Source organism: Tenrec ecaudatus, chromosome 9 (genome assembly GCF_050624435.1).
Source record: "Tenrec ecaudatus isolate mTenEca1 chromosome 9, mTenEca1.hap1, whole genome shotgun sequence".
NCBI lineage: Eukaryota > Metazoa > Chordata > Mammalia > Afrosoricida > Tenrecidae > Tenrec > Tenrec ecaudatus.
The window spans coordinates 112,725,644-112,797,732 of NC_134538.1; positions in this window are offsets into that span (position 1 = coordinate 112,725,644).

Below are 72,089 nucleotides of genomic sequence, written 5' to 3' on the forward strand. Positions count from 1 at the left end.
TTATTCCATAATTCTGATATGTTGGAGTCTATAATCAAGGGGCAAGTGTTGACTCCATTTGTGGACTTTGAGTGATAATCTAATTTTGACTTCATGTCTTGCTCATAGATTCTGGTAATGTCGAACCATTATTATAAGACGATAGTTTTCTGAATCCTGTTACATGGTGACAACCAGTAATGTGATAGTTTTATATTATTTGGTCTCATACTCCTCCCTCTCTGAATATTTATTCCTCTTTCAAGGAAAACTCACGTGATACTACTGGCCTGCCTGTCAGAGCTGACACAGTCCTTGGTTGCATAGATGCATTTTCAATGGAATTTAAGTTTCATTCTGAAACTCTTTTTTTTTAGATATTCACAGAGTTAAAGTTTAATATTGCTTATATTAAGAAAAAATATTTTTAATCTTTTAACATATGCAAACATGGAAGTGATGTATTTATTTCAGTTTTACTTTCTTTTAATCTTATTAAATTCTTTTATTGGGGACTCTTACATGTCTTATCACAATTCATAAATTCATCCATTGTGTCAAGCACATTGGTATATATGTTGCCATCATCATTTTCAACGCATTTTATTTCTACTTGAGCCCTTGATATCAGCTCCTCACTTTTCTCCCTTGCCAAACCTCCCTCCCTTTAAAACCTTTGATAATTTATAGAATATTATTTTCATATCTTACATCATCTTGTCACTAACTTTTCTGTTGTTCGTACCCCTGGTAGGGGGTTATATATTGATCCTCATGATTGAGTCCCCATTTCTCCCCCTACCTTCCCCTTATCCTCCTGATATCTCTATTCTCATTTTTGATCCTGAGAGGTAAGGTAGAATTGAGGTCATCATAAGGGAGGTGGGGGGAAAAGCATTAAAGAACTAGAGGACAGTTATATGTTTCATTGGTGCTACACTGCACCCTGGCTGATGGGGTACCACAGTTTGTCCCCAAAGTCTACTTTTGGTATTCCCTGGGGATTTCATTGCTTTGCTTCTCTTGCTTCTCTATTGCATGTCCTTAGTGTTTTGCCCCAGTGTGATGGGGTCAGATCAGGCACCAGTCCCACATTGTGTCTCCAGTGTTATCTCCCATAGCACAATGGTTCAGTGAGGGATGTTATGTCTCATGGTGGGGCCGGCCCTATGGCCCTCTCTGTACATTGTCTACTCTGAGCAGGAATATCATCCTTGGGGCTTGGGGAGCCAGTATGTGTTCCCCTCACTGTTCATCCATCTTCACTATTCCTGTGTGCTGTAATCAGACAGCTGTGCCCTCTCCCCGAGCTGTAGCTCCAGTGCTGTTCTCTGAAGTGCATTCTTCTTGGGAATTGGGGGAGAGGTATGGGGAGGGGATGTTCACATAGTTGGGATTGTGACCACCCCACAGACCTCTCTATTGGTTCACTAGTACATGATGGGATGTTGTATTCACATCTTGGTGCACCGGGTTGAAGCCTGGCCTCTCTGTCCCTCTCCTGTGAAGATACCCCACTACCCATGGCTTTTCCTTTTTTTTCCTCTTTTTTTCCCCTTCCTATTTAGTTGGCTGGCTGCCATGTGCATCCCTGGATTGGGGTTGGCCCCTGTGGTCGTTATGCAATTGTCAATTTGAGAGGATTATGAGTGAAGGGTTGGAGTCTAGTCTGTCAATTGGATCATAGCCAAAGAGGCTTCTGTGTGGGCATGGCATTCTCCTGAGAATTCTGGGAATTCTAGTACTTCCTCCTTGGAGGTAGAAGTCTCTGCTCACACCCTGGGAGACATAGCAGCTGACAAGACACATGGATCCACCCTGATGCAGCCCTGGGTGCTGGAGAAGCCATGCAGAGACACCTGCCAGCACTGAGATGTTTCCAATGCCACTGGATCCAAAATCTTTCTACCCACTGGCGCCTGTAATCATCTACATTTGGTGACATTGCATGTGTTTCGTGAGTCTGAAGAGGACTTTGTAGATTGGTATCAGACATATGGGCTAATATTGGACTTATGGGCCTGATCTGTACGGGGCTGGGATGTTTTCTCAATGTTCAATTGCTCTTGTATATAAATCTCTTTGTTATGCGCATGCATGTCTATGGATTTGTTTCTCTAGTCTACCCAGACTAACACAGCCCCTGCCATGGTACCCGGATCTCACCCCAGGAATGTATACGTAAAGTAGCTTTTCCCCCAAACCCCATTTTTTTTTCATCTTACCTCAGTGGACTCATGTTGTCCTTGTCCTTTTGTGCTTGGCTTACTTCACTTAGCCTAATTTCCTCCAGTTCTTCCCATGAAGCAATGTGCGTCATGCATTCATCAGTGCATTTTAGGGATGCATAGTATTCCATCGTCTGTATGTACCACAGTTTTTCAGTCCATTCATCCATTAATAGAAATTTTAGTGTTTCCAACTCCTTGCAATTATGAACTGCTGCAGTGAACATCGGAGCACCTATGTCTGGCAATGATTTGTTTCTTGTTTTTTTCTGGGTGTTTTCCCAGCAGGGGGATTGATGGGTCATGTGGTAGCTCGATTTCCATCTGTTTTAGATATTGCCAAATTGATTTCCATAATCGCTGTACATAATTACAAGTCCAGCAGCAGTGGACGAGAGTTCCTATCTCCCCACAGCCCCTCCAACACTTATTACTTTCTGATTTTGTGAATTGGGCTATCTTTGAGGGTGTTAGGTGGTATGTCATAGTTTTAATTTGCTATTCTCTTATGACTAATGATCACAAACATTTTCTTATATGTTTAATGGCCATTCAGATTTCTGCCCTTTTGAAACTTCAGGTCCTTTGCCCACCTCCTAAGAGGGAAATTAGTAAGATTTATTTTTATTAAATATATATAAAATTCATTAAAAATGTAATATTATAGAGCAAGATATGACAAAATAACGATGTATAAATTACAAAGGGCACATGAGAGAGGGGGGAGCGGGGAGGGAGGGGAAAAAAGAGGACCTGATGCAGAGGGCTTAAGTGGAGAGCAAATGCTTTGAGAATGATTGGGGCGGGGAATGTATGGATGTGCTTTATACAATTGATGTATGTATATGTATGGATTGTGATAAGAGTTGTATGAGTCCCTAATAAAATGTAAAAAAAGAAAAGGGGAAAAAAAAGAAAGAAAGAAAGAAAGAAAAGAAAATGATTAGGGCAAAGAATGTACAGATGTGCTTTATACAATTGATGTATGTATATGTATGGACTGTGATAAGAGTTGTATGAGCCCCTAGTAAAACGTTTAAAAAAATGTAATATTAAAGGATTTGGAGACCATAGTGGATTAGAGAGCTTTATAGTAGCCAAGGGGAAAAATGTGTTCCTCAAAGTTAAAATTCAATATTCATTTATGTATTTAAAATCATTTTATTGGGGCTCCATACAACTCTATCACAACACATCCATCCATCCATCCATTTTGTCAAGCACTTTTGTACATTTGTTTTCCTCATCATTCTCAAAAAGATGCTTTCTACTTGAGCCCTGGCATCAGCTCCTCATTTTTCCCTCCCTCCCTGCTCCTTCCTTCCCCACGAATCCTTGATAATTTATAAATTATCCTTGTTTTGTCATGTCTTACACCATTCGAAGTCTCCCTTCACCCATTTCTCCATGGTCAATCCCCCAAGGACAGGTTATATGTAGATCCTTATAATCTGTTCCCCCTTTCTCCTTTACCTTCCCTCCACCCTCCTGGTATCCTCAATCTCAACTGAGAGTGCTCAGCTGAGGGGTTCAGCTATCCTATATTCCCTGTGTTTCCCATTCCTACTTGTACCAGTGTACATCCTCCCCGGTCCAGCCAGATTTATAAGGTAGAATTGGGATCATGTTAATGGGCAGGGAGGAAGCATTCAAGAACTAGAGAAAAATTGTATATTTCATCATTGCTACACTGCATCCTGACCGGCTCGTCTCCTCCCTGTAACCCTTCTGCAAGGGGATGTCCAATTACCCACAGATGGTCACTGGGTCCCCACTCTGCACTCTCCTTCATTCACAATGCTATGATTTTTTTTTTTGTCTTTGATGCCTGATACCTGATCCCTTCAACACCTTGTGGTTACACAGGCTGGTGTGCGTCTTCCATGTGGGCTTTGTTGTTTCTCAGTTAGATGGCCCCTTGTTTATCTTCCAGTCTATAGGTAAAATTCAATATTTATAATTAAACCAGTAGTGCTTTCTTCTAAGATGAAAGCTTATTTATGAACACACAATGCCATTTTTATTTTAGAGGATTGAGAATATAATAATTAACTCAAATAGCTATTTTATTAAATGTGATTATTTCTGAAATTGAATTAAGTAAACTGTTAGATTATCCATTTGTCTGTAGGTGATGGTTTGGCACATAGCAAATAGTGACGGATTTGGTTCTTTTAGAGTGGAACAATGTATTTATAATTTGTCAATGCATTAACTAACTCGGTCAAGATTGAAGATTTATACATATTTCAACTAAGGATGAATATTTTTTTGTTTGTTTTTGTTTTTTTTAAATTTTAACAATTTATTGGGGCTCATACAATTCTTTTCACAGTTCATACATATACATACATCAATTGTATAAAGCACATCTGTACAGTCTTTGCCCTAATCATTTTTTTCTCTTTTCTTCTTTTACATGTTATTAGGGACTCATACAACTCTTACCACAATCCATACATATACATACATCAATTGTATAAAGCACATCCATACATTCCCTGCCCCAATTATTCTCAAGGCATTTGCTCTCCACTTAAGCCCCTTACATCCGGTCCTCTTTTTTTTCCCCCCTCCCTCATATGCCCTTGGTAATTTATACATCGTTATTTTGTCATATCTTGCCCTATCCGGAGTCTCCCTTCCCCCCTTCTCTGCTGTCCCTCTCCCAGGGAAGAGGTCACATGTGGATCCTTGTAACCAGTTCCCCCTTTCCAACCCACTCACCCTCCACTCTCCCAGCATCGTCCCTCACACCCTTGGTCCTGAAGGTATCATCCACCCTGGATTCCCTGTACCTCCAACCCTCATATGCACCAGTGTACAGCCTCTGTCCTATCCAGCCCTGCAAGGTAGAATTCGGATCATGGTAGTTGGGGGGAGGAAGCATCCAGGATCTGGGGGAAAGCTGTGTTCTTCATCGATACTACCTCACACCCTAATTAACCCATCAAGGATGAATATTTTATGGATAGAAAGGTACTAAAATTCTGGTGAATCTAAAAAGATTATTTTTAACCAGCAATATCAATATTTACAGCAAAGATCATACATTTCCAAATTTTGACATTAATTAGGCTAAAGACATTTCTTCATTGACATTTTGAACTTTTTGGTTAACCACGAAATTAAGCTTCTTGAATATAAAGCAGTGTAAAATTATCTTTTTCTAGGAATAAATACATTTTATAATTTCCTTTTTAAGTTTTATTTTAAATTGTCCACAGATCAAACTTTTCTCAATATCATTCTACAGTTAAAAACTATTGAAACCAGGAATTGTGTTTTTATTTTTGTTTCTTCAGCATACATTTGGTGTTTATATACTATAAATAGATTAAAAATATTTAATTTCTGCACAGGCATTATATAAAAGAGGAACAGCTATTAATTACACCACTTAGAAGAAACATACAGAGTTAAGTACTGTTAAAGGTTAGAATAATAATTGAAGTATTTAGAAAAGAGCAAACAAAAGTTGATTTGGGCAAAAAGAAGCAAAAATAAAATTTCTCTTATATATTCCTTGACTACATTAAAAATGAAATACATAGCATTTGTTCTTAAAGTTATGATGGATAGAGTTATAGAAACATTTAAATTTCTGTCCTCAAGGAGCTTGTAATCTACATAAGGACACCAGATGATATGTAAATCTTGGAGATGAAAACAAATGAAAATAAAGTCAGGTGTTAGAATGTATGATGTCGAGCAGATGGAAATGCCAGTCCTTCCTTCATATCTGAAATGTCACTTATGACACAAATCGGGAAACCAGTTGCAGCTGATACCTTATTAGACTCAAGTTGATAAATGTGCTTTTTATGGCCATGATAGTTTGATTCCGGAATTCATACTGGCTTCTCAAACCAACAAATAATTTGTTAATGCCTGGGTCTGTTGTAGAGCCCCCCCCCCCCCCACACACGCACACATACTCAGCCACATACCCAAATTTGTAGAGGTTCTCTTCCCCACAACTTTCTTGAATTGCCATTTCAAATGACTAATATCAAGATAAATCAGCAGATCTTTCACATAGTAAATGTTTAACAACTCTTCAGACAGACTGGTCTATTTACTAAGAATAGCAGTGAAATCAGAAGACTTAGGTTGTCTCAGGTTTCCCATGTACTACATGTTACCTCCAAGTACCTGGGTTTTCTCGCCAGTAAAACGGAAAGTTCAGACACTTGTCTATTTAGTGTAACTCACAGCAATATTGTAAGGACAATATGCTACAAATCAAAGCATTTTAAGGAAGATAAAATTATTTACAAGAAGTAATAGTTTTACTAATGTTTAACCTCCTCTGATCCCTTTTAATGCAGCAAGATGATACACAGATTCTAAGTAGCTTCAGAAATAACGTTTATTTTTAACCTACTGTATTTACATGAAGTCTGTTGGATGGTGGTAGCTAATTACCTCTGTGTCCATTCTGGCTCACAATGACCTTATAGATCAGAGAGAACTTCCCCATAGAACTTTGAAGTCTGTAAGCCTGGAATGCAGGCTGCCTGCCACCTCTTCTTCCTACTGCAGGGAGTACCACCAACTTTCAGTTATCACGTGTGTACTTATTGCTGCCCCACCAAAACTCTTTGGAGCTCAGGTAGGTGGTTTTAATTCTTCTAGGTGTTAATGGATATGCCTGGATTTCTAGATAACTTAAGATGGGTGTCCAAGTGAAATATCTCCGTAGGAGCTGCATTAATCAAGTCAAATGCTTCAGCTATACATCATGTGGACATGCTTTCCATATTTTCTTTGCTCCAAGATGGTGTCTTAATTAGCCATATGTTAATCACACAATTTCTCAAGTTAATATACATGTGCTTTTATAAAAGAAACAGTTGAAACAATACACCTCACAATGCCAAGAATTTTTATATTTTATCCTCTCCAATGCGTGTTATATTGCAAGGAAGTCAACTCCTTTTTGCTTTTTAAAATAGTTTTTATCACATGCTTAAATGATCAACTTGCCTTTGTAAAATTCTGCTGTAAAATTTCTTCTTTACCAGTCACTTTGCTCGGTATATTACCTACTTGTTCACGTTACCCCAGTTGACAGTACTTCTTTCAAAACAGATGTATTTATTCCTTTCTCAGTCTGATCCTTTCAATATTCTTCTTTCAGGGTTTATTACAGGTTAACTGCCTAGTGACTGAAAATACTGGACCTGCCAAATTAACACAAAACTTTATTGCAGATGGTTCAAATATTCTTCTCATAATTACAGCAACTGATGGGTAGATATGGTACCAGGAGAAGTCACCGTATAGGCAATGTAATTATTTGGATAATATTCTATGGCCATTTTAACAGTCTTTTTATATGTCTGTAGCATGTGGCTGGTGACCAATGCCTGGAGGGAAAGATTCACAACTGAACATGATATTCTCCAAGTTCCCAGTAGAACTCCGTCATACAATATGAGTCATTTTCAATCATCTCCCTTTTGCCTAATATGATCAATTACAGTGATCCCTCTGAGTTCATGGACTTCACAGCTTGAAATTCACCAACTGTGATTCAAAAACATTTTTGACAAAAAAGAAATTAAATGGTTATCCAGTCCTCTACTAAAACTTGCTTTTAAAATAAAGTTTACTTTGTATTAGGGATTATACCATCTATATCTTCAATGTGAAAAAAACCCAAATCCTTAAACCTGGACCAAGAGGTGCTATCATGATAAATGGAGAAAAGGTTGAAGTTTCAAGGATTTTGTCTTGCTTGGATCCACAATCAGTGCGCACGCAGACAGCAGTCAAGAGATCAACAGACGTATTGCATTAGGTAGGTCTGCTGTACAAGACCTTTTTTAGAATATTGAGGAGCAAGAATGTTACTTGCTTTGAGGACTAAGCCTGATCCAAGCAATGGTAGGCGTCCTATGTATGATAGGTGGACATTGGTTTAAGGAAGACTAAAGAGTCTATTCTTTGAATCATGGTGCTGGAGAAAAAGAATAGATGTGCTATAGGCTGTTGAAAGTACAAACTATTCTGTGTCGGAAGAAGTAAGGTCAGAGCACTTGTCAGAGGCCAGGATAGCAAGACTTTGCCTTGCATTCTTTGGGCATGTCATCAGGAGAGACACTCCTGGAGAAGGACAGCGCACTCGGTGAAGTGAAAGGGCAGTGGAAAGAGCAAAGCCCTCCACGAGATGGATCAGCATCCATCTCAGCTGCGTCAGTGGGCTCCAGCTGAGGAAGAGTGGTGAGAGTGTCTCCTGGCCATGCCGCATTTGTTCTGTTCTGTTGTGCGTGGATTCACCATGGGTTGGAGCCACTTACTAACACCTAACAATAGCGGCAACACGAATGGTAACAATCTAGAGATGGCTGAAACTATATGTGTGTAGGTGATACATAACTCTCATACCACTTTCTATAAAGGATTGGGGTATCTATGGATTTTGATACCGGGCACCCTTAATCCCACCTTTCCCCACAGATACCATGGGTGCGCAGTCTTATTTTCTCTTCCGTCTCAGACATTTTATTTATACTGGAAATTCAATAAGTTTCAACTAGACTTAACTAGTGAGCCTTTTTAGCTACTTTCCTCTTACTCTTAATGTAATTCTTCTAGGGGGGATACTAATTACCCAACTTTACAAGGGTAAAAACTGTTTTCACAATCTACAGATGAGTAAACAAGCAAATAAATAAAGCCAACCATATGTATCTCCATTGTCCTGCCCCAGAGATTGTGTGCCTTCATTATGAATGTGGATGAGCAAACACCCAGGCATCAACGTCTTCTCTGGTCTTTCCCTCTCTTTTGTGCCTTAACACGCAGTGCCTGTGTTATGTTACGTTTTAGGTCTGAAAGTAAAACTTATATGCCACACTAACATGTAACAATTTCAAACGATTAATAGCAATGATCTGGGGTTCTGATCGGTGATCAAGCTCATGAGCACCATGAGCTTTACTCAGAACTAAGTTTATTCGTTTTGACACAAGGCCAATAATAGACAGAACTATGTGCACCGTGACAGCAGAAAAGCTGCCTCTTGACTCTCACACATGGCTGATAAATGTTCTAAAACTTCATTTAATTTGGTTACAGAAAATTGACATTGAAGTTAGTAACATGGAGGTAATTTGGATTTTGTGTGTTTAATGAGCATGAAATAGAAAGTTTCAGATGGAGTAAGTTTTACCAATCGAAAAATGCCTTTCTGTGTGTGAAACTGTCAGCCACACTGTGGGCGACAGCGAAGGTGTTCTGTTCTCGTCAAGATGTATAGCCTTGCACTCCCACAGTGTCAGTTCAGTCTGTCGGGTCGGGTCACTAGGAGGGGACTTGAACTGATGGCACTTAGTGACTGAGTCTCTAGGCCCTCATTTCATGCTCCCCACTACACTGACTTTGTTGATAGAATTCCATTCCCTCAATTTATTCTTACTCTTCTTATTGATACCATTCAAATAGTTTTAGGACATAAGCAACTAAAGGTAACTACATAGATGTAGCCCTCACCAGCCATCACGAGGATTATATTAGAAATAGTATTTTCTGGAAATCTGCTCTAGCAGAGAATCAACCACAGTGGAAAGCACGCTTCACCTTTCAATTCACAGGTGAGTACTCTTTTACCTAATCAAATGTATCTGACTCTGAAGCAGTCTAAACAGCCATATATATTTTTTGTTAAAACTGGGAGTTAGCCTCTTTTCTACTGGCGCCCTTCTGATGTTTGAATAAACAGATGGGAATTACAGGAGGTGAATTCACAAAGTTCATGTGAAAAAATAGAATTAAGAAATAATGACATTTTCCCCTGAGCTTTTTGAAAACCCCTTGGATTAGTATTGGATTCGTATTCATGTTGGATTAGGCAATCTGCCCAACTCCTAATCTTTAAGGGCAGCCATTCTTTGGTCTGTTAATGGAAAGGTAAGCAGGTCTACCCCACCACCTGCATCTAGGGAAAAAGATGAGACTTTCTATTCCCATACAAATGTTCACTCCTAAAGTCCCACAACAGTGGCAGTGAGTCTTGGCTTTCCTTTGCAGCCTGATTCCATTTATTTTATCATCACCTGGCATAGACTGGACTGGGGTGGCTGAGCCACGTGCACTTGACCCATTTGAACACGACTTTCAAGCTGCTTTCACAGTCTTACCAATTATTTAAGAATACTTCCCAGTGTGTTATTTTTCTGTCAGATCATTAGCAAAATCTCTAATCTAATTGCAATACATAATTACAAGTTGTCAAGATTAAATTCCTGTTTTCCTCAATAAACAGAAACAAATGACAGTTGGAAATATATGAGAGAACATCAAAAAGTTAACAGGAAATTCCATTTATACATGAAAAATTTTAAATCCCTTTATATCTATGACGTGAAATCCCATAAAAATGCATACTTTACTTATTTTTTTAATAATTTGGTTCATTTTACAAATGAAACCACAGTGTCGAAGGAAACTAACTAAACTAGGTCACATTAGGTAACTTGCAGTTCCATTTGTGCTTCTATATAGCTATTAGGAAAAAGAAAATTGACAAAAATTGCCTTGAAATGTGTGGTCTTCTAAATAACCTCATGGTCAGTTTTCAAACTGGTGCCAAATAGCTTATTCAAAGTAACAGCAAATACCAATAAAGATGAATATATCAGGGGGAAATGGGCCATTGTTCAAAAGCGAGCAATAGAACCTTTAAAATAAATTTTCCTCCCTGGGTTGGCTCCAGGAACCATATGAATACCAAAATAATGTGATTCTCAAGTATTATATATAAAAATGTAATGTTTGTATGCAATTTGTACACATCCTCCCTCACACCATAAATCATCTCTAGAATATCTTTAATGTTTAATACAGTGAAATGCTATGCAGATAACGTGTTGCTTTTGAGGGATTGCTTTGCCCTAACAAGTTCATGAGTATTCCCTTATTTTTTCATCTCATGAATATTTCCCAGACATTTTTGGGTTGAACCATGAATACCAGAACTGGTGAATGCAGAACTTTATATGTCCTTAATGTAAAAAAAAGAGTGAGAGGGTAGGGCCAATGATTTAATATATTACTTAAAAATAACTTTTCTGAATTTGAGCCTTCTGGAAGATAAGTATGTCTTTGGCTTTGCTCAAATTAGGTTCTTAGTGTGATGGCAGAATGTATCCATGTGTAAAAGTTTACTATCATTAAAGTGGTAGCCATCATCATACGATCATATATCATTATATAATCACAACCTGAGCATCAGCTTTTGCTGATAACAGTGACTATATATAGGCAATGTTTACATTCTTCATGGAAAGCATACTGTGAGAATCTAATTTTATTGTTTATTCACTTGCTTGCTTGGAAAGAAAGACATAAAAAGGGGAGAGACAGAGAAAGGAAGGAAGGAAATGCTATGTGACATATTTTTAGGGAAGTCATTGTTCTGGAGGTAAATTCTCAGAATATACTTTATACAAAAATTAAAAATTCAATAAAAATTGAAACAATTTTACTCTTGCTGTCAGAGTAGTTTATGTGAAAGGGAAGAAAATACGGGTGTGGGTTTACTTCTGGAACTCTACAGGCAAGTACACAATGCTGCACCACAAAGAAGTGGGAGGCTGATTTCTTCAAATGCTTCCTCTACCAAACCAGGATGCTATCTTCTGCTCCATAGTTAATGCATTGCGAATACCATGATCCCTTAGTAAGTTATTTGTAAACTTCTTAGGATGACAGTGACACTCGTATATTCTGGATAAGGGAGAAGAAAGTCACATTTCCCCAACAAATTCTGTCCCCTCATCCCACTTCTAGTGGTCGTTTTTAGGCGCTGTTGGGTTGGCTTCCCTCAGAGAGAACCCATGTGAGACACAGGGAAACACCGCTCCATTCTGCTCCATCATCACAATTGCTCACTCTTATGTTTGGACACATAGATGCAGCAACGGTGTCAATTCATTTTTGTCAAAGATCTTTTACACTGTCCCTCTACTCTACCAAACATGATGTCCTTCTCTAAGGACTGGTCTTTCCTGACAACATGTCCAAAGTACTTGAGATTATGTGTTGCCATTATTGGCTCTAAGGACCATTCTGGCTGTATTTCTTCCAGGAGAGATTTGTGTGTTCTTTGGGCAGTGTACTGTACTTTAAATACTTTTTGTCAATACCATAATTTAAATGGGTCTATTTCTCTTGGTCTCACTTATTCAATGTCAACGTATATATGCATATGTGGAAATTCAAAATACCATGACCTTGGATCAGGCACAACTTGGTCCAGAAGGTAATGCCCTTGATTTCCAACACTTGAAAGACGTCTTATGCCACAGATGGACCTTTTGGGACTATGGGACACAACAGCATAGTCAGGATACCTTAAAAGAGCTAAAGAAAAAAAAATCCAAGCCTCAAGTTGCAATATAGAAATAGTCTATGGGCAAAATAGTGTATGATTCAAAAGCATCAAAAGAAGGTGGAAAGAATGCACACCCACTGTACCAAAAAGAAGTAGGATGTAGCATATGAGCAAGAACCAGAGGTGCTGGAGGAAGAAGTTCAAGCTACACTGAAAGCATTAGCCAAAAACAAGGCTCCAGCAATCGAAGGAATACCAATTGAAATGTTTTAACAATCTATAAAAGCCCTGGAGGCCCCCACTTGTCTATGCCAGGAATATTGTCAGGCTGACTGGTCAACTGACTACAAGAGACCCAAAGTTTTACCTATTGCAAACAAAGGTGTCCCAAAAGAATGCTCAAATTATAGAGTAATATCACTGATATCACATGTGGGTAAAATTTGGCTGACAACAGATTGTCCAACAATAGTTGCAGCTGTACATTGACGACAGGGTTCAGAAGAGAACTAAGAACAGGGATGTCATTTTTTATGTCAGATGGATTTCCACTAGATTCATAAAATAGCACAAAAATATTTACTCATATTTTATTGAATATTCCAAGGTTTCAACGTATTGATGAATCCAAGAGGTTCAACTGTGTAGCTCACAAGAGATTATGGATAACCTTGAGAAAAATGAGAATTCATGAATACTTCATTGCACTCATGTGAAACTTGGACATGGATCGAGGGGCAGTTGTGAGAACAGAATAAGGGGACATTGCATGGTTTAAAATCAGGAAAGGATGTGTTCCAGGGCTCTACCTTCTCACCCTGCTTATTCAATCTACATGCAGGCAAATAATCAGAGAAGCTGGATTACATGAAGAAGAATGTGGCACCAGCATTCAGGAGATGCTTATTAACAACCTTGAGTTATTCAGATAAATCAATCTCTATTGCTGAAAGTTTAGACGTCTTGAAGCACTTGCTGATGAAGATCAAGGACTGCAGCTTTCAGTATGGATTACAACTCATCGTAAAGAAAACCCAAGTCCTCACAACTGGACGAATGATGAACACCATGATAAATGGAGAAAAGTTTGAAGTTGTCAAGGATTTTATCTTGTTTGTACCTACAGTCAATGCTCATGGAAGCAACAGTCCAGAGATCCAAAGAAGGGCTGTGACAGGTAAATCTGCTGTAGTATTGAAAAGTCTTACACTTTTGAAAACCAAAGATGTTACTTTGAGGACTAAGGTGCACCTGACCCGAGCTGCGGAATTTTCCATTGCCTTATATGCATGTGAACGTTGGACATTGGATAAAGAAGACAGAAGAAGAATGGCTGTGTCTGAATTGTGGTGCTGGTGAAGAATATTGAAAGTGCACGGACTGCTAGAAAGACAAACAAACCTGTCTTGGAAGAAGTACAGCCAGAGTGCTCCTTAGAAGCAAGGATGGTGAGACTTCATCTTACATAATTTGGAAATAGTGACAGGATAGAACAGTCCCTGGAGAAGGACATTATGTTGCCGAAGGAGAGGAAGGTCCTTAAGGCGATGGCTTCCCACGGTGGCGCCTGCAACAATGGGCTCCCCAACAGGAACAATTGTGAGGCTGACACAGGACCAGGCAGTGTGTCGTTCTCTTGTGCATAAGGTCGCTATGAGTGGGAATGACTAACTGGCACTTAACAGCAGAAACAAGAATAAGAATCTATCTTCCATCTCTTGACTGCTACCATGAGCATCGATTATGGATCTAAGCAAGACAAAGAAAGTCCTTGACAACTTTCAGCTTTTCTACCTTTTTCATGATGCTATCTATTCATCCAATTGTGAGGATTTTGTTTTTTCTTACATTACTAGCATGTAACGTACCCTCAAATATTAGTTGATTGAATGAATGAAGGCAAATATTATTAGATGCTCTCAAACTATGGAGGAAAAGCAAGACACCAAATAATGAAATCGAGGATGGCCTTTCTAGTGATTATATCCATATAGTTATATATATATTTATATATGCCTTAGAATTTTCATCTATCTGGAAAGAGCATTGATATTTGCTTGCAACATTTGTTTGCAAGATAAGAAATATAAAATAAATAGAGATATATTCTTGGATACATTGATATTGTAAAAAGATAAATATACTTTTGCAGTGAAGAAATAGAAGATGTGTTGGCTTCATATGGAAGTGATATCCACAGGAAAAAAACACCACAATTTCATCCCATTTTCTGCCCAACTTATAGTCACTACATTCCTCTAATTATCTCCTTAACTCACTTTGGTCATGACTTTATCTAGCTCTAACATAATGCTCACCGATTATGAAGAGCGTGCGTAATTCAAATATTCAGGTATTTGAAAATAGCTGAAAGACTCGAGGTTTGAATTTACCCAGAGATGCCTTGAAACTCATCCAAGGAGGGAGCTCAAAAACGTGAGCTGCTCTACACCTCGGTGCTTATCTTGCTTGCAAGAAGGACTTCAGGGGAGGAACAAAATCATGACCAGAATCAGAGAAAAGATTTAAACAGAAGTGAGTTTATTGGAGAGGGATGCTTCATAAAAGAAATACGAAGGGCCCTTAGCCAGTCTAAAAGGCCTGGCAAAACTGCAAGTCACCTGACAGTCTGCTAATGCAAACCTGCCACCACAGGCTGGCTTTCTGTGATTGGCGGGTCATCTGTACTGTACCTCCCATTGCTAAGTATGTGCCTCCCAGTAGCCCAGCACCGCAGGCTTCGTTCTAAGCGCTGGTTTCAGACCCAAAACTCAAGAGTTTACGCAGTCATCCTAGGGGTGTATGAATATCTGTTCTTCCCAAGGCCATTTCTTTATCGCCAATATGTCTAGGTCTCTTCATCCATAAGCACATGTGTTTTATTCTGTCCTTCACCTACCTTTCTGCTGACGGGTTTGTGTAGAATCTCCACTCGTTAAGATCCCTGCCAGGTTCCTTCTGTTATCACCTGTTCCCCTTGGCCAGCCATGAGTAAAAAGGGAGAAAAGGTGTTAACATTTTGACACAATACATCTACAATAATCAATACATTCTGTCTGATAGGAAGGCTCTTCCATCCCTGAACTGTGGGCAGAGGGAATGCTCCAGAGCTTTAATCCGTACGAGGCTCTCTGAATCCACAATCTTTGCTCGTTGAAGCAGCGGTCTTCTTGAGTCTAGCACACAGGGAAAATCTGCAGTACAAGGTCTATTGAAAGGGTTCAATACCAACCATAGCAGTTTGAGGACTAAAGCATTCCTGACCACCCCCCCCATAGTATTTTTAATGACCTTGTATTCATTTAAAAGCTGGAGAATGAAGGAATAACTGAAAAAAATGCATTTGAATTATTGTGTTAGTGAGGAATATTGTAAGTAGCATGGACTATCAGGTAAACAAACAAATCTGCCAGTGGGTAGTCCAGCCCAAATGCACCTCTGGAGCTAGCATGGTGAAATACTGTCCAGTACAGTTATCCAGAGAAACTACTCCCAGGAAAAGGGCATCATGTTTGGTAAAGTAGAAAATCAGTGAAATAGAGGAAGTCCCTCAATGAGCTCCATTGACATTTGTGAGGCTGGCACAGGGCTGGGACACATTCTGTTCTCTTATAGAGGGAGCTGCTAAGCGTAATGACTGACTCAATTGTACCTATTAACATCAACAACAGCACAGTCATTTATATCTAAATTAACTTAAAATCATTTTATTGGAGGTTCATACAACTCTTATCACAATACATACATAAATCCATTGTGTCAAGCACATTTGTACTTTTGTTGCCATCATCATTTTCAAAACATTTTCTTTCCACTTGAGCCCTTGATGTGTTAGTTCCTCATTTTCCCCAATCGCTCCCTCCCTCCATCACGAATCATTGATGATTTATACATTATTATTATTTTTTCATTTCTTACACTGACCGATGTCTCCCTTCACCCATGGTTTGTTGTCTGCCCCCCTGGGGTAGGGTATTTTCTTTTTTATTGGCACTTTATTGGAGGTCCTTACATCTCTTATCACAATCCATACATGGATCCAGTGCGTCAAGTACATTTGCACACATGCCTCCATCATCATTTTCAATGCATTCTCTTCCACTTGAGCCCCTGATCTCAGCTCCCCATTTCTTCCCCCTCCCTCCCCATAAATTACCTTTTTACTATCGCTTCTAATCTGAGTTGTAAAACATACATAACAATTAATAAAAATGTTGCTGCAAATCTACATACTTTGGAAAATCAAAAAGGAACTCTGCTCATTGAAATGCTAATATTTTGCTTTCTATTTTGAAACAGGATATTGCAAAAATTCATTTATGGGGATGATTTTCTTATTCAAATTATTAAATCTTTTTATCAGTCTTCTTTTGTGTTCTGCTAAGAGGCAACTTTAAGCCTGTACCCCAGTAATGACAAGGTTGATGTTTTCTCTATTTCTGGCAATTGCTCTAATTAACATCATTTATAACCTTATATAATAGACAGGAGAGTATTGCCCAAAAGACAAATGGAGATTGGAAAATGAAAAACAATGTGGAATTTAAGAAACATATGCATACTTTCATCTGTATCTACATAATATAAACATAAAATATCTTGTCAGACAGCTCTGAGCAATGGCACCAATTACCCAATGCAAATGATGTACACCATTCTTCTTTTATTTTGTAGAATAATCTTGTCAAAATAATGTTTTTTGTTTATGAAAGCTTGTATTTGCTTCTATGTATGCAACATTTTTATGTCTATAGCCTACTGTTTTGCTATAAATAGGTCTTACTTTTTATTGTTGGTGTTTCTATAGTTATAGTCAGATATTAATGGATGAATCTTTTAAATATATCTGACTCACTCAAATTCTAATATAAGATATACAGGTTTATTTTATTATTTAATTTATTCTCCTTAAAATGACAGTTAAAAGCATTTCTAAGTCTTTATTGAGGGGAGAAGAGTTTGTGCACGATTATTCTGTGAAAAAAATATCAGGTTTATTGCAGCTATAAACAGTTTGTATAATGTCTATTATTCTATATGAAAATGATAACTCCTTTAGGTTTAAGGTGATAATTTATAAACTTGGAGACTGATGATGGAAATATTTAAAATATTTTAAATTTATACAGTAAGTATTTTTCAAACAAGATGAAATCCCTACCCATTTCTTCAGCTTCTCACTCCTCTTGGAATGTTTTCTAACTGAAGTGGGATTCAAAACCACATCTCTTATCCACTGAAATATATGATTAAATTAAAAAAAAAAAGTAGATCAATGATAGCTACTTTTATTGTGTAAATTAAATATGTGGATGGAATACACAACTCGTTTACTTCATACACATTAGTAAATAATCTCTACTTGTATGTGTAGCAGAACCATTATCAATAGTTATCATCTATCATCTCCTTCAAGGCAGAAGGGAAGAGCCTTGACGGTAACCTCCATTCAACATTTCAGGTTTTACTTGTTTATAACTGAAATAGAAGTCTGTATTGTGATAGCATAAATGTATTATTCAGAGATACTTTATCATATGTTTTTAAAACTGCAACATTTTAACTTCTCATTGGGGGCCTTTCTCTTTTTTGTGTACTCTCGTCCAAACATGAGGATGGCCCCCTCCAGGAAATAGTCCCACCTGATAACATGTGCTAAATACCGGAGAGAAAGTTTCTCCATCTTTATCTCTACTGAACATACTGCCTATGATTCTATAAATATTAAATATTATTATAGATGAAATATAAATCTAGAAAATTGGTATTCCTCACAAATAAAATGGAACACATAAAGTTAGATAGCTTAAGTATTAATGTGCTGAAATTAACCGGTACCGACCATGTAAGCCAGGGGGCATATGGTGCTCAGAATATAAGGTGCAACAAGACTGGCAGCCCATTTACTCTCAGAAATCACATTTCAAGGTCTATCTTGAAGGTCTATCTTTTTGTGATAGGGTGATATCAATAGTCCTACAAGGAAATCAGTTAATAAAACTATCATTCAAATGCATTTATAAATCACTAAAATTATTGATGAAGAAATTGAAAAATTCTACCAATATTTTCAGTCTGAAATTAATCAGCCATACAATTACATATTGCTTCATTGATAAGTTTTGGCAGTTCCAAATATGAAATTTTGAATCATAGATCAAGGAACATAGTTGGAAAATATGACCTTGGAGATAGAAATTAATCTGGACATCACATGATATTTTTATAAGACCAATGACTTTTCCTCTACAAGTAGCCTTTTAATAACATACCTGGTGACTGTACATGTGGACTTCACCAGATGGAATACACAGAAATCAAATTTACTAAAATGTTGAGGTTGAAGCTAAAGAAAATTAAAACAAATCATGGGAGCCAGATTACAACTTGAATTTAGAGAACATATCCAGAGCAGGACCAACACATTAAGCACTAATGATAGAAGGCCTGCCTATTGTGGGCTATCCTAAAGAACATTATATATCAATAGAGCAAAAAGTCACAAAAGGAGAGGGAAAAAAGAAAACACAAAATTGACTATCGGAAGGGACAATGGAGATGGAAAGCCATAAAGGAAGAGAATGCTCACCAAACTGAAAGAATTAAAGAAAAAAATGTCATGCCTCAATGTGGAATAATGAAGGATTCCATGGGCAAAGTGCTAAACAATGCCAGAAACATCAAATATGTTGGAAATAATATACAGAGTAACGGTACCAAAAATAATTGCTCATTACCATTTTTAAGAAATAAAACCATTTTAAGAACCACTGGTACCTTGAAGAAACCCAAACTTCATTGAAAGCACAGTGAAGCACAAAGCTCTAGGGATTGATGGAATGCCAATTGAAATGTTTCAATGTTCTAATGAAGCATGAGTCTGGGCCAAGAAATTTGGAAGACAGCTTGCTGGCCATCTGCTTAGAGATCCATATTTGGGTTCTTTTCAAAGAAAGGTGACCCTATGGAATGCAGAAATTGTCCTGCTGTGTCACTGATATCAAAGGTAAATAAAATTTTGCTGAAGATTTAAAAAAAGATATTGCAACACATCTAAGCAGGAGTTTCCAGAAATTCAAACCAGATTCAGAAGAGGACATAGAATAGGAGATATCAATACTCAAGTGGCTGGAAGCTGAGAAAACCAGAAGGATGTTTACTGATGTTATGTTTCAAAGGCTGTGTGCATAACAAACTGTGTTCATCTGGGTAGACTAGCAAAACAAATCTAAGGACACACATATGTGTATTAGAAAGAGATTTATATACAATAATAATTGAACATTGAGCAAACATCCCAGCCCAGTCCAGATCAAGTACATAAGTCTGAGATTAGCCCATCTTTCCAATATCTATAAAGTCCTCTTCAGACTCACGAAACACGTGCAATTAGAGTCTATGGGTCCAGTGGCGTTATAAGCATGTCAGCGCTGACAGGGGTCTCTCTGTGGCTTCCCCGGCTTCTGAGGTCTGGTTGCGTCCATGTGGTTTGTCTTCTTCAATGCCTTCCAGGTAGTGGCAGAGAGAGAAGTGTCTTCTGCCTCCCAGGAGGAAGTACCATATTTCTCAGGAGAAAGCCATGCCCACACAGAAGTCTCATTGGCTATCTCCACATTGACAGCCTAGACTCTAGCCGTAAGAGACTACCACACAAACTGTGCATCTCACATTAAGAAGAATGGGATTCCAGAATATATCATTGTGCTTTCATAGCATGCACAACAAGGAAGCATTGTGTGATTTAAAAACAGAAAAGGTGTGCATCCAGATGTATCATTTCATCATATTTATCCAATCTGCATACTTCACAAACAATATGAGTTGTTGTTGTTAGGTGCCATCCACTAAGTTCCAACCAGTTGCCGACATGCACTTCACTGTCCTGGGCCATCCTCACAATCATTCCTATGCCTGAGCCCATTACTGCAGCCATTGTGTCAGTCCAGTTCATTGATTTCATTCCTCTTTTCTTGCTGCCCCTCCACTTTACCAAGCAATGTGTCCTTCTCCAGGGACTGGTTTCTCCTGACAGCATGTCCAAAGTTTGTAACTCAGAGTCTTGTCCTGCTTGCCTCTAAGGAGCTCTCAGGTCCCATTTTCTCCACGACAGATATTGCCATCCTTCAGTAGTCCATGGTACTTCAAATATCCTTCTCTGGCACCACAACTCAAATGAATCAATTCCTCCTTGATCTTTTTAACTAGAGGACCAGCATTCACATGCAATGAGACAATGGAAAATACCTTGGCAGCATCAGGTGCTCTTCAAGTCCGTCCAATGACATCCTTGCTTTTCAGTACTCTGAAGAAGCCTTGTGCAGCAGCCTTATCGGATGCAGTAGATCTTGATCTCTTGACTGCTGCTTTCCTGAACATTTATTGCAGATCCAAGCAAGGCAAAATCCTTGACAGCTTTCATCATTTCTCTTTTTATCATGATCTTATTGATTGATCCAGTGTTGAGGCTTTTGTCTTCTTGACCTTGAGTCGTAATCCACACTGAAGGTGGAAAGCCTTGGTTTTCATCACCAAGTGCTTCAATTACTCCTTACTTTCAGCAAGCACAGTTTTATCTTCTGCATCTCACAGGTTGTTAATAAGCCTTCCTCCACCCCTGATGCCCCTTTCTCCCTCATATAATACAACTTCTCTGATGATTTGCTCAGCATCCAGATGGAACAAGTATGGTGAGAGGATACAACCCTGTGGCCCACCTTTCCTAATTTTAAATCCTCTAGTATTTCCTTGTTCTGTTCTCACCACTGCTTCTTGACCCATGTACAAGTTCCTCGTGAGTATAATACATTTCCATTTTTCTCAAGGTTATCCATAGTTTATTATGATCCACACAGTCATATACCTTTGCATAGTCAGTAAACCACAAGTAAACATCTTTCTGGTCTTCTCTGCTGTAAGCGGAGACCCACCTGACATCAGCAATGACATCCCTGGTTAATCATCCTCTTGTGCATCTGGCCTGAACCTCTGGCAGCTCCGTGTCACTGTCCTGCTACAACCGCTGTTGGATGATCAACAGCATTTATTTGTGTGCATTATCAAAGATATTGCTCTAAACTTTGGGCATTCTGTTGGGTTACCTTTCCTTAGGATGGACACAGTATGGATCTCTTCCTGTCATACGAGAAGCTGGATCATATGAAGAAGAAGGCATCAGGTTGGGCAAAATCTCATTGCAACACTTTGATCCTATAGTGCTTCTTTCCGAAATGGAAAAGCGCTTCGAGTACTTATTGATGAAAATCAAACACTGCAGGCTTCAGTGTGGATTAAACTCAGTTTAAATGAAATGAAAATTCCACACACTGGGCCAGTAGACAACATAACAGTGAACAATGAATAATCAATACTGCAGAAGTGCTTAAATTATGGTCTTGAATAAGCAGATCCTTTGGCAAAGCCATGCTGCTGATCCTGCTCCTCTTTTCAGTCAGCACAGGCTTTGCCAATGTTGGGCAATGGATCTCAGCATTGCATCCTCTGCCATTCGTAGCAGCACCATCAACAGCATGGCTTCACCACACAACTTACTTGTTGGCACAGGTTCTCATTCCTGTTAGTGTATTATATCGTCAGGTGCTAGGTGACATAGTTTGACCCTTACAGAATATGCAGTTACATAAGAGCACACTTTAAAACAAGTGACACCTCTCCAGGCACAATCAGGCCATTTGGTAATGTCCTGCCTCAAAGTGGGCATAAATTCAAATTATACAAGTTAAGGATTCACGCAGTTTTGTGATCTGAAAGTTGGCTATGGCAGCTGACGATTAGGCAGTGCTTGTTGAAAGTGAAAATGTGCACACTAGAGAGCTTAAGAAAATTACTCTGTTCCTCATCTAGTCCACCAAATGATTTAATGGTCCTTAAACTTTAGGTTATTCGCAGGCGCTGATATGAATTTTTCAGTTAAGAACAACTAAAGCAATAAGAAATAGAGATTAAGTAGTATCTCCCCTGCTTTTTATATGAAAAGGTTATTATAAGAATATATTTTAAAGTACTGTCTTCATAGAATGTACACATAGCGTTCCTGTGCTGTGCTGTTGTTAGGCGCTGTTGAGTTGTTCCCCCTTGACCCCTACACACCAGAATAAACTATTCCCTGGCCCTGTTCTTCGGTGTGAGTCCATTCTTATAGCCACTGGGTCTATCCGGCCTGTCAGCATCTTCTCCTTCTTGGTTTTTGTTGCCCTTCTACCTTACCTACTTCCTAACTTCTACCTTTTGCTCTCCTTCTCAAGCAGGGGTCTCTTGTGACAGCATGTTGAAAGTGCTGGAGACGAAGTCTCCCCATCCTTACTTCTAAGAAGCTCTCTGGATGTGCCTCTTGCAAAACAGACTCATTTGTTCCTTGGCAGTCCGGGGTACTTTCCTTATCCTTTGCCGAAGCCACGAGTCAAATGCATCAATTTTCCTTCAGCCTTCCCTATTTGATGTCCAACTTTCATGTGGACATGAAACAATAATAAGCAGTAGAGTTTGAGTAAGACACGCCTTAGTCTCAAGCTAAAAGCCTTGCTTTTCCAACATGTGAAGAGGTCATGTAGAGCAGGTATACTAATGCAAATGCCTTTTGATTTCTGGAAGGCTGCTTTCCTGAATATCTATTGTGGATCCCACAAGACAAAATCCTGGACAACTTCAATTTTTTATCTATTTGTCATGATTCTACCGATTGGTCCAGTTTGGAGGATTTTTTTACATGGTTACACCCATACTAAAGATTGCAATACTGGATCGTCATCAGCAAGTGTTTGAAATCCTCTTCACTTTCAGCAAGCAAGGTTGTGTCTTCTGCATATTGCAAGTTGTTATTATGCTTTCCTCCGATCTTGATGACACACTCTTCTGCATGTAATCCCATCTCTCTGAATATTTGCTCAGCATTGAACAGAGACTGAACAAGTGTGGTGATGGTATACAATCCTGATGCATATCTTCCGTGGTTTTAGACCAGGCAGTATTCCCTTGTTTTATTTTTTATGCAACTAAATCTTGATCTGTGCACAGGTTCCTCAAGAACACAATGACGTGTTCTGGGATTCCCATTCTCAAGTCTATCCGTAGTTTGTTATGGTCAAAAAATAAACAGACAAAAACCCTGACTTAGCAGGGGTTTCATTTTGGGCTGCTAACTGCAAGGGCGGCTGTTTGAAACTACCAGCCACACCCTGGGAGAGTGTTAGTCCGGGTTAACTAGAGAAACAAATCCATAGACACTCATATGTGTGTAAGAGAGAGCATTATAGCAAAGACCAATTGTAAAGTAAGAAAACATCCCAGCCTAGTCCAGATCAAGTCCATACATCTGATATTTCCCCATATATCCATGCTAGTCCATAAATTCCTCTTTAGACTCAAGCAATGGCATCAAATGCAGGAGGATCACAGGCCAATAGGTGGAAAGTCTTGTGGATCCAGTGGCAGGAGAAGCATCTCAGTGCTGGTGTGGGTCCCCACGTGGCTCCTCAAGCTCCAGGGCTCTGACTGTCATCAAAATAGCTCCATGTGGCTTGTCAACAGGAATGTCTCACAGAAAGTGGGTGTATATCAGGCCTCCCATGAGCTAATTATTTCTGTCACGCTATCAAATGAGGTCATCAAGCTGTGACCTGATTGACAGGCTAGACTCCATTCCTTTGCAAGTTGACAAGAGATTATGTAACTGCTACAGAGAGTGATGAGGCTTTCTACTCTTATAAAGAGTTGCAGTCCAGAAAACCTACAAGCAATTTTACCCTGTCCTATAGGGTTGTTATGAGTCAGAATTGACTCAGTGGGTTTTGGGTTTGTTTGTTTCTGATACAGGAAAATGCCTTAATTTAGGCATAAAACTCTAGTTAATATCATTCTAGTATTTTTGCTTTCAGCCAGGATCCATCTGACTTCAATGATATCCTTTGTTCCATGTTCTCCTGTGAATCCACTCTGAACCTACCGCAGTTCGATATCAATGTACTGCTGTGATCATTGTTGGATGATCTTCAGCAAAATTTACCGTACATGCGGTATGGAAGATCCAGTTCTATACTCTCTGCATTCTGCTGGGTCACCTTTTTTTGACCTGAAGTGTTCTGGGATTCCCATTCCAGTCAGTTGGCAATGAAGCTCTGTTCCACATTTCCTGGTGTTGATAAGTGAGTGCTTCTAGTTCTTCATCAGTTTGTTGAATCATTTCAATTGGAATTCCATCAACTCCCGGAGCCTTGTTTGAGTCTAATATTTTCTGTGCAGCTTGAAACTTATGCTTGGTCTTTACTCATGTGTTAACTCTTGAAATAATTGAATGTAGATCGATTCTTCTAAATGTATTCATGATCATTGTTATTCTTTCACAGTTGCCCTCTGGTGTGTGGTTTTAGCTTATAATATTTAGCTTCTCTTCATCTCTTCACAGAGATTTTGTCATTTTTATTTCTGTGTATTTGTTCTGGAAAAGCACACATGTGTAGTTGCTTTTTGTCTTGTTGGGAAAAAAAAACAACGTATTTGTAACGAAGAAGTCATTTGTCTTCCAAAATTCTATCATGCAGACTCCAGATGCATTTCTATCACCAATGCCATATATTTGGCAACCTTTCTTTTATCAGGGTTTCCAACTTTTGCAGTCAAACCACCAATAACTATGAATGCATCTTGATGGCATGGTTGATCAATTTCAGACTGAAGACATTTAAAATCTTCAATTTCTGCATCACTATATTCAGTGATTGATGCATAAAATTGAATAGTAGTTGTATTGACAGGGTTTCATTTTATGGGTAGATATTATCTATCATAGGTAGGATGGCATTTCAAGATATATCTTAAAATGGGTTTTTTTATGATAAATGTGATACTATCCCTCTTGAATCTGTCATTTTCCTGCATAGTAAACCACATGATTTTCTAACTCAAAATGGCCAAAACTAGTCAAATTGAGCTCACCAATGCCTAAGATATTGATCTTCATGCATTCCTTTTTATTTCAGTGACTTACAATTTTTTCTAGATTCATATTTCCGATATTTCAAGTTCCAGTTATTAGTAGATGTTTACAGTGATCTCTTCACATTTTGAGTCATGCCCCATAAACAAATTAATATCTTGAAGGCTTTACCCCTCAAAGGCTTTACTCTGTCCTCCCTATTATGGTTGAGGAGGCAGCTCTTTCTCAGACATTCTTTGAGTGCCTTCCAACCTGTGGGGCTTATCTTCTGGCACTATAGCTGAGTGTTTTGCTGCTATCCTTTATATTTTCAATTACTATTCCTGTGAAGTGAACAGTGGATTGTTTCTTCATAGGCTGTTCTTATTCTGGAACGTCTTCTGAAACCTGTTCACTTTGTGTGACCCACCTGGTATTTGAAATACCAGGGACATAGTGTCCAAGATCACAGACACCACAAGTCACCATAGTAGCACGGATTGTCATCTGTATTTTGGGGCTGTTAGTCTGGGTTGACTAGAGAAACACATTCATAGACACTCACTCATATGTGTATAAGAAAGAGTTTTATCTACAAGCGTAATTGAAAATATCCCAGACCAGTCCAGATCAAGTCAATAAGTCCAATATTAACTCATCTGTCTGATAGAAATACATAAATTCCTCTTCAGACTCATGAAACACCTGCAATGATGCCAAATGCAGAAAGATCACAGGCCAGTGGCTAGAAAGTTTTGTGGATCCATTTGCAACAGAAGCATCTCAGCACTGGCGGAGGTCTCCACTTGGCTCCTTCAGTTCCAGGGTTCTAGAGTGTCTCCATGTGTCAGCAAGAAGACCGGAACACGCGTGCAAGTGTGTATATGGATCTGGCCTCCAGTGAGCTACTTATCTCCGAGGTACCTCCAAAAGAGGTCATCAAGCTGCGACTGGATTGACAGTTGTTTTTCCTTATTTTTATTTCCTTATTTTTCCTTATTTTTAATGGTATATTTATGCCTTGTATTAGAGCCTTTAAGTTTTTCTTTATATTTTCATTAATGATCATTATCATTCTAGGACTTATATTTATATATTAAGTCTTTAATCTGCCTTGAGTTAGATTTTGTAATCTACCTTGAGTTATATTAGCTATGGGGCCTCTTTCTTTTTGTTTCAATTTTTCCAGGACTATCTGTTGAGAAGAAAATTCTTCTTCATTTAATATGTATGAGTCCTTGATCAAAGACTGCGAGTCTATAGGTGCTCATTTTATTTCTGTGTTCTATGTTTAGCCAACCACTTGTCTAGGACTATTCTCATTGTTCATCACTCAAGACAGATTCACTATATTAATTTTTTTAAATTAAAATTAAGACAAAATTTTTGATACCTGATTTTTGACAACTTGAATTTTATATAGCTCTGAGGAAAAGAGCCTAGGTCAACAGTGTTTAAGCACTCATATGCTAACTAAAATACCAGTGTTTTAAACCCATGAACTTCCTCAGATGAGAAAGAGATGGCAGTCTGCTTCTTATATCCTATAGCCTTTGAAATCTTAAAGGGACATTCCTCTCTGTTATAAAGGATTACTATAACTAGAGATTGACTTGAAGACAGTGAGATATATGAAAAACCTCATGAAGGAACCAACAATAGTGAAAAGCTATTAGTAACTCAAATAATATTACCATACATTGTACCCATCTACAGCTTTCACAGTTTTAGCAAAACTGTATGGAAATTCAAAATAAGGACAATTGAGGTACAGTTACCCATGAAGGAACATGGCTTCATCCCTAATCACAGTTTGTTTTTAGACATAGCTATTAACTATCTTTAGGACGTTTCCATACAAGTATATATTTCTGTTTCTTCAACTTGTGCTGCAGTACGTAGCTGTTTCTATAAATGTAACTTAAATTGAACATTCCTTGTTTGTTCTCCTTCCTCCAAAAAAAATTCTAATGTACTCAGTTGTAGATAATTCATTTTAAAACATCCTTTAAACTTATTTTCCATAATTTCTGACACACATTTACAGCAAATGCAGTTAATTGAACTTTTGAAAAATTGATTACAGACATAAGTGACTTGAGGCTAAATGGCTTGTGAGCTAAGCACGAGTTAAATTTGAACTAGACCTTCTGATTTCCTGGACTCTGATTCCTTTTAATAGCCCAAGGAAATTCAATTAACCCAACCTCAGAATCTAATTATATTCATTGTTTAAAATTGACACTCATTTTTATTCTTTTATTCATTAAACATTTGCTACATTCCTATAATTGGATGTCTTTGCAAATGGAAAGAAACGTGGTGTTGAAATGCTTTCTCTTCTGCATAAATTTTAAGCTTATAAAACACAATATTTTTCCAGTTTGCTTCTCCTTCAGTTCATTATCAGTGAGAAGAATAAATATCACTGTAATTCCCATTGAAAATTGTCACAATTCCCAACTTACCTATTAAAGTTAATTAGTCTTATATTTATAAATAATTGCACTAGACATTTCACATCAAATTCTGGTATCCCAATCATGTGCTTAGCACGATAGAGTTGGAAGGAAGAGAAGCTCCAAATAGATATCAGAAGCAGAGACTCAAACTTGCTCTTGAATGTAGAACTTGATAAAGCAAATGGACGAAATGATAAAGTAAAAGAGATGAACAGAAGATTTAAAAGCGAGATCCAGAAGACAAGAAATGGCCAACAGTCATTTTCTGATTTGTGAACTTTGATGTTAATGCTGGGGTTCTGACGTCTCGTTGCTGTTTTGATCTGCATCTCAACTGGCTAATGATCACAAGCAGTTCTGCATGTGATTCATGGCCACCTGCCTGTCTTCTTCGGTGAACTGACTGCTCATGTCCTCTGATAATTTTTAAATTGGTAGTCATCTTTTCCTTGTTTAATTCTTGGAGTTTTCTATAGATTTAAAGATTAGTCCCTTGTCCGACACATTCTTGCCAATTTTTCCCCTCAGTCTGAAGGTTCTCTTTTGGTAGTCATTTGATGCACATCAGTGTCCAATTTTTAGAAGGTCCCTATCTTCTATTTTGTTTTCTGTGTTTTTAAAAAATTATTATTATTTGGATAATGTGTTTTTACTATGTATTAGGGTCCCAAACTTTACTCCTATTTTTTCATAGATGATCTTTATAGTGATAGGATTTTCATTTAGGTCTTTAATATATTTTTAGTTTAATTTTATATATGGAATAAGGTATGGGTCCTGCTACACTCTTCTGCAAACAGAAATCTAATTTTGACAGCTCCATGTGATGATGGGTCTGTATTTTCCCATTTAATGCATTTGGTTCTTTGTAAAATATTTGTAGGTGAAAAGAGTTTTTCTGGGTTCGCTGTTCTGCTCCATTGGTCTATGTATCTATTATTGTCCAAGTACTCAGCTGTTTTAACAATCATGGGTATGAACTTAGTGTTGAGATTGGAAGTGAGAGGCCTCCTGTGTTTTACTATTTATTTTATTTTTAAAAATGTTGTTGCTTTTTAGTGGTGCTTTGCTTATCCTTGGTCTTTTTCCTTCCCATATAAAGTTGGTGACTAACTTGTCCATATCTCTAAAAAATGATGTTGGTATCTATATTGGAATTTCATTGTATTTATAGATTGCTTGGAGAAGTATTGGCATTTGCACAATGTTAAATCATTTCTATCCAAGAACATGGTCTATTCTTCCATTGGTGTCTCTTTCATTTTCTTGTAGTTGTGTTGTGTGAAAGTTATTTTTGTACAAGCCTTTTGTTTCTCAGGTTAGGTTTGTTCCTAAATATTTCAACTTTGGGATTGCTTTTTAAAAGGTATCACTTTCTTGACTTCCTTTTCATTGCTGTGTTTGATAGTAGGAAGAAATCGAATTTTTAATATAGATTTTGTATACTCCATGTTCCTAAAATTTTCAGTTATTTCCAACAATCTTCTTATCAAGTCTTTGGGAATGTCTGTGTTTAGAATCATATCATATGCAAATATAGTTTTACTTCTTCTTTGCAAATGTGGATACCTTTGATTTCTTTTGGTTTCTATATAGCTCTGTCTAACCTTCCCGCACAATATTGAATGGAAGTGATGATACAGGACAGTCTGTTTCTAGTTAGTGAAGGAAAGGCTTTCAGCTTCTGCCCATTGAGAGAGATAGTGGCTATCTTCTTTTGAAAAGTGCACTAATCAGAAATGGGTATTGATTTGGCCAACTGCCTTTTCCATATCGATTGAAATAATCATGTAATTCTTTTCCTTTTTAAAATTTATATTGTGGATTGGATGATTTTCTAATAATGAACCACCTTGCATAACTAGAATATGTCCCATTTGATTATAGCATATTCAATTTTTGATATTTTGTTTGATTCTATTGAGTAGGATTTTGTTCAGATTTGTTTGGAATGTTAGATACTGAACAGAATTGCTCAGTATCATAAGGGACATTGGTCTATAATGCTTTTATTCTTATTTTTATTTGTACCTAACAGGATAAAACTAAAATGCATACAATTCAATATGTGCCAGCCTCATTTAAACATAATATTCTATAAGTGAACAAAACAACAATATTCTATGTCTAACAATTACAGTTAAGTGAACACCTATATCTTAATCCTATAATTCTATGAATATATTCTCCAACCTAAGAAAGTAAGCCAGTCACTTCATGCCTTTATCCTCCCCATTTTGGGCATTTAATTTCTATACTGTCCACTTAAATCAGCCTAGTGCTCTGAAAAGACAAACATATTCTTTGATGTGAAGAATATTCATCCCAATTGGAACTTTGTGAGTCTGCATCCATAAGAAAAGTCAAATCAGGACAATCAAATAAAGTCAACAGAAATATGCACTATTTTACAGGCTCAAAAATCTTCTCTTCATCTAGTCAGTTTCTGGTTAATTCAAAGTGGGTCACCTCACTTAGCCTCATCAGGGTGCCCATTGGCCACCTCCCCTTTGACAATGAGCCCCATCACAAATCCTCAACAACCCTAGCTCCCTGGTGCTAGGTCATGAACTTCAGACCAGGCAACAACCCACTATTGTCTTCTTCTCTAGTCCTTGTGCACCAGGTCCACTGTGTCAGTGACCTGACTCAACCTGTCTGTTTATTGCTACATTTCTCCCACTTCCATTCAACAAGTAGACCCAGGTGGTCACCTAAAAAGCATTTCAGGCTGTCTCCAGACTCCCTTAAATCCTTAACCTTTCAGTGCTAGAGAGGAGAGTTCCTTCATGGATCGAACTTTTTCCAGTTTTAGGCACAGTTTATTAGTTCAAAATTCAAAAAAACAGAGTTCCTTTTCTTTCTTTCTTTCTTTCTTTCTTTCTTTCTTTCTTTCTTTCTTTCTTTCTTTCTTTCTTTCTTTCTTTCTTTCATCTTTTAAAAATCTGGCACCAGCCCCCTGGGCAGGTCTTCAAATTCAAGTATCCACAGCACTCCAAAGCACTTTGTGCAGCTTACCTTTTCAGAGCCCTCCTTGCAGGCATGTCCCACACCCATTTAAAGATCCAGTTTTAATGGCAGAAGGCAAGTAGGCTTCCAAACTCTCATAGTTAAATCCTTATCTATCTTATCTTAATCCTTATCTAAACTATTCTATTGATACGACATATGGTCTTAAGTTTCTGACTGCATCAAACTAGGGCTGGGCGTTCTGTCAGCAATTTTGAGCTGTCAGTCATTTTACTAAGAAGCTTGGTCTTGAGAAATTTAAAGGACAAATTTACCCCCTGCATTCAAAATATACATTAATCACATTCATTTTCACCATCTCAAACAGGAATAACCAAAGACAGCCAAAGCAAATAATCAAAACTTTAACTTTCCATATTCTTTCCAGAAAACAATCCAGTAAACTTCATGGCCACATCTGACCTCTGGCTAGCCAAAGAAGAACTACCATGAGACACTTTATACCTTTATGATTTGTTTCTCTACTACCACACTCCCAAGGTACCATAATGTGTTAGTCTGGGTCATAGATGTGTAAAGAGAACTTTATAACAAGAAGTAATTATGCATCTATAAAAAAAATCCCAGTACAGATAAAGTCCACAAGCTCGATATTAGCTGATACATCTGATATTAGCCCCAGAATTCCTCTTCCTGATGCTGAATGCAGGAAGATCACAGGCCAGTGGGTGGAAAGTCTGTGGGTCCAGTTGTGGTGGAAGCATCTCCAGAGGTCTGGCTGCCATCAGTGTGACTCCATTTCACTTGCCAACAGGAATGTGAAGCAGAGAAAGGGGGTGTCCTGCCTTCAGGGAAGAAGAGAGGCATTGGAAGGCCACCAGGAGGCATCAGGCTGTGACCTCATGGACAGGCTAGACTTCACCCCTTCATTCTTATTTATCAAGTTGACATGAAATTGTGTTACAGTTATTTTCCATGTGTTCAACATCAGTGTTAAGCTCACTTCATAGAATTAGTTCAGCAGTTTGATGTTTCTTCTGTTTTTGGAATAGGCTGAGTAACATTGATATCAATTTTTCTCTGGGATATTTGATAGAGCTCCCTGTCTGTTCCTGGGCTTTTATTTCTTGGGAGCTTTTTAGTGACCTGATCTATTTTTGTTGTTGTTGTCATGAGACTGTGGAGGTCTTTTATATTTGTTTGTGTTAGTTTAGGTAGATAGTATGTTTCCAAAAATTGGTTCATTTCTTGTAGTTTTTCCATTTTGGGAGGTATAGACCTTCATGGTATTGTGACTATTACCTTCATAGAAATAGCTTTCTTATTTTAGTTAGTTCTGCTGTGATGTCACACATTTTGTTTTTAGTCATGATGATTTTGTGCTTTTCTTTGTTAGGCCTGTCAGTGTTTGCCAATTTTAAAAATCCTTTCAGAAACCCAATTTCTTGTATTGTTGATTCACGCCACTGTTTGCCAGTTCTTTTATTTTTGCACTATGCTTTACTATTTCTATACTTTTGGTGGCTGAAGATTATTTTTTTGTTATTGTTTTACATGTTGAAGATGCTGAGTTAATGTGTAAATTTTGGTTTTTCTTTTTCTTTTTTATGTGTACTTAATGGAGTACTACTGTTGGATCACACAAAATATTTTATGCTTTTCAGCTAGGTTCTACTAGTCATTTAAATAGCTACCCAGAACTCAGACAAGTCTCAGGATTACAGGGCTAATTAAAATAGTTAATAGATTACAAGTTAGAAATGCTCAAGATATAGTTGTTCACTTAGGACCTGTTACAAAGTTATTTCAAAGCTGCTAATACATTCCGAAAGGGCATGCCACTCTGCTGTGAGCATCAACCCAAGGCCATTCAGTGTAATCTCTGTGGGTCAGCAAACCTAGTTCCCTGAATTAAGTGCCAAGAGGCACTCCATTGCAATAAGCCTCAGCCCGAAGGCACTCCACCCCACCACTATTGGTCAGCCAATTCCGCACCCTCAATTAAGTACCCAGAAGTATCCCACTCCACAAGGCAGCCTCTGTCTCAAGAGACTCAGCTCTACTTATTCTGTAGGCTGAGGAGTCCACTGCTCCATTCTATTCTCTAGCTCCTGATTCTGTTGCTCCACCTCTGAAGGCACAGTTATCTTGTGGATCAAGAACTTCACAGTGTAGAAACAAGAGGATGCACTCAACTCCTGGCATTTGCTGGTAGTAAGATCTCCTCTCCGGCTTCTCAGAAGGCTCATTATATATCATACAGATGGCATCTAATGAATCCTGTCCACAGTTACTCATGGGTTAATCCTATTGGTATCTTCCCACTCCTTTTCACCCAGACCCATGCAGGAAAAGGTCTTTTGGTTGGAGTTAGAGATTTTTGCTGGAAGAGTAAAATTAATTCACTGACCCTGCAAACTTGTCCACTGGATTTTCTAGCCAATATCCTTTTCATTTATGAAGGCTTGACTTCTCCTTCCAATTATTATATTGTTGATTTCTTTTGTGAACACACGCAACAGAGGAAACAAAGAGAAAGCTGATGGTGCCTAGCTACCAAAAGATATAGTGTCTGGGGTCTTAAAGGCTTGAAGGTAAACAAGCGGCCATCTAGCTGAGAAGCAACAAAGCCCATATGGAAGGAGCACACCAGCCTGTGTGATCACAAAGTGTCAAGGGATCAGGTATCAGGCATTATCAGAACAAAAAATCTTATAATAGTGACTGAGCAGGGGAGTGAGGAGTGGAGACCCAAAGCCCACTTGTAGGCCACTGGACATCCCTTTACAGAAGGGTCTTGGGGAGGAGACGAGACAGTCAGGGTGCAATGTAGCAATGATGAAAAATACATCTTTCCTCTAGTTCCTAAATGTTTCCTCCCCCCCCCTCCCACTGTCATGATCTGAATCCTACCTTGAAAGTTTGACTAGACCAGAGGATGTACACTGGTACAGATGGGAACTGGAAACACAGGGAATCAAGGGCGGATAATCCCCTCAGGACCAGTGGTGTGTGTAGTGGCGATACTAGGAGGGCATAGAGAGGGTGGGTTGGAAAGAGGGAACCAATTTCAAGGATCTACATGTGACCTCCTCCCTGGGGGACATACATCAGAAAAATCGGTGAAGGGAGACGTTGGATAGTGTAAGATGTGACAAAATAATAATTTATAAATTATCAAGGATTCATGAGGGAGCGGGGAGAGGGCTAGGAAGGGAAAATGAGGACATGATGCCAGGGGCTTGGGTGGAGAGCTATTGTTTTGGGAATGATGAGGGCAATGAATGTACATATGTGCTTTACACAATTGATGTATGTATGGATTGTGATAGGAGGTGTATACGCCCTAATAAAATGATTAAAAGAATAGTGTAGTAAAATATAGACATATAACTTTTAACCTTTTCATAGTGACCAAATTTAATAATCTCTCCTCTTGCCCTAAACATTATCTATGTAAGTACATATGATGTGGAGAAGGGTGAATTCAGTAGGCATTGACTTCCTATTACCCATGCATTGCAAATCAGATAGGGGACCCCAGAAGCAGCTTTTCTCCTCTCAGTTGTAACTTGTCATTCCTTACATCCATTGAAAGTAACAAAAACCTAAGTAACTATTCTAGCAATCAAATATTATACTTCCTATGGCTTTTTGGTTCTATCTTTTATAAAACCTAATATTTTTGTAAATCTAAAGTAATTACAATAAATCCCACTTGCGGCAACACTATTGTGATACACATCTCAAACAATGTTCTTACCTTTTTATCTAGATTCTATGATCCATTCCAATGGCTGCAAACATTTAAGATAACAGAGAACATAGTAATAATTCTGTTGTGATTGCAATGAGCTCCATAAAAGTGTTTATTTCTGGGAAGTAAGTCAGAATAATTAAAGTATATAATCAGTGAGAATAAAGACTGTATTCCATAATATTTAAGTAGATCAAAGACTGTTAAAATTAATAATACAAGCTGAGAAAAGGAAAGGATATTATTGAGAACTCTGGGTCACAATTATCAAATAAACTTGTAGTTATTGTCTTTTTCAAATCACAACCAAATGGACTTTTGCTTCCAGGATTGTTTGTACAGTACAAACAATGAAAACATTTCAGAAGGTGTGTGCGTGTTGGTGTCACTGAACTCAATATAAAATGCTAAGGAAGAGATGATAGGAAAAATGGTTAAAGGATTTACCAAACTATTTCCAGTGTAAAGTACACAATTCTTATTGATTATGAAAATGGCAGTAGACTGCTAATTGTAAGGGTGAGCTATCTTCTAGTACAAAATCTCAGGTTTTAGCCAATGGTGTATTTAATTTTAAATATAGTCAAAAATTCTAAGCTTCCCATAACTGTATTTTAGCACTGATATCAACTATGGGTTGTGGAAACATAAAAATAAATATACATCAAAGCCATTGACCTTTAATTTGAATGTTGTGGTCTTTATTTTGTTGCAATGTGAATTTTACTAGTGAGTCAAATGTGTTTTAGGAATTGAAGAATAATGTTAAACCTTAGTGATAACAACAAGCACACACCTTCTGAAATGTTTTCATTCATATACTTTTAAATATCTTACTTTGTTAGGGTATTTTACTTGGATGGATAGTCCAACACTTAATGATCCAAAACAAAGACGTAAACCCACTGACATCAACTCAATCCCAACTCACAGTGATGTCTATACTCCTGTATACTGAGATTCTAAACCTATATTAGATAGTAAACTTTTACAGGAACAGACAGCCTCATATTTCGCTTGTGAAGCATCTGGTAGATATGAATCATTAACTTTATGATCTGCATCTCAGAGCCTAAGCCAAGACACGACCAGGGATCTTCCCCAAGAAGAAACATTCAGAAAGTCAAATTATCTTCTGCATTACAAGGTCAGGTTCAAGCAACATCTTTAAAATCGAGAAAAGTAAAAATGTCTTATGAAAACTAATGTACGTTGGGCCTCTATCAAAGTATCTTTTGTCTTCTCAGAAGCATACGACAGTTGGACAATGAGTAAGGAGCAAAGAGGAATAGGTAGCTTTGCATTGTGGTGTTGTCTAATAATGTGAAGTGTGCCTTGAGCTACTCGAGGAAACAACAAGCATGTGTGCTTGAAGAGGCGCAGACACAATGTTTGTTGAAAGCGAGGATGGCGACTCCAGGGTCATCTTCCTGTTCACTGATACTGAACTAGTCCCTCCTGATTATATGTCCAAAGCATCTGAGACAAAGTCTCAAGATCTTACAGCCCAAAGTCTATTACTACAAAGCAGATGTCAGATGTGCTTCCAACCTACACCCTTCCTCTGGCACTCTAGTGTTCCACGGTTGCTCTGTCTCCCACAGAGTTCTTCACTGATACGGCTGTCTACCATGACACTCTACTCTGCAGCTGGTGTGGATAAGTCTTTGCAGTGTCATAGAGAACTCCCAAACAATACTCTTGGTTTTGAAATTCATTAAGGAAGTTAGCAAATGACCTAGCATGTGGGCTTGAAAGTCCACCAACCGGTCTCATGCTGTGGGGTCTGGACCTGCTGTTGCTGTCCCTCTGCTGCTATGGTGTCTAAGCTGTCGGCTGAGTCAAACGTGTTCAAGATGCATGGGTCTCTTACTCCGGCCTTTTCTTTTTCAGTAGTGAAATCACCTTTTCCTGCTTTTGAGATGGCTCAATTTCTATCAAAAAAGATATCACTTAAAATTAACGCTGTTAACAATCACTCACAGCTGAATTATAAAATCCTATCAGTATCTTCTCTACTTTATTATACAGACGCACCATGAGCACAATAGTTTCATGGGAAGAGACATATCAATAAGTCCCTGTGTTGTCTTGGGTCCAACTATTCATTCCCAGCACCACATAGAACTCACAGACAATACTCAGAGATTATGAGATTGATTAGGGTCGCTAACAGGTTACAAAATATTTAGGATACCTTACTGTGTTCCACAAATTTCTTCCTAGTTCCTTGGCCTCTAACTTATTCCATGCTCTTGGAAATCCACTGTTCTGCTCTGTCTCATGACCTCTATGCCCTCGACCAGTGATCTGAAAACTGAAGATTATGAGTCATATACAGCTCTTTCATTATGTAAATGTGGCTCCGAAGTAAAATGAAAAACTTTAAAGGATAGTGTTTGGCTACTGGTGATTTACTTTGCTTGTAACAATGTATTTGTTGTTGATAGGTGCCATTGAATCAGCTCTGGCCCATAGCAGCCATATGCACAACCGAAGGAAACATTGCAGGGTCCTGAACCATTTTCACAGTTGTTCCCATGCCAGGACCCGATGCTGTAGCTACTGTACTGATCCACTTTGTTGAGGGCTGTGATCTTTTGCTGCCCCTTCACTTCATCACAGGTGACATCCTTATCCAGGGACTGATCTCTCCTGACAATGCGTCCAAAGGATGGCAAGTGTTGTTTCTTTCGAGCAGCCCATGGCACTTTCCATACTCCTTTCCAGCACTACTTTTAAACTCATCTATTCTTCTACGGTCTTCCTTACTCAATGTCCAACTTTGACATGCGCATGATGCAAGGGAGAGTACCAGGGCTTGGGTCAAGTGTAACTTCGTCCACAAGGAAGCACCCTTGTTCTTCAATACTCTAAAGAGGTGTTGTGCAGTGGATTTACCTGATACATGACTCATGAATAATTTTAATTGTTTTGAGAGATAGGATTGGCTCTTCTATCTTACACATTTGCAGACTCCTGCCAAAGACTCTAGTGTAGTGGTTCTCAATCTTCCTAATGCTGGGACCCCCAACCATAAAATTATTTTCATTGCTATTCATAACTGAAATTTTGCTACTGTTATGAATTGAGCAACCTCTGTGAAATGGTCGTTCGACCCCAAAAGAGGTCACGAACCACAGGTTGAAAACTGCTGCTCTAGTTCCTACACTTCTTCCCCTATTTCAGGCAGATATCTGATACATGCTCTGATAGTATTGAGGTGCTGGGGAGCATACTATATAATTTGACTTCATCACAATCCTCAGTGTGCTGAATTGAAACAGTGGCTGCAGTCATAAGAACAGACATGGCAAAAAACGAGAGTATGGAACAGGATCTTCATTAGTATTGGATTCCTTCATACGCGGGCTATGAGCAGCAGCCTACTGACAGCATGTAACAGTAACAACAACAATATTAAGATAAATAATAGGTGAAATTTTTCATCTACATGTTATATAACCAGTCCATTAATAGTAAAAGTTAAATAAAGGAACACAGAAGACAAAAGGTCTTTGAAAAAAATCTATAAAACAGGAAAACAGATCCAAAATCTGATGGTAAATCAATAAAATGTTAATAATATTAGAATAGTAACATTAGAAATTTATAGATTATCTCTTTGTAGTTTGCATTATCTACTTCATTTCAGCATTCATTCAATGTGACACAATAAGATATCTGTACAATAATTCAGGATTATTCATATTGTGGCTTGTGCCAGACTTCATGTTTGTTTATAGCTTGATAATATTTCATAATATTGTGTTTACTCATTTATCTATCAATGAGTATTTCTATTTCTAGAGGGGGTAGCATTATAATAATGAGCATTTGTATACGTATTAGAAACTTTCTACTACCTCCTTACCATAGAGTTAGATCCCTTGTACCTGAGTTTGTGGGTTCCCTGCTCTCTTTCCCCATCTCCTCCACTCCCATCTCCCCCTGAGATCATCACTTCTGTAGCTTTCTCCTCAGGATTGTTGATCCTGTCTATCTTATAGACATATTTTTAATTAAATTAAAAATAATAAAAGAAAAATGAAATAAAAGTCTATAAGTAGTTACAGGTCTATTTGCTGACTTTTATAAATGTCTTCCAAATAGGTCTGATGAAGTGCCAAGTACTGTCCCCTGAGTCAGAAGTCTACTTTTGGGATTCCTCAGGAACTTTGTGAATTTGCTTCCCTTGCTGCTCTGTTGTGCTCCCATCGTGATCTGTCCCACTGTGGGGAGGAGGGGCATCTGAACAGACGAATTGCCCTCACTGGGTCTGTAGTGTTGTCCCTGTAGTACTGGGCGCCAGTTAAGGGATGTTGTGTCTCATAATGGGACCGGCACGATGGTCCTCTCTGTGCATTGGCTGCTCAGAGCAGGAATGCCACCATCGAGGCTTGGTGGACTTGGAGGTCCATTCTCCCTCTATCTCTCTCTTCCCTCGTAGTTTGCTACCATGTGGTGTGGGCGGACCCACCACTCGTGACACCATTAAACTTAGATAGTGCCTTGGTTAGGACTGACATCTTTACTATATTGAGTCTTCCGACCCATAAGCTTGGGAAAGTCTTCTACTTGTGTAGGTCACTTTTGGTTTCTTATAATAGTATTCTGTAGTTTTCCTTGTACAAATCTTTTTTTAATTAGGTATATCCCTAGATATTTCCATTTGTGCTTGGTTATTATGAAGAGAATTACCTTTTTGATCTCCCCTTCCATTATCTTATCATATGTATATAGCAATCCAATAGACTTCTGTTTGTTAATCTTGTATCCTGACACTCTACCATATTCCTCTATTGCTTCCAGCACTCCTATTGTGGAGCTTTGTGGTTTTCAATACATAGAATCATGTCATCTACAAATAACAATAGTTTTACCTCTGCTTTCCCCAGATGAATACCGTGAATGTCTTTCCTTTGCTTTATGTTCTTAGCTAGATCCTCCAGTATGATGTTGAATTAAACTAGGGACAAAGACCATCATTTTTGGCCCCCTTTTTCAGTGGGATTGTTTTTGTCTTTTCTCCTTGACTATAATGCTAACTGTTGGTGTTTTTCATATATAGCTTGTATAATATTGAGGAATATCCCTTCTATTCCTATCTTCTTGAGTGTCTTAAACAGGAATGGTGTTGGATGTTGTTCAATACTTTTTTGCATCTCTTGATATTATTATGAGGTTTCTATTCTCTTTCTTGTCAATGTGGTGACTTTTGGATGGACTTTCAGATGTTGAATCTTCTCTGCATCCCTGGAATTAATCCGATTTAGTCATGATGAATTATTCATTTTATAAATTTTTATATTCAATTGGCCAATATTTTGTTAAGAAGTTTTGCATTGATGCTCATTAGTGATATCGGTCTGTAGTTCTCATCAATAGTGGGATTCTGACCCAATTTAAATATTAGTATTATACTAGCTTCATAGAAAGAGTTTGGGAGCTTGCAGTCATTTTCTGTGATCCAGAAAAGCTTTTGTCGGATTAGTTTCAGTTCTTTCCTAAATGCTTACTAGTGAAGCTGTCTGGCCTGAGTTTTTGTTTTTGTTTTTAAGTTGGTAAACCCTTGATAACTTTGTCTATTTCTTTGATTGCTATGGGTCTGTTGAGGTTCTTGACATCTATCTGGCATAATCTAGGGAGGGATTATTTTTCCAAATATTTGTCCATGTCTTTCAAATTGTTGAATTCACTGGAGTACAGACCTTTGTAGTACTGTATAATTAGTCTTTTGATTTCATTAGGGTTGGTTGGAGAGTTTGATTGATGGATTTGCATTTCTCTTATTGGGCACGTATATAATTATTATGTTTACTGGTTCTACTTATCCCTTGAGCATTATTTAATGCCTGCCCTTATGTCATGTTATGGCTTATACCTTGAGATCAATTTTGTTGGAGAGTAGGATTGCAGCACCTGCTTTTTTTGAATTGCTGTGTGTTTGGTATATTTTTCACCAGTCTTTAATTCTCAGCCTATTTTTGTCTGCAAATTTGAGATGTGTCTTGTAGACAACAGATTGATGGGTTATGTTTTGTAAGCCAGTCTGCTCGTCTTTGTCTTTTAATGGATGAGTTTTGAGCATAGATATTCAGAGTTATTAAAAACATCTGTGGAGTCTTCAATGTCATCTCATACCTTTGGTTTTGGGTGTGTTCCTGCCTCCCTCCATATCAGTATGTTGTGTGTAGTGGGGTTCATTCTTGCCTTCTTCTCACTGTTGAGCCAGTGTTATCTTGGGGGAAGTTTTTGTTATGGTGACTTCTCGATGGAAGTTGCTCTATGTGGTGGTCTCCTTTTTGTGAATGTTGTTCTTCTGCCACAGTGGTTCAGCAAAATTTTTTGTAGTGCTAGGTTTCTTTTACTGAATTCGTTGATCTTTTCCTTGTTTGAGAAGACTCTTACTTCCTTGTCTATCTTGATAAATAGTTTGTCAGGGTAGAGGATTCTTGGGTTGGCATTGGATTCTTTCAACTTTTGGAAGATGTTACTATACTCTCTCCTCTTCTTCATGGTTTCTGCTGATAGGTCTGATCATATGCTTATATATACATTTATAGGTGACTGCCTTATTTTTCCCTAGCTGCTCTTACGATTTTATCCCTTTCCTCAAAATTGGATAATTTAACTATTATATGCTTTGGCAAATTCTTCCAGGGGTTCAGTGGAGTTGGTGTCCACTCACTTCCTGAATGCTTGCCTGATTCTCATTCATCAATTCAGGGAAGTTCTCATCCAGGCATTCTCTCACTATTTTTGCACTTGATTTCTCCATTGTGTATTTTTCTGAAATTTCAATTATTTTAATACTGTTCCTCTTCATAGCGTTGGACATTGTTCTCAGGTTTTCTTCAGCTTCTTTTATTATCTTGTTTGACTGTCTTTCCATTTGTTGAAGTCTGCCTGGCTATCCTCAAGGTCACTGGTGCAGTTCTTCGCTTCTAGTCTCTTGGTGAAATCTGTGAACTTGCTATTTGCTTTCATTATTTTGTCCCTTAACTCTTGTATTTCCCTTTGGTGGATGGCCTTTATTTCGTCTATCACTTCACCCTCTTTCTGTATTGCTTAGCTCACCCTCTTTATGACTCCAAGGAGCATTCTGAACATTTCTTTCTGTGGTACATCAACATTTGCTTCTTCTAAGCATGCCATTAGGTTCAGGACTCCTTCTGACATTACATTTGTTTCTCCTGCTTTTGTATTGATGTTTTGCGGTAGGTTTCTGTCTGTGTGTTGTTTTGGAGGAAATTGGCACCATTTTCCTGGGACTCAAACAGCACCGGACGTTCTCTTTGGGAGGTTGGTAGGAATGCTTCTGCACAGCCAACTGCCTTAGGGGGTCTGACTAGTGCTTCATTGAACTGTGGTTTCACTTACTCTGTAGCTCATCAGCAGTCCCTCTTTTGGAGGGCAAGTTGGATGACCCTCTCAGGGAGTGTGGACAGTGGGAAAGCACTACAGACACAGGAGATAATTGGAGGCAGTGGGAGGTGGGGGAGCCACGCGTGGACGGTGGGCAGGGACTGGACATAGCGGGGTGGGGTGTAAGGCCGACAAGCAGCAGGGGATGCCAAACATGGCAGGGAAAGCCACATGAAGACTGCGGCAGGGCAGGCTGCCAGTAGGTGGTGGGAGTGGGCTGGCCCGGCAGGGAAAGCCACGTGTGGACAGTAAAGGCCTCTGGACCTGGTGGGAGAAATTGTGCACAGACTGTGGGAAGGTCTGTGTATAGCAGGGAAAGCCGCAAGTGGATGGAAGACTTACGGAGGGGGTGGGTCATTTAAATTATAAATATACAAGTAAAAATTGTGTAATTATTACTCAATATCAAAATTGATTCATGAAAGGTCAATAAATTTTGATAAATATGGGAACAAAATCTAAGAGAATCAATATTTTCACTCAGAAATAATAGCATCAAGTATATATTTATAATTACATAAAGATAAACAGTAACTTTATATTGGAGAAATCTACCACACATTTTAAAGTTATATTTTCCCCCTTTCTGTACATATAACTCTCTACCTTGTTTGAAGCACTTAAGAGGGCATTTCATGTTTACAGTGTTCCGTGGTGCACTGGAGGGCTGGGTGAAACTGGAATGCAGCTAAATCCTCTATGTTCATAATGACGAATCTAGAAAGCCAACTCTGGTGGGAGAGACCCTCACATGTATGAGATATAAATAAACTTAATACACCTTCTTATGACTGGAAACTGTCCCTCCAATGATTTCCCAAAAAAGAACTGTCATAAAGCAGGTCAGTATAAGATGAATCACCCATGTGTCTGCATGTTCTCTGTGCCTGGAGGTTGTCTGTACATAAGAGCAATCGGTTCTGAGGTAGTTAGTTTACTGTGCCAACCTGGCCAATAAACACATGTGGGGTTAGTTGAAGGGAAGTGGGATAAATGGCTTGTGAGCCTCACCTTTCGAGTTCTTGGGTCTCTTGCTTTCTACTGGTCAGATAAGGGTGCAGCTGCCTTAGCCAGTTCCTGTTTTAGCTGGCAAGGCTCACTTCCTGCAAGACATCCCTGAGGAGAAGCCACATGAACCTACCCCAATGCAGCCCTGGTGGAGACCCCTGCCAGCGCTGAGATGTTTACATGCTCACTGATTCGGCTTTCCTCCTGCAGTCGGCATCATTGTGTCTCTTTTGTCAGATGGAGGAGGACTGTGTGGATTGGTATCAGACATATGGGTTAATGGGTTAATGTTGGACTTGTGGACTTGGGCAGCACTGGGTTTGGGATGTTTTCTTGATGTGCACTTACCCTTTATATAAAACTCTCTCTTATACATGAGTTTCTGTGGATTTGTTTCTCTAAAGTACCCAGACTAACACAATGACTCACCTCATTGCCTGTTTATTGTTACCACTTATGATATTACCAATTGACTACATGAATGTTAGCTGTATGACATGCATGCCTTATGAAAGATCTGTCAACCCCATTATGTACACCCATTGGAAAATACATTCTTGCTCTCAGTCCTAACAGGGGCAAGAAGCCTTTTGCTCTACTGTCTGTCTATCTTTAATATTTTCCACAATCACAAAGTCTCTCCTAAGGACCCGTTTGAGTGTTGGGGTCTCCCTCTCCCTCCATCTATTAATTTATTGAAGAGGATTCTACAATTCAATTTTTACTGAATTACTTAGATTTTGAAATATCAACAAAACAAATTATATTAAGAAATATTTGTCAGTTATCTGATTTTAGAGTTTTAAACTGAAATTTTTGTATAACATTTAGTACAATTTCTTTCACTTTGCAATATTTTAATTGATGTATTTCATATGTAATATAATGATTATTTTATCTTTAATATTTACTTCCTGGAAATCTCTATTAAGCTTATTAAAGCATAGATATTGTTTTAACTCTTGAGGACAAAATTAATTATTATTATTCTAAATGTCATCAAATTATACCATAATGTTATAATTTATATTTTTTATCAGTCACAAATACTCTGAAGAAGAACCTTAAAAACTTTGTTTGTATTCTTGTTAAACCTTCATTTAGAGATGTTTTCTCAGAGAAAATGCATCCTTTTTCTACAGGTGAATTCAAAATAAACTTATTGAAGCCAAACTGTCATATATATGCTTTAGACAGTAATAACCTCTTTTAATTCCACTTATCACTTGAATTGACATCAGTCTTCACTGAAACTTTTACTCTATAATTTATCAATACATGAAATATGTGCAAACAAAATAACAACATATATCAAGTCATTTCTTTACAAATGCATCAGCACCTGTTTATTGTGTGTCCTCTGAGTTACTGTAAGAGCTGCATCTGGCTTCCCACTGCATTCCCAGGGCTCTAAGGGTGCTGTCACACTGCCTGACAGACTGACAGAGCAGTAGAAAATCTGACAGTTGTCAGAACAAATTTCCATGAGCTTCTTCAAAAGAAAAGAACAAACTCTTGATCTTTGTCCAAGTGATTTTAGCTCTAGAAATTGCCAGAAGAGAGGACAAGAATTAATCAGTTTCATTATGAAAGATAGTGTTAATTGATATTGAAATCGTAGTAATTAAACCTTCAGAGAAACCTTGAATCAAAATTGAATAGACGACTTTTCTACACTTGAACTTATTCAAAAAGCCTAGAAGCGATGATGTGACTTTTAATTTTAGGAGTCATGATAATAGAGATTTGGTTAGAAGCTGGCTGCTCACCAAGCGGTTGTTTTTTCAAACTCGCAAATCACTCCAAAGCAGAAAGATGCTGGTGTCTCTGAAAGGCACCAGAAGTCATAATCTCCCTGACGGAGGTGGGTTTTAACAGAGGCCTTAAAGCAATCTTGATGTTCAGTTGATACCCACCGTGTCACTGGTAGGAATGCATCAGCTGTGGGGAAAGGTGGTTGTCCGTTTCTGTAAAGATGGCCATGTTGGAAACACTCTAAGGAAAGTCTGCTCTGTCCTATTCGGTGACTATAAGTGGAATTGACTCAACAGAAAGGTTTCATTTTTCCCCCATAGAAATTTTTCTAAATTCTCCTTTTTCTGTACTGTGATGTACAACTTTGCAATCTTTGTACATATTAGCACCACTCCAGTAATTCTGTATGACTGGTGTATACTTTGTAGGGAAACTTGATTTTGCTTGTTGTTCTCTGCTTTCTTTCGCTGTCTGTGGAGTCCTGAAGAGACAATGGTGGAATTATAGAAAAGAGCAGACAGAAAAGCAGAGCAAAGGGGACTGATTTCCAATCTCAGGAGAAGAGCCTCGGATTTATTCAGCAATAAGGTTTCACAGTAGCGGGGCTAGCAAACCTCTTGTTAACACATACACAATAAAAAGAGCAATGTGTTCATCTTAAATATACTGAGCCTTCCAGGGAAACCCTTCAAAGGAGGTGTCTGGCAAATGAGAAACAAACGGTGTCAATTGATCTTTAAGAGTAAAAGACAAAGGCAGAGGATAGTCTTAGAGATCGGTTTCCTTCTAACTTCGCATGTGAGGAGCTAGGTGTCAGTAGAAGACAGTTTATCATTTGATGAAGGGTAGCTATGAAGCAATGTCCTTCCCCGCAGAGTTATGCATTATCTCAGGACCGTGAAAGTTTTCCTGGGAACACTAGTGCTGGTTTTCCTAGCTCGGTGTTCACACGTGTCATTAGGCTGCTTACACTTTCTTCCAGGTTCTCAGTTTCCCACATCTTTCCCTTTCTTTTTCTTCCCTCCTTGCCTTTTTTTCATTTCTTCAAAGAAACATTTGTGAAATACATATACTATATTAGACACTAAGCTAAATTTTCAGTTTAATATTGTGTTATATTGTGTGACAAACACCACTTGGTGGTTTATCTTACTGTGGTGACTTGGGTATTGTGTGAAGCTGAAAACTGCAATGCTATAATGTTATTTAAAATGCCAGCAGATTCACCCAAAGTGACCAGACTAAGAAGAAACCCGCTACCCATTTTGAACAATGGCTACCGACTTCAAAGGAAGCATTTGAAATCCACATACATATGTTTGAAACCCTCTCGGAAACTATAGACCTAATAAATGGAAACTGACTATTTTGGAGAGAGGGCTGGAGCCTGGGCCCTCGGCTAGGAAGGCCCTGCAAATGTAACTGAAGAGGAGATGCATTATCAACAATGATTTGAACATGGTGATGTGAATGGAGTAAAGCCTGTGTGAGTGGAGGCTTTAGCATCTTCATTTGCTGCTGGGGAACAACTCGATGTAAAAAGAAACAACTGTGAAACTCTACTAATAATTGTAACTTTGAATGTAGAAAAAAATGAATCTAAGAAAAATGGAAGTTATCAAAAATGAAAGGGAATAACTAAAGATTGATATCCTAGTGTTACTGAGTTGAAATGGACTGGTATTGGTAATTTTCCATCAGAACAATCATACGATTTACTGTGGGAAACAGAAAACAGGAAGAGCGCATGCAGATAAATTCTGTACTCTCATATCTTAAGAAGCCTGGCAGGCTCATTTTCTGGGGTGGAGGGAGGTCTTCAACCTTGTGAGTTGGAGATGAATCCCAATCACATTCTCATAATTAATATCGTTCCTTTCTCTATCCTCCCATTATAGTGCTGCCTTTAAGTCATCCCTTACAAGCACATGGCTGATTTCTATACTGTAGGAGCAGCTTTAGCTATCGGAGTTGACAAGCGCTATCACCCTGTAGACTCTGAAGACAGCCACTCCCCCTTACCTGTCTCCAGCACTTGTGTTAGGTTACTCCTCCAATGAACTCAGGGACCTTTAGGGTAAAAGTACAGCCCACATTGTTACATATGTAGTTAACTGCAATTAGGGGGGCGTGCACACCTGAGAGTATATAAATTGGTGTTGGGAAATATATTCTTTCGGTGTGTGCAGACCTGGATCCTGAAGTCATGACATTGGAGGTGAACCGTTGCATGTATCCTCTTCTCCGATGTCTCTTTAATTACCCCTCAGTTACACAACTGCCCCCATAGGACCCATTCCATTATGGGGCTGGTACAGCATAGTTTTCAATGCCAGTAAGAATACAAATAAGAGAAATAGGATTGCATTCATCATCCAAAGGATAATTCAAAATCTGTCTTGAAGTACAATGCTGTCTGTGATTTGGTTATATATATTTGCTTTCAAGGAAATCTAATCAATACAATTTTTATCAAATTTATACACCAACCACTAATACTAGTGATCAAGAAATTGAAGAATTCTACAAATGTCCTCAGTAAGAAATTGATCAAACATGCAATGAAGATGCATCGATAATTATTGGTGATTAGAATGCAGAAGTTGGAAACTAAGAGGAAGAAACAGCAGTTGAAACATATGGTCTTGGTGCTAGAAATTAAGCTGGAGAACATATGATAGAATTTTTCAAGACCAACAACTTGTGCATAGCAAATGCATTTGTTTCAAAATCACAAACAGTGACGAAACACATGGACTTCTCCAGATGGTATAAACAAACAGAAATCAAATCGACTACATCTGTTGGAAAAAACTATGGAGAAGTTCAATATCGGCAAGTAAACCCAGGTGAGGGGCTGTTTAGAGGAGGCAATCAACTGCTTATATGTAAGTTCATGAAGGAAATTTAAAGAAGTCCACTAGAGTCCAAATACAAACCTAAGTCTATCTCCTCTGACTTTCAAGAACATTTCAAGAACAGATTTGATGCATAGAACACTAATGGCAGAGAACTGATGAGTTGTGGCAGGATATTAAGAACACTGTTCATGATGAAAGTAAAAGATCATTAAGAAGACAGAAAAGAACATCCGTACATTCTTTGCCCTAATCATTTTCAAAGCATTTGCTCTCCACTTAAGCCCTTTGCATCAGGTCCTCTTTTTTCCCTTCCCTCCCCGCTCCCCCCTCCCTCATGAGTCCCTGATAATTTATAGATTGTTATTTTTTCATATCTTGCCCTATCCGAAGTCTCCCTTCCCCCCTTTCTCTGCCATCCATCTCCCAGGGAGGAGGTCACAATTGATGTATGTCTATGTATGGATTGTGATGAGTTGTATGAGCCCCTAATAAAATGTAATTTTAAAAAAAGAAGACAGAAAAGAAAGAAAAATCAAAGTGAGAAGAAATTCTGAAACTTGCTCGTAAGGGTAGAGTATGTAAGGCAAATAGAAGAAATGATGAAGTCAAAGAGCTGAACAGGATATTTCAATGGGCAGTTCAAGAAGACAAAATAGAATATCACAATGAAATGTCCAAAGTGTGATTAGAAAACCAAAAAGTAGGAGCACGCTCCACATATCTTAAATTGAAGTAAAAAAAACCCCAAGAAAATATTGAAGCCTCAATTTTCAATATTGAAAGATTCTGCCAGCAAAATATTGAATTATTCTGGAAGCAGCAAAAGAAGATGGAAAGAATATACAAAGTCACTGTACCAAAAATAACTGATTAACACTCAAACATTTCAGCGGGTAGTGTAGGGGCAAGAGTCAAGGGTGCTGAGGAAGAAGTTCAAATTTAACTGAAAGTATTCACCAAGAACAGGGCTCAGGAATGTCTGGAATACTCACTGGAATATTTCAACAGGCTGCTGTACAATGGAAGCACTTATTTGTATATGCAAGAGAATTGGGCGACAGGTACTTGGCCAGCTGATTGAAAGAGATCCACATTTGTGCCAATTTCAAAGAAAGGTTATCCGACAAAATATTCAAATAATAGAATGACATCAATGATATAATATAGAAGTAAAATTTTGCTAAAGATCTTTCAACAATGGTTTCAGAAGTATACTGACAGGAACGTGCCAGAGGTTCAGACCAGGTTCAGAAGAGGACCTTGACCAGGGGTAATAATGGCTGATGTCAGGTGGAACTTGGCTCAAAGCAGATGATACCAGAAAACATTTAATGATATTTTATAGACTATGCAAAGGTATTTGAATTATAATAGTTGGGTGAATTATGATAAACTATGGATAGCCTTCAGCAGAATGGGAATTCCAGAACACTTTATTGTGTTCACGAGGATCTTGCACATGGATCAAGAGGCAGTCGTAAGACAAGAGCAAAGGAATTATTCATGGTTTAAAATCAGGAAAGGTGTGTGTCATGGTTTTATCCTCTCCCCATACTTATTCAGTCTGTATGCTGAGCAAATCACTGAAGAAGCTGGATTATATGAAGAAGAATATGGCGGCAGGGTTGATGCTACATGCAGATAATATTGTATTGGTTACATGTTGGGCTGTGATCCCCCTGGTTGGCATTTGAAACCACCAGCAGCTCTGTGGGGCAAAGCCTGGCTTATCTACTCCTGTAAGCAATGACAATCTCAGACCCCCTCAGTGGGTTGCTCTGAGGCAGCATGGACTTGATGGCAGCGAGTTTGGTTTGGGGTTTTATATGCAGATAACACAACCTTGCCAATTGAAAGTGAGGAGGACTTGAGACGTTTGGTGATCAATAATTGCAGCCTTCAATATAGTTAGCAACTCAGTGTAAACAAGACAAAAATCCTCACAACTGGATCAAGGAGTGATGTGAGAAATGGATAAAAGTTTAAATTTCTCACGGATTTTGTCTTGCCGGATCCACAATTAATGCTTCTGGAAGCAGGAGTCAAGAGAACAAAGATGCATTACATTGGGTAAATCCACTGCACCAGAACTGGAGAGTTTTGAAAAGCATGGTTGTTATTTTGAGGACCTAGGTGCACCTGACCCAAGCCATGGTATTACTAATTGCCTTATATGCATGTAAATGTTGATCATTGAATAAAGATGAACTGAGAAGCTTCGATGCATCAGAATTGTAGTGCTGAAGAAGAATCTTCAAAGTATCATGAACTGTCAAAAGGACAAACACATTTGTTTTGGAAGAAGCAGAGTTAGAGTGCCAGGTTGGAGATATGCGACCTCACATGTTTTGGACATGCTGTCAGGAGAGATTAGTCCCTGGAGAAAGACACCATGCTTGTTAAAGTAGACGGGTATTGAACAGGGGGAAGACCCCAGTATTATGTATTAAGGCAGTGGCTGCAATGATGGGCTCAATCCGTGGAATATTTGTGGTGGTGGCACAGGACTTCATTCGGTTGTGCGTAGGGTCACTATGCACTGGGATCAACTAATGCCCCCTAACAGCAACAACCAGCAGTCAGTATGGTAGAAAGTTACATCATATGTGTAGAGCTTTTATCATTAAAAATAGCAAATGGTTCTTTAAAACCAGATTTTCCACTATTACAATTTATTCAAGGGGGAAAAGGATAATAGATTTTATCCCACTTTTTAATGGGGGCTCTAACATCGCTTATCACAATCCATACGTTCCTCCAATGTGTCAAGCACATGTGCACATCTGACGCCATCATCATTTTCAAGGCCTTCTCTGCCCACTTGAGCCCCTGACATCAGCTCCCTGTTTCTTCCCCCTCCCTCCCCGCCCACCTGCCCTCACAAACCCTAGATAACTTATAGATTATGTTTTCCATATCACATTGTTCTCTGTTGCCCCTCATCTACTTTTCTGTTATTCATCCCCCAGGGAGGGGGATCTAGTTTGATCCTTGTGATGAATTTCCCCTTTCTCCCAGCACCCTCCCCTAATCTTCCTGGTATTTCTACTCTCCTTGTTGGCCCTGAGGGATTTATCTTTCCTGGATTCCCTGTGTTGTGGGTTATTATCTGTAGCAGTATGCATGCTCTGGTCTAATCCAATTGTTATGGTAGAATTGAGGTCATGATAATGGGGTGAAGGAAGCACCAAAGAACTAGAGGAAAGTTGGATTTCATCGGTACTATACTTTACCCTGACTGGCTCATCTCTACCTTGTGACCCCTCTGTGAGGAGATGTCCAATTGTCTACAGATGGGCCTTGGGTCTCCACTCCATGCCCACCTCCCAATTCACATTGGGTGTGGTTTTATTCTGGGTCTTAGATGCCCGATACCTGATCCCTTTGATAGGCTGGTATGCGTCTTCCATGTGGGCTTTTTTGCTTCTCAGCTAGATGGCTGCTTGTTTATCTTCAAGCCTTTAAGAGCCCAGATGATATATCTTTGGATAGCTGGGTATCATCAGTCTTCTTCACATTTGCTTATGCACCCATTTTGTCTTCAGTGACCATCAAGCAGAATGATGAAACCCCTGGGGAATACCAAAAGTAGACTTTGGAGACAGAGTGTGGTACCCCATGAGACTCAACTGGAAAACAGTTACAAAGGCCAAAAATCAGACCTTGAATTATTTATAGGCTTTTCCAATTTTGTCAGTGGCTTTCTTTTGTTAATGTTATTTTGTTTTTGCTGCTGTTGCTATTGTTTTGTTTGTTTTGACTTCCTTTGTTGTTTTATTTGACTTTGCCTGGGTACTTTAGAGAACCAGAACCACAGAAACTCATATGTATAAGAGAGAGTTTTATATAAAGGGTAAGTGCACATCAAGAAGGGTAAGTACACATCAAGAAAACATCCCAACCCAGTGCTGCCAAAGTCCACAAGTCCAACATTAACCCATATGCCTGACACTAATCCACAAAGTTCTCCTCCATCTCACAAAGCATACACTATGAGCCAACTACAGGAGGAAAGCTGAATCAGTGAACTGGTAAGTATCTCAGTGCTGACAAGGGTCTCCACAGAGCTGCTCCAGCACCCAGGGCTGTATCAGAGTAAGTTCATGAGGCTTCTCCTTGAGGATGTCTTGCAAGAAGTGAACCCTGTCAGCTGAAGCAGGGAACCAGCTAAAGCACCTGCACCCTGGTCTGACCATCACAAAGCAAGAGACCTAAGAACTATAAAGGTGAGGCTCACCGAGCCATTTATCTCTCTGCCCTTCAATAAATTCACATGTGGTTACCTGCCAGGTTGGCACAATAAAATTTAACTGTCTCACCTGTTTTTTTTGCAATTAATGAATATGCATATCTATCTAGATAAGATAGGCAGGATAAATAATTTGGAGATGAAAAGAATGGGACCAATTGTTCTGGGGGATACGGGAGAAAGGGAAGTGGGAGAAAGGAAAGGGGGAGGGAATGAACTCAGGGGCAAGGGAACAGCAAGTGAACTAAAATGGGTCATAGGATGCCTAGTGGGGCTCAATCTAAGGCAATGTAGCAGCGAGGAATTACTAAACCTGAATGAAGTCTGAACATGGTGGTGGGGCAAGAGGGAAGTAAAAAGGAAATAGAGGGACGAACCAGGAGGCAAAGGGCATTTATAGAGGCCTAAATACAGGTATATGCATATAAATATATATATATATATATACAATGAGAGAGGAATAGAACTATATACTCATATCTTTATGTTAAGAAGTTTTCAGATGGCCATTGGACCTCGACTCAAGAACTCCCTTAACACAAGAGCACTTTGTTCTAACAATCCAGCATTCTGTGATGCTCACCTTCCCCACTTACTTTTTGATAGCCCTTTCTAATATATAAGAATATCAATGGGAAAGAATATATGGAATATACTCTTTAGTTTCCTATATTTTATGTTTAGTAAGACAAGAATCATTTGAATTATATCACGACAAGCTAGTATTCCTTTTTGTCAATTTCCAGACCAATTTGTCAGTAAGCAATATGAATATTTTGATGTTTCTGTCTTGTTAGAGCTTTCTGAACAAAAACAACTAACACTCTGAGACATTTTAGGGAGGAAATTGACACGAAGCAAAGTATATAAAATATCTTCTGAAATCTCCTGAAAACCTTCCAGGACTTGTAAAACAGAGACACTTATTTTTCTCGTTGGAGCCCCGTACTGACATTCCCGAGGATAAGAAACGAGATTCTACTGTCCTCATTGCATTCCTTTCAATCCTTTTTGCCAAAGATCCGTTCAAAATACTTGTAGCTTTATTTGTCTGTTTAAGCCAAGAAAATATATTGGTTGTCTTGCTTTTTTTATTTATTTTAACAAGTTGGGCTACTAACCACAAGCTCAGATGTGCAAACATAACAGCAATGTCACTTGAGAGACATAAATGTCTTTATTTGTCTAAAAGTTTTAGCCTCAGAAACCCAACTGAACATCTTGACTCCATCTTACAGGTTTGTAGTGAGTTTAAATCGACTCCATGACAGTGGTTCAGCTTATTGTTTTTGCTTTTGGTTATTATGAGCAAGGAAGATGGTGAGAGAGATTATGGCATATTTTTACACCCAACAGAACACAAATGATAAGATCCATGGGGAAAATTGATAAATTGGAATTTGTAGAATTTATTAAAAATTTATTTAAAAAAACAATTCTGCTATGAAATACAAAAACTGTTAAGATGCTAAAAAGACAAGTTACCATCTGGATGAAAATATTTATAGAAAAGATATGTTGTAAAGGACTTATAATAAATAGGATTTTACTCATTAATTAGGAAGTAAAATTTTAGGGAAGATGAAATCTAAATAACTATAGACTTTCATTAATATTTGTTCCATCCTTATGAAAGAATATTGTCAGATATAAATAATGAGAGCAACTTGGCATGAATATTTAGAAACACAGTTTTTACACATTAATAATATAAATCTAAAACTGTTCTAAGTATTTATTTATAGAAAGAGTCATTAATAGCTTTCAATCATGTCTGACTCATGGAACAAAATTTAACCAGAGGTGAAACACTGGAAAACGATTTCAAAATCTATATAGTAAGTATATTTGTATACTGGACAACAAGCAGCATAGAATGATAATTTATTGGAGAAGCAACCAAGTGAGTTTAAACTCTAAAATGGCCCTAGTTTTCTGCATGGAAGCTCTGGTTACTCTGAACCAGGATTCCAGGGTGATGTGAGGAGGGCCACGTGTTTTTTTTTTTATAACAATGGGGGTGCATTACAGGAAAGGAGCTCCAAGATCAGGATCTTATATAGGGGCTGCTAGTAACTTGTCAAAGAGCTCTGGTGTATAGTGATTAATATTGAGTTGCTAACTGAAAGACCCAAAATTCAAACCCACTAATAACTCCACCGGGAAAAAGTGTGGTGGTATGGGACAGTTTAAACGGTGCTGTCGGGTCACTATGAAATGGAACCAACTTGCAGGGGGTGAGTCTGTAGATTATGCCTCTGCACTTCTGAAGAGAGACCTGAGATGTGGCCCCCTGGGCTGCTAATTACAAGGTTTCCCCTATAATCCAAAAGATAAAACATTTTGAACCGAAATGTGTAATTTTTTGGTTCTTTTCTTCATGACTTTTTATTATGTAAACAAAGAATCTGAAATCTTTATAGAGTTAGAAATTTACACAAAGTATTGTAGCTACTGGTATTGGACCATATTGAATCATAATCCAAGCTGTCTTGAATTTTGTTCTTGAAAATTTCCCAACAAAGTCGGCCAGCATTAATTATTTGGATTATTGTATTCAAAGCAATATCTAAAGTGAGATTCAAGAATATTTACATTTTAAATATTGTACTTAAGTTTTCAATCTCTGTGACATTAGTGGAGCTCATTGTTTTAAATGACATGAGTAGAATTAATTGAACCTCTTATGGTAATCTGACAGAGAATATAACTAAATTTATTACAAAAATGCCATAGGGAAAATACAGCAAACTATGAAGTGAGGGGAATCACATGATGGAGATTCTGATTAGCCTATCTTTTAAAATATTGATTATAAGCTAAACAAGCCATGACAGCCTTATGAAATTAAGAAACATATTTTAGATGTATTGAAACAACACTACAAGATTATATTGTATCTGTTGACATTTCAAAAAATATTTGATTTATTGAAAAATCTAGAGGGTTTTATACCAAAAAAGACTAACTCACTGCCATTGAGTCAATGCTTACTCATAGTGACCCCTATCAGTTTCCCAGACTGTAACTGTTTATGGGAGTAGAAAGCCCAGTCTTTCTACTGGAGCGGCTGGTAGTTCCAAACTGCTGACCTTGTGGATCACAGCCTAATAGTTAAGAGGATTTTATACCTTTATACTAGTCCACAGTTTTTCAGTTGTCTCACCTATGTTGACTGTAAAGTTGAATTAAGAGCTATGGAACTAGCAATATTGTTGCTGATGGCAAATGGCTCTTGACTGAAAGCAGAGAACATCTGAAAGATGTTTGCTTGTGTTTCATTGATTACAAAGGCATTCAATTGTGTAGATAATGAAACATTATGGAAAATATTGAGAAGACTGGGAATTTCAAAACACTTAATTTTGCTCATTCAGAACCAGTACATAGACCAAGAGAGGGTCATTGGAACAGAATAAAGGACTGCTACTTGGTTTAAGGTCAAGAACAATGTGCCTCATGGTTTTATCCACTCAAGAGACTTGTTTAATCTATACTCTGAGAAAGTAGTTCAAGAAGCTGTATAATATAAAATGAAATGATTTTTAGCTCAAGTCTAAATCAAAATTTTAACAAAGCTTAAATGTGCCTATTCCCAAATTGTTGAAACTTTGCAACAAATTTATGAGAATTCTTTCCCAAGTAAAAGGAAAAAACCAGAATCAATGAATTTGAATTATGGTGCTAGAGGAGAATATTGATAATAACATAGACTTTTAAAAGGAAAAAACAATCTATCTTGGAAGAAGTACAGCCAGTATGTTCATTGGAGGCAGTGTTAGTGAGACTTCATCTTACACACTTTGGATATTTTGTCAGGAGAGACCGGTCCCTCGATAATGGAATCATGTTTGGTAAAGTAGAAGGGCAGCTAAGAAGAGGAAAACCATGAAGAAAATGGATTGACATGGTGGCCAAAATAATTGTGCGGATGGTGTAGGACCAGGCACCTTCTGTTCTACATAGTCACTGTGAGTGGGAACTTATTTGATGACATCTCACAAGAACAACAGCCATTGTCTAAAGGAATCCTGGCATTGTGTTATGAATTGGTCTGCTAACTGTAAGGCCAACAGTTCAAAACTAACAGCCACTCCACAGGAGAAAGAGGGGCTTTTCTACTCTTGTAAAGATTTAAAGTCTTGGCCACCCACAGGAGGCAGTTCTACCCTGTCCTGAAGGATTGCTATGAGTCAGAGCTGACTACATGACAGTTAGTTTGGTCTTGGTTTTAAGTCATCTCTCTATCAAGAGAATTTAGTTTCGAATACCATTATTAAAAAATTCAGTTCTCATTCTTCAAAATGGAATAGTATTTTTTAAGCTGAAATAGATTTGTTTCACCATTCATTCTCTGTGAAATCACTATCTCCCTTTAATTTTAATGAATACAACCACAACTGGGTTTTCTTATACTCACAGAAAAAAATATATAGCAAGTCAAAGGATGGAGAAAATGTTACTAAGCTAATGGCAATTAAAAAAAAGCAGAGTTAGCAACTAATCTATGACAAAATAAACTCTAGGTACATGGCATAATGAGAGATAAGAATTGGCATTATATAACACTCAAGGTTTCAGTAGACCAAGAACAGAGAAACATAATAAGCATATATGTGCCCAACAAAAGAACCTCGAAAATCTGTCAACCAAATCCTCAAAGAGATGATAAGAGAAATTACCAGATCATAATTATAATCATTGATTTCAATATACTGCTCTCAAAAAAAGATCAGTAGGCAAGAAATTCAATAAAGAAAGTGAAAAGCTGAACAACACAATTGAACAACGAAACCTAATATGCATTTCAGAGTTCTTCAACCAACAGCATAAAATACATATTCTTCTCCACTATACATGGCTCATACTTGAAAATAGACCATATACTGGGACACAAGCTTGAGAAAATTCTGACACACAGAGATCATTCAAACCACCTTGTGTGACCACAGTGCCATAAAGTTGGAAATCAACAATAGAAAGAACAACAACAAAACACAATCACTTGGAGACTTAATAACACTTTTCTAAAAGAAGAACGAGTATTAGCCCTAATTAGAGAGGAAATTAAGAAGCTTCTAGAAACCAATGAGAGTGACAATACAAGATATCAAAACCTATGGGCCACAGCAAAGGCCATTATCAGATGTCATTTTATTGCAATAAAGGCACACATGAAAAAAAGAGGAGACAGTTATGGTCAGCACCTTAACTTGGCATCTCCAGCAGTTAGAACAGAGTCAACAGCATAGTCATTCTAAAAACAAAATAATCCACAAATATCAAAGCAAGAATAAGTAAAACGGAAAAACAGAACAGTGGTAAAAATCAACAGAAAAAGAAGTTGGTTCTTTGAAAGCATCAACAAAAGCAAAAAAACTGCTAGCAAACTTAACAAAGAAAAAGAAGTTGTAGGCGTCTATAGAAGATTGGAATCAAAGGAAAAATCCTTTCTCCAAATTAAGGCATATGGAAATTAAGAACTTGAACTGACCCATAGCAAAAAAAGAAGTAGGAAAAGTTATCAAGAATCTCCCAACTAAAAAATGCCCCAGTCCAGATGGCCTCACAGAGAATTCTACCAAGCATTCAGAGAAGAGCTGATACCAATCCTACACAAAGTCTCCCAGAACATAGAAAGGGGTAGAAAACTCCCAAACTCATTCTATGAAGTCAGCATAACAGTGATACCAAAACCTTGCAAAGATCACACCAGGATAGAAAATTACAGACTGATATTTCTCGTGAACATTCATGATAAATCCTCAACAAAATCCTGGCCAATAGAATATTATTTGTGACTGCTTTTTTTTTTCTCTCTCTAGTTCTCATGATTCTCTCCTTTTTCTTGAAATTGGATAATTTGTCTTGATATGTTTGGGGGGAGGGTTTAATCCAATTGGTGTTCTCTCTACTTTCTGAATGGTTATTTTCTCCTTTGTGATATTGTGGAATTTTTCTTCCAAGAATTCCCTTACTATTTTAACAGCAGGCTTATTTAATTCCTCCTACTCAGGGACCCCAATAATTCCAATATTGTTTTTCTTCACGGAGTCCCATATGCTTGTCAGGTTGTATTCAGATTTTTGATTTTTTTGTTTATTTTTCTCCTTTGCTGAATTCTGCTTGGTTAGCTTCGAGATCACTGACTGTTTTCTAGTTCATCAATTCTATTGATGAGATCATTCACCTTTTTCTTCATTAATTCCTGAATTTCCCTTTGATATATTGAATCCATTATCTCTATTTTTCATCAGCTTTCAATATTGATTCTTATGAATTTTTTCTCTGGCAGTTCAAGGGCTGCTTCTTCTATGTAAATCATTGAGTCTGGTCATCTTCAGGAATTGTCTTTTGTGTCTATAGATTTTTAATGGCAACTTCTGGTGTTGGCTGTGTTTTTGTGTCACATCTGGGTTGAGCTGAAGGAGGTCTTCTGGGATGTGTTGGTGCTGGCTCTTTAGGTTAGGGGAGGATCACATAGGTGCTGGAAAATATATTGTGTCTACATGAGGAGGGAGTGGAAGTTGAGTGAATAGGGGGATTGGGGTACAGGTACTCGCAACTAGTTTTTAAGTGGTGGTATTAATCATATGAAGCCTTCCCTTAAGTATATAGTGTTTAATGATTTGGAGAAGAGGGTGTGGAAGATGAAATTTTACTTGTTAAGTTAGAGGAGAGCATGTGGTGCAGTGGTGAAAGGAATAGGTTGCAGAGGTTATGGTGGTTGGGGTAAGTGAAGGGTAGATCCAATCTACCGGAGTCCCTTGTCGACCCTGGATATTGGTACAGAGAGTGGATTTCTTCTGTTATTATGCTTACATCAGTGGAATCCTCCACAACTCAGAATGATCCTCCCCTTAGTGGTGGTCCTAACGTGGATATGGGCCATTGTAGTGGATGCACCAGGAAAGAGGAGTCCTCTAATGAGCGGGCGTTCTGGCTCAACCCAGGTTCTGCAGGCTGCCTAGCCCAGTAGCTGATGAGCCACTGAGAAAGCCAAAACTGCTGGTTCTGTTTCTTCCTGTGGGATCAGGAGTTTCATGCTTCCTTTCTCAAAACAGTATAAGAGTAGATCTAACAATCTCCTGGAGCCCCGCTCTCCTGAAGGTTCCAGCCTCGCCTCTTATTTCCCAGTGCCCCGTCCTTCTCCAACTAGGCAAGGCTTTCTATCTCTGTAGCTCAGTCACACCCCTGCCCCCAGCGGAAGTGGCTGGGCCTTGACTAGGAATGATCCCCATAGGCAACTCTACTCCCAGGGCTTCTGAGATTTCCAGTGCCCAGGGCCTCCAGGGGACTGTGCAGGCTTCTGTTGGATGCCCCAAGGGACGGGGTACCCTGAGGCACCTCCCCACACCGCCAAGCTGCAGGTGGGGGTGGAGAAGCTGGGCAAGTTGCCGGTGGGTGCTATGAGAAAGGGATGCATGTGGGATGGACACTGAAGCTCTCCATGGGGAAACTGACAAGAGAACCGTGGGGTGCTGCAAAACCTGGTTCCACATCCCAGGCGCCCTTCCCCCCCACCCCCATCACCACCTTGGCCTTCACACCCATAAATCTGGCAATCACAGAGCAAGTTCTTCATGCCAGTGATCCTACATTGTAGCCATCTTTCGGGAAGTCCTTGAAGATATTATTTGGATATTCATTTACCTCATGTTTACAGTAAACAAGAAGTCCTGGTTCCCTGTTGGCCTGTGATCCACATGGTCGGCCATTTGAAACTGCCAACAACTCAGTGGGAGAAAGAAGGGGCTTCATACTCCCGTAAACAGGTCCAGTCTCAGAAACCCACAGCAGGGTTGCTATGAGTCGGTGCCGGCAACTGGATGACAGTGAGTTTGGAGAGTTATGGTTTTATTATAACCAGCAATTTCTCATTGATTACTATCCTATTAATTCAAATCTCAATTTCAGAACAATGTAAGAGTCCAAATATCTACAAAATTTCTATTTTGTATAGTTTTAGCCATCAACAACTTGCCTTTCCACTCAATGAAGGAGAATCAATGCATCTGAACTGTGCTGGTGAAGAATCTTCTAAGTACTATAGACTGCCGACAGATCCAACAACTATGTCTTGGAAGAAGTTCAGCCAGAATGCTCTTTAGATGCAAGGAGGGTGAGACTTCATCTCTTCTGCTTTGTACATGCCATCAGGAGAGACCAGTGCCTGGAAAAAGACATCCTTGATTTTGTAAAGTGAAAAACAGGAAGCTCTAGTCAAGAAGAATTGACACAGTGGCTGCAACGATGGGTTCAAACAGGAAAAATTGTGAAGATGGTGCAGGCCAGGCAGTTTTCCATTCTGTGATATATAAAGTGGCTATAGATTGAAAGCTACTCAATAGCACCTAACAGCAATGTTAAAAAGGGGGAGGGGATGCCTTAGAGTGGCTTCTAATGACCTCTTCTAACTTCACAAAGGCCAAGATTGATTGCCATCACCATCAGCCATTGGTCGGTTCTAAACTGAGATCAGATATGCCACCATCATCCAGCAATTCTGACACCAGTTGTCTGTCTACCACACTCTACTCCCAGCTTGTGTTCAAACTGTCATTGCAAAATCTACAAAGAACTCACAGTTATGTGGGCTTTCTTAGGGTTGTTAATAGGGTAACAATTCAGGTCAGAACTACTTAGAATTCAGTTCTTGAGCCAGTTTAGTCTCAGCCATGCCTGAAAGCAGGTCTCTGTCTGGAGCTCAGCTCCTGGCCTACCCTCTGTTCAAGCAGTGTTGCACGGCTCTTTTAGCACAGCTGCTGCTATGCCTCAGCCTTAAGGTGAGCAGCACTAGGTCCATGGGTCAGCCAATCTCGCGCTCCATAGGCTAGAAACCCACTACTCTTTGCCGTGCACTTGCTCTTCACTTTGCTGCTGTGCCCTTCTGCCATTCACCTTCCACTTCTGTGGTGTTACAGCATTCTGTTGCTGTATTCAGTAAATTAAATGCGCATGGATCTTGTGGTCCAAAGGATGTGCTCAACTCCTGGCTTTTTTTCTTGATGGTAGCAAAATTCCCTTCTTTCTTCTGAGATGACTCCATTTACACCCAGCAGGATGGCAAAATAGACCCAACATGTTACTTGAGTTACACGCTTTTTGCAATTAATCCTGTAAATGATTAATTACAGTTGAATCACATAATCTTACTACCTGCTCCCCCATAATCTCTAAAACTGATCCATCAGGCAAAGAGGAAATGTACCTAATGTGTATGTTCCCATTCAGTTGTTTGGTAGGAAACCTATTAAGCAATTCACTGCACCTGACTTGTAAAATTGTTCTCCTGGACTCCAAGCATAGTCTCTTCTCAATCACCATCCACCCAGCTGAGGAATCTTGTTGGAGTGTGCATTTTATCTTGTTCCCTTATTCAAAGTGATTCAATCACCTTTAAAATTAGATTAACAGCCTACATGTAGATACCTCAGCATAAGGAAGAAGGCCTTGTTATCAGTTAGTCTTCCAACCACTGTTCTTTTTGTTTATAATGTTCATTTGTGATATTCTAATTTGTTATTATGACCTTCAGCCCTTAAATCTATCATGCCATCATTTCCTATGTGTAATTCTACTTGTCTCCCTTTCTGACTCTCTCAAAACTCACTGCCATTGAGTCACTGTTGACTCCTGGTATCCCTGCAGGGCTGAGTAGAACTGCCCTTTCACGTTACAGGTTCAGTCTAGGGAAACTATAACTGTTCACGGGTGTAGAAAGCCTCATTGTGTCTCCCACGGAGTGGCGGTGGTTTCAAACTGCCAACCACCAGGCTCCCTTTCACTAACTCTACTACAAATTTTACTTTTGAGGCCTCATTTCAAAAGATGCCTCATAAATTAAGTATGTTCTATCTCCATAGCCAGGCTGCACAGACAACTTTTGATTATGTTTCAACTTTATCTTAAATCCATTATCATTTTATAATCTTTAAATATATTTATTTACATGTCAGTTTTCCCCTACAATTTGCCCTGTTGGCTTTATGGTTATGCTTTGGGGCTGTGTTCTTCAAAGTCTGTTGTTCTAAAATTCCTGCCACTCCGTGGAGGAAAGGCAGGGCTTTCTACTCCCAGAGTTCAGTCTAGGAGACCTGTAGAGTCACTGTCTGTAGCCATTGATTCAAGGCAGTGAGTTTGTGGGGATTTTATGGTTGCTATTCTCTTACTAGACGATAAGCATCTTGAATGTAGAAAGTGTCCCACATATCATATGTTATCTGATATATTGTGGGTGCTCATACATATTTGGCAAACAAGCTAATATGTGTGATAAGAAATGTGTGACTACCACAAGAAAAAAATACCCTGTGCATTTTATTATATGTATTTCTCATTTTTAAGATTTAAATCTTCATCACATGCAAGAGTTTGAGGGAAATAAATGTGATACAAAAAGAAATTTTGTCAGGGACTATGGAGTTTGGAAAGATTTACTTTATATGTCAAAATGCTGACACAAGCAAACCCATGGATCAGAATATATAGTACTCAAATATATCTTCAATCATTAAGAAGCCATGATGATGACCAAGAATAATATTTTTACTTCAAAAATGCCAATAGTAATTTTTACAAATTCAGAACATTTAAAGTAGAGTAGTATGTTTCCAAATGAAATTTTATAATTCTCAGACTCTACTGCAGTTATTTTTATTGAGAAATTAATTAATCTTACACAATGTAATTTATTTCTTCCTAATTATATTGGATTTTACTACCAGCAACCGATTTTCAATGTAATTCTACCTCTTAAACTTCTTTAAATAAAATTCACAAATTATATTACTACCTTGTTCAGAATAATTGATATTTTTATTTGGCATTTAAATATTTTAAGCAAAAATAAATATCTTTAGGCCAAGCAAATATATTTTTAGTAAATTGTCACTCTTTTAACCCCCTCTGTTTCAGATCAAGTAATTTATTCACTTGAAAGATATCATAAAAACAGTGATAGATTAAACATATTTTCCTGTGATATGCTATCCACATTGATATATTTAGTTCTGCTTATAAGATTACAAATTTTAAATATGAATTTATGATAAATAATGCATACCCTAACTTCTGATTATATGTCATCCTTGTGAAATTACTTACTTTTTATTATCATCACAGTGTAAGTTATGCTGCTGTTGTTATTTTGAATTGAATAATGTGTGTTATATCACAGGTAAGTCTGGTAATGAGAATCTTATCAGTAACGTAAATTCAATTACCATGAATTATATGGCCCAATTAGTCTAAAGGATGTAGTTGCCATTTCTGTAAGAAATAAAATTAAATCAATTTAGATCTTGACTACGCTGCTTTTAAATTCACTACTAAAGCAATTGATTTAACAGAAGAAGTTAATAAGGAAGATAATCTGCAAAAGCTGTTAGAAATAGTGGTTAATTGTAAACATAAGAATATATGTTTAATTAAAGAAATGTTATCATTGAAGGTTATTTTACTCTGTTTATTATATTCTTAACTTCATATACACTAGCATACACACATTAAGAAAAACACCCAAAACCACATATTTACACTATTCTTAATTCTATACCTCAAATTTTAGAAAATTAATTTCTGACTAGAAGACAAAAAAGTTTCAGGGTAAATATTAAACCCATATGTTGTTAGAACTGTCCATTCAGATTCTGACTGAACGTGACTCCACATGCAACAGACAGAGACACTGCCCATTTGAGCCCATTGTTGCAGCCACTGTGCCCATTCATCTTTCAAGGCTCTTCTGTTTGCTTTCTGCCTCTCTCCTTTCCCAGCAATGTTCTTTACCAAGAACTTCTCTTTCCTGATAACATGACCAAAGTACATGAGATGAATTCTTGCCGTCATTGCTCCTAAGGAGTATTCTGGTTGTACTTCTTCCAAGACAGATTAGTTTTCTCTTTTTGCAGTCATGGTATTTTCAATATTCTTTGCCAGCCCTATAATTCAAATGCATTAATCTTTCACCAGTCTTACTTATTGAATGCTTAACTTTCATTAGTCTGTAAGTTTGTGTACTGTGGTAGCTTATGTGTTGTTGATTCTGGAAAATATGCCACTGGTATTTTTCACCCAAAGTGAATAGGCTTCAACAGATTCCATATTAAGAATGGACGATGAAGACAGACTAGACTGTCCTCCTAAGACAGCGAACAGCAGCAAGACATGGTCATATACAGTGCCAGAGCATGAGTCCCTCAGGTGGGACTATGATGGAAAAAGCTGTCTTCTTAGTCGACCATGCCTCGGTGCTCTGAGTAAAGCCAGAGTACGGGGAAAAGGAATACTCATGCAGGAGATACTGAGTCCAAACGTTTTCATATATGGGTGGTTTTGCATGTGTGACGGAGCAACACAACAGCGTAGCAGCTAATCAGAGACCTTAACAGTCTCTTAAGAGTGAAGAAATTCAAATTTAATTTTGGGGGTAACAGAGCAGGTGAGACTAGGATAGCTTGGATCTCAGAAATGAGGGAAATTTAGTGAATGCATTTATAAAGTTTTAGTCATGTTTGTTAAGGGCAATAGGGCCATCCGCTAAGCAAAATCAGTCACTAAGATTGCATAAAGTGTGGTGAAGTAATTAGGTGGTGCCTGGCCTTCACATAGAACAGTGTCTTCTTAAAGACTAGTTCTTTAAGAATAGTAGGGTCTTAAAGACTTGTTTCCAAACAAGCAGTCATCTAAATGAGAGGTCTACTAATTCCACATGGAAGAAGCACACCAGCATCCATGATCCAAAGATTGTAAATCACATAGTCAGAAGCTGAAGAAGGGAATTGTATCAGAACCTAAATTGTGAGATTCTGGTTTGCCAAAGGCTGTGGATGACAATGCAAGCCCAAGATATGTTTGTTAGATCTAAACAAGAAAAAATCACTGGTGATTTCCCTGTATCCATAATAGAGGAATGGGAATAAACTGGTTACAAAAAGAGTGCATTGGACAGATGACTATAGGAGATCAAAATGATAAACAGGACTTGAACAGTTACAGTTTTGGCCATTGATCCCCCGCTCTGATACCTATTGGGTCTGATCTGATTTTCAACATTTCCTGTGTTGTTCTTTTGTTTTTATTTTATGTTGTTTTGTTTCATATTGGGATTTTTCTCTGATGTATGATGTATCTCTGATGTAAAGGAAAAGAAGGAGCTGACATCAATATAAAGAATTAGGGAAGAAACAGGGACGTCACAACAGACTCTAAAGAAATAAAAAGATTAACTGTGCAATACTATGAAAGATTATATTCCCCCAAATTCAATAATTTGGAAGATATGAAGAAATACCTGGAAAATCACTTCCCAAATGAACACATATGGACTTTAAGAACTTGAACAGATTCATAGCAAAAGAAGAAACAGACAAGGCCATCAAGAAGCTCTCAACTAAAAAAACTCCATTCCTGATGGCATCACAGCACAATTCTACCAAGCAGAATTCTACAATGCTCAGAAAAGAGCTGACTCTAATCTGAGTCAAAGTCTTCCAGAACAAACAAGCTCCCAAACTCATTCCATTAAGCCAGCATAACCCTGGTACCCAAACCAAGCAAAGACCCCTCAAGGACAGAGAATTACCGACTTATATCTCTTATGAACATAGATGAGAAATCCTCAACAAAGTCCTGCCCAATAGAATCCAACAACATATCAGAAAAAATAATGCATCATAACCAAGTGAGATTTATACATGGGTTATAGGATGGTTCAACATTTGAGAAACAATTAATGTAATCCATCACATCAACAAGACAAAGAACAAGAACCATAAGATCATATCAATTGATGCAGAAAAACATTTGATAACATCCAACAACCTTTCATAGTAAGGACTCTCAAGAAGATAGGATTAGAAGGGAAAATCCTCAGTCTGATAAAAGCCACATATGAAAATTAGTAGCAAATATTACACCCAATGGAGAAAAGCTGAAAACATTTCCATTGAATAAGACATCTCAATAAGGATTCCCATTATCCCAACTTCTATTCAACATTGTGCGGGAAATCCTAGCCAACAATACCAGAAGACAATGGCAAGATATCAAGGGTGTATGATTGGGTCCAAAAAAAGTGAAACTTTCACTATTTGCAGATGATATGATTTTATATATTGAGGATTCTAAGGGGTCACAATAGGATTGCAAGAAACAATAGAGGAGTTTTGTAGCGTAGCAGGATACAAGATCAATAAGCAGAACGCATCTGGATTAATATATGCTAGTGACAGGAATACAGAAAAAGATATTAAGAAATTAGTACCATTCATAAGAGCCACAAAAAAGCTGAGATACCTCGTTAATAAATCTGACAACAACAAAAATCTGTACAAAGTAAACTACAGAACATTACAAGAAACCAACCGAGATCTGCATAAATGGAAGCATATTCTATGTTTGTGTACCAGAAGACTCAATATTGTGAAAATGCCAATACTATATAAAGCAATCTACAAATTCAATGCAGTCCTGATCCAAATTCCAGCATCATTCTTCAAAGATACGGAAACACTGATAACCAGCTTCTTAAGGAAATGAAAGAAACCCAGGATAGGCAAAGAACTCCTCAAGAAGAAGGACAAAGTAGATGGTCTTGCACTCTCTGACCTCAAAACCTACTCTACAGCCACAGTTGTCAAAACAGCCTGGTCCTGGTGTCATGATAGATGCTTGGAAAAATGGATCAGGACAGAAAGCCCAGAAATATAATCTGCATACACAAGCTGATATTTGACAAAGCCCCCCCAAACCACTAATTGGGAAGCAGATGTCCTCTTCAATAAGTAGTGCTGGAAAAATTGGATATCTACCTGCAGAAGAATGTAATAAGACCCATATATCACTTCCTGCACAAAAACAAACTCAAGGTGGATCAGAAACCTCAATGTATAATCCAAAGTTATTGGGATCAACAATGAGAAAACAGGGACAAACCGGTGCATGCTAGTGCAGGGAATGCATGGGCAATCAGAAATGACAAAGGAAACACACTCTGTGGGAGATAAAATACATGAATGGAATTAAAAATAAAACATGTGTATATCGAAAACCTGTATTTAATTTTTAAAATTCATTTTATTGGGGCTTGTACATTGCTTATCACAATCCGTACATACATCCATTGTGTCAAGCACATTTGCACCTTTGTTGCCATCATCATTCTCAAAACATCTGCTTTCCACTTGAGCCCCTGGCATCAGCTCCTCATTTTTCCCCTCCCTCCCCGCTCCCTCTCCCTCATGTACCCTTGATAATTTATACATCATTATCATTTTGTCATATCTTACACTGTCCAATGTCTCCCTTCACCCAATTTTCTGTTGTCCGACCTCCAGAGAGGAGGTTATATGTCGATCCTTGTAATTGGTTCCCCCTTTCTACTCCACCTTCCCTCCACCCCCGGTATCACCACTGTCACCACCCCTGGTATCACCACTGTCCTGAGGGATTCATCTGTCCTGGATTCCCTGTGTTTCCAGTTCCTGTCTGTACCAGTGTACATCCTCCGGTCCAGCTGGATTTGTAAGGTAGAGTTGGGATCATGATACTCAGGGGGAGGAAGCATTTAGGAACTAGAGGAAAGTTGTATATTTCATTGTTGCTACCCTGAACCCTGACCAGCTCATCTCCTCCCCATGATTCTTCTGTAAGGGGATGTATAGTTGCCCACAATTGGCCTTTGGATCCCCACTCTGCATTCCCCCTCATTCACAATGATGTGAGGAAAAACTGTATTTGAAGAGTAAAAAGAGACCCCACAAATGGGGAGGAAAAGATATTTGGTAACAACATAATACCCAAAGAACTAACAATTAAAATCTAATGAATTTGACAGGATTACAAGAAAACAAAGCAAAACAAAAAACGAATATCCCTTTGAGATGGTGGGCAAAATACCCGAACAGACGAAGCACAAATCATGACACTCAAATGGCTAATAAACGCACAAGGACACGCTCCCTGTCATTAGGCATCCGGGAAATGCAAGTCAGTCAAGGTGACAGTGAGATACCGCTTAATGCTCACAGCGATAGCCCAATTAAAAAAATGACTGAGAACAGCAAATGCTGGTGAGGGTGTGGTGAGATAGGGACTTTTACCCACTGCTGGTGGACTTGTAGATATGTACAGCCACTGTGGAAGGCAATATGGAGATACCTAAAACAGATGGCAAATGAACTACCATCTGACCCAGCAACACCATTACTGGACATGTACCCCAAAGAAAAAAGCAACAGACCATGGACAGACATTAGGTCCGCTATGTTCACTGTAGCACAATTCACAATCATAACAAGATGGAAAGCGCCTAAATTCCCTTCAACAGATGAGTGGATAAGAAAACACTGGTGTATATACACAATTGAATACTCTGCATCCCTATAAACCAGTGATGTTCTGTGAAACACATCACGTCATGAAGTAATCTGGAAATCATTATGCTGAGTGACGTTAGTCAAGCACAAAAGGACAAATACTTATGAATCTACTGCGGTAGAAACCAGTGGCAAAACGGGCACGAGCTCAAGTTTGCAGTCCTCCAGCCTTCTGATGGGGGACCAGACTGCCTTGTAAAGAGCTGGACCAGCGCCAATGAACCACTGGTCATCCACTCCAGATAAGTATAGTGTGGGTCACTTGGCATGAGGATGCCTCACCACGGCTGGTCTCATATGGATGAGGAGATGCGTGCTGCCTGCTGAGCAGTATCCATGTGAATCTGGGGTGAGTTCCCCCTCTGTTGGATCCGGTCATGTCACAGGGTTGAGACCTACCTATGGGAAGGGTAGCACAAGAAGGGGGAGAGGGAATGGTCATGTTTGGGAAAACACAGGTGCATGTCTGTTGAGGGGAGTGAATGCTGACTTCCAGGTGCAGGGAGGAGAGACTGAGGATGCTCTTGGGGATATAAGGTGAGGAGAGTCTTTAGTGGTATGCAGTGGGTCAGCAGAATTGACCTAGGATGTCTGGTATCCTGGGATCCCAGGTATTGGACCATGGAACACTGGGACACTAAATCCTGGATTCAGGGTGCATAGCATGCTCCTGAGTCTGCTTTGGTGAGGCCTGATATGGGAACTCCACTGGGTGAACTGGACTCTTAGCTCCAACTTGGATCATGGCCCTACTCAATACTCGTCCTCAGGAAGGGAACACAGAAGATACGTGTGCTTTAGCACAATGTGGTGAAGAATTTAGATGGTGCATAGTTATTAGATAAAATAGCTTCTGGAGGCTTAAAGGCTTGTCTCCAAACAAGCAGCCATTTACGTGAGATGTCAACTAACTCCGCGTGGAAGAAGCGTACCATCATCAGTCACTGAAGGATTGGAATCCATGTCACCGGAAGTAGAAGGGGTCCCACTTTGAGAACCTAAATTGTGAGAATCCAGTGTGCATAATGCGATGGTTGACTGTGGGATCCCCCTATCTAAAGCTGAGGGATGGGAGGAAAATGGTTACTAAGCAGGGCTTGGGAGAGAGGAGTATAGAAAGATCAAAGCCACAAATCTGACCCGAACAGTTAAGCCTTTGTTCATAGATCTCCCCAATGATGCGGCCTGTACCTGATCTAGTTTCCAAAATTTTCTATATTTTTGGTTTGTAATGTTTTCTTTGGTGTTTTTTGTTCATATTAGAGTATATCTCATAGGTGCTATGTCAACAGATGTCACCATTTTAATACTTTTCTGTTTATTTGAAACCTAGGATCGATGAACCTTGAGGGACAGCAAGTAGAATAAGGGATTTGGGGGGTGGGGAGTACAGTGGTGGAGGTGGGTAAAGGGAGAAGATGTCAAAGGGTCCATGTAGGAAAAGAATGTTTGGAAACTGATTGTGGTAGCAATTGTATGTTCTACTTGACGTGGTTGATATTTTGAATGACATGATATATTTATTATCTCCATAATAATAATAATAATAATGTTATAATACAACTACAAGAAAGAATATCTTCAGAATTGCTAACTTGTAAAATGGCAAAAGTTATAATAGAAGTAATATGGTATGGAATTATAAGTTTTTTGAAGGACATACTATTATCTGTGAGCACTATTCCAACTTTAAACATATGTCATGAAAAACATTTCATCTGGGTGAACTTAGGCCAGTTACTTGTCAATTCTGTGTCTATTCTTTATCTACAAAATAGTTATTAAAATTAAAATGCTTACCTTACAGAGCTGTTGAGAGGATGAGAGAACTTGCTTGTAAGATTTGCGTAATACAATGATAATTAAGCGCTATATGTAACTAGAGCTGTTATTGTGAGTTATGCTGAGAAGATGGCTTCAAACTTCTTTGAACTAGTTTTGTGATGGCCAATGAGGTGAAACTGGATCAGATTTCAAAGAGTAAAATTTTGGCTACTGGGCTGATAACTGGAACCAGAACAAATTCGGGTCTGAGATCTTGGTATGAAAGACCCGAAAGAGACAAAGTGAGCCCCTTGGGAGTCTAATGCAGGAGAATGGCTTATTCTTAGAACTTCAGAGAAGACGCACATCCAAAGGATGCTGTGAGCCCCTGTCTTTGAAGACAGCATCGTTGTCATGGGCTCTGCTGACCGAGATCACATGCCGCCCTTATTTTACAGCAGGGCACCTACCTGCAGTTTTTCCTTTTCTCTTTATTGTTTCATTAAACATCTTCCAAATTAGGTTTATTCCGATTTTACTCTGTTGTGAATGCAGAATTTGGGAGAACTAGCTCAGAACCGTGACTGAATGGATTTAGAATCAAGAATGATGTTGAGGAAAAAAAATCTTAGCAGGAGGAATTAATCATATATGTTCTGGAAGAATCATGTAATTGTTTCTACTTTGTAATATTTTCTAAGTTGATAAATCATTTAGTGTATTTAGGATACTGTTAGTTCTTAAAGATTCTATTAATAAATCTTAGCTAAGAATAGTTACAGAATTCATACAAATGATCACGCTGTCACTTGTTCTAATTTTACCAACTTTACTTTAGAACTCTTCAGTAGGAACAAGGAGATGCAGTTTGAAGTGCTTTTGAAATTTCATGTGCCGTAATACCTTCTACATATTAAACTGTTAATAGTATGCAAATACAGTGTTCTCATTCAAAGACTAGGGCTTTATTGGTAGTAAAAATGGATTTTTCCATATTCATTGGATGACTTATAACTTAATATCAAAGAAGATTCCTTATAATGGAAAATCACATTTTAAAATGACAATATTAAGTTTTCTTGCAATGTTACATTTTAATCAATTTTAAAAAGTAATAAATCAATTATTATTATAGTAATCTGATATAAAGGTCAAAACAGATACTTGTTTTATATATAGTTGCCTCCAAATATGCTTTCAAAAGATTAAAATTGAAATAGTAAGAAATTTGTTCTCCAATAAAAAATATAAGAATTAGAAATGATAAGAGGTATATACTTAAGGTCAACTAAAGGGCCTTGCATTAGAATCTCCAAAACGTTTAATTGTGCACTTGTGAAACTCAGTCACAGACCAAGATGCAGTTGTTTGAAGAGAACAAGTGGATAGTGAATGGTTTGCTGTCAAGATACTATGTTTATAGGCTGTATCCTTTAACTGTATATATTCCATCTGTGCACTGGAATATGTGAGGAGGAACACTGCCCCAGGATTGGAGGAATACTCATTAACAACTGGTAGTACACAGATGACACAACCTTGCTTGATGAAAGCACGAGGATTTGAAACAATTATTGATGAAGGTCAAAGACTGGAGCCTTCATTATGAATTATACTTCAGTAAGAAAATAAATATTCTCATATCTAGGCCAATAATAAGCATCAAAATAAATGGAAAACAGATTGAAGTTATCAAAGATTTAATTTTGCTTTGATCCATAATCAATGTTCATGGAAAGAGTATTCAGGAAATCAACCAATGTATTGCATTAGGAATATATGCTCTAACAGAACTCCCTAATGATTTTAAAAATAATGATGTCTTCATTTTGAAGACAAATGTGTACCTGACCCAAGCCAAGTTATTGTCAATTGCCTTATATGCATATAAAAGCTTGATAATAAATAAGGAAAACAGAAAAAGAATCAATGCCTTTAACTAATATTATTTTTCAATATCAATATTGTGAAAATGACAA